This window comes from Hypanus sabinus, chromosome 5 (genome assembly GCF_030144855.1).
Source record: "Hypanus sabinus isolate sHypSab1 chromosome 5, sHypSab1.hap1, whole genome shotgun sequence".
NCBI lineage: Eukaryota > Metazoa > Chordata > Chondrichthyes > Myliobatiformes > Dasyatidae > Hypanus > Hypanus sabinus.
In genome coordinates, this window is record NC_082710.1 from 174,129,737 (window position 1) to 174,201,825 (window position 72,089).

General features: G+C 46.2%; 1 protein-coding gene across 1 annotated transcript; it reads right to left on the minus strand.

Moving 5' to 3' along the window:
- Nucleotides 1-9,761: 9,761 nt before the first annotated feature.
- LOC132394607 (zinc-binding protein A33-like) lies at nucleotides 9,762-37,334 on the minus strand. The gene is made up of 6 exons (XM_059970948.1): nucleotides 36,918-37,334; nucleotides 36,743-36,838; nucleotides 25,470-25,703; nucleotides 24,818-24,840; nucleotides 24,612-24,730; nucleotides 9,762-11,898 (listed from the first exon to the last, which is right to left on the minus strand). Exons 1-6 carry the CDS (start codon nucleotides 37,326-37,328, stop codon nucleotides 11,366-11,368), a joined length of 1,416 nt encoding a protein of 471 aa, XP_059826931.1. The 5' UTR covers nucleotides 37,329-37,334; the 3' UTR covers nucleotides 9,762-11,365.
- Between the last annotated feature and the right edge of the window lie 34,755 nt (nucleotides 37,335-72,089).

Consider the following 72,089-nt stretch of genomic DNA (forward strand, 5'->3'; position numbering starts at 1 on the left):
TGCTGGAAGTGTACAATGCTACGCTCCTGGCGGACAGCATGTCCGAATCCATGAGGAAGGGCACCTTCACCCTCATCTACAAGCAGAAGGGGGAGAGGGAAGACATTAGAAATTGGAGGCCCATCTCTCTCCTGAATGTAGACTACACGATCCTGTCCAAGATTATCGCCAACAGGGTCAAGTCTGCACTAGAGCGGGTGATCCACCCGGACCAAACCTGTGCTGTACCGGGCAGGAAGATCTCAGACAGCCTCGCGCTGCTGAGGGACACCATCGCCTCCGTGCAGGACAGGGGGGTGGACGCCTGCCTGGTCAGCTTGGACCAGGAGAAAGCCTTCGACAGGATATCGCACACGTACATGGCGGATGTACTCTCCAAAACGGAATTTGGGGAGGGAATCCGGAACTGGATCAAACTGCTCTACACGGACATCTGTAGCACAGTCCAGGTCAACGGGTGGGAAACAGACAGCTTCCCCATCAGGTCTGGAGTCAGGCAGGGCTGCCCTCTCTCCCCTGTCTTGTTCGTGTGCTGCATAGAACCCTTTGCCGAAGCCATCAGGAGGGATGGGGGCATTAGAGGGGTGACGCTGCCAGGCAGTGGAGGGACACGTCAAAACCTCCCTGTACATGGACGACGTCACCGTCTTCTGCTCCGATCTGAGGTCAGTTCGCAGGCTGATCAGCATCTGTGAACAGTTCGAGCAGGCGTCGGGGGCCAGGGTCAACCGCACGAAGAGCGAAGCCTTGCTGGCCCGACCGATCCAGCGTCCCTTTCCCCCTCAGGGCTGATCACCTGGAGGTGTTGGGGATCTGGTTCGGGGGGGCCGAGGCGTGCAACAGGAACTGGCAGGAGCGGACTGCCAAGATGAAACAGAAACTGGGGCTGTGGGGAGGGCGCTCCCTATCGATAGCGGGCAAGAACCTGGTCATCAGGTGTGAGGTGCTCTCAGGGCTGCTGTACTTGGCGCAGGTGTGGCCAGTCCCCCGCTCCTTCAGCTCGGAAATCACCCGAGCCATCTTCAGATTCGTCTGGGAATCTCAAGATGGAGTGGGTCAGATGGACCACCATGCACAAGTCCCCGGACAACGGGAGAAAAAACGTCCCCAATGTCACCCTCACCCTGATGGCCAGCTTCGTGTGTGGCTGCATCAGGTTGTGTGTGGATCTCAGGTACGTGGGCACCAAGTACCACTACGTGCCCAGGTTCTACCTGTCGCCCTGGCTACGAAGGATGGGTCTGGCCCCTTTCCCACGCAACACCCCTGTCAGCTGGTCGATGCCGCCATACCTGTCCTTCGTAGAGAAGTTCTTTCAGGTCAACACCTTTGACCACAGGGCCATCAGGCAGTGGTCAGCACGTAAGGTCCTGCAGGCACTGCAGGAGAATGATGAGATGGACACAGTGGGGTGGTTCCCTGAGCAGACCGTCCAGTTCATCCGGCAAAATGCCTCATCGCCAGACCTCACCAAGACCTCGCCTGGCTGGCGGTGAGAGGGGCCCTCCCAGTCCGATCCCTCCTGTACGCCCGGAACGTCGGCTCCACACCCCTCTGCCCATGGGAGGACTGCAGTGAGGAGGAGTCAGTGACCCCCCCTCTTTGCACACTGTGGGTTCGCGGAGAAGGTGTGGAGGAGGATGGAAGGGACGGTGTCGAGGTTCATCCCCAGCAGCTGCGTGACAGAGGACAATTTTGAGAATGTAAAGACAGTAATGGAAATAACTGTAAGGTATTGAAAGTCTTTGAATGGTGTATTGTACACAATTCATTTTTGAATGAAGTATATTTTCTTTGATAAAAAAAAACAGAAGCCATGGATGACCGCAGAGGTGCATGCGCTGCTGAGGTCCCGCGAATCCACTTTCAGATCAGGCGGCAAGGCAGCTCTAACAACAGCAAGGGCCAAACTGTCCTGAGCCATCAGAGGGGCAAAGCATGCACATGCCCAGCTAATCCACAGTTACATACAGGACAGTGGTGACACGCGTACCATCCCAACCACTCAACAGATGACGCCATTGCCACCACCCTCCACCTGGCCCTAACCCACCTGGACAAAAAAGACACATACGTTCGGATGCTGTTCATAGACCAGTTCAGCATTCAACACAATCATCCCTCAGAAACTGATTGGAAAGCTGAGCCTACTGGGCCTGAACACCTCCCTCTGCAACTGGATACTAGACTTTCTGACTGGGAGACCTCAGTCAGACCGGATCGGGAGCAGCATCTCCAACACCATCACACTGAGCACGGGGGCTCCCCAGGGCTGTGTGCTCAGTCCACTGTTGTTCACTCTGCTGACCCACAACTGTGTGCAACACACAGCTCCAACCATATCATCAAGTTCGCCGATGACACAACTGTGGTGGGTCTCATCAGCAAGAACGATGAGTCAGCTTACAGAGAGGAGGCGCAGCGGCTAACGGGCTGGTGCAGAGCCAACAACCTGCCTCTCAATGTGAACAAAACAAAAGAGATGGTTGTTGACTTCAGGAGCATGGAGTGACCACTCCCCGCTGATCATCGACGGCTCCTCGGTGGAGATCATGAAGAGCACCAAGTTTCTTGGTGTTCACCTGGCGGAGAATCTCACCTGGTCCCTCAGCACCAGCTCCATAGCAAAGAAAGCCCAGCAGCGTCTCGACTTTCTGCGAAGGCTGAGGAAAGTCCATCTTCCACCCCCCCATCCTCATCACATTCTACAGGGGTTGTATTGAGAGCATCCTGAGCAGCTGCATCACTGCCTGGTTCGAGAATTACACCATCTCGGATCGCAAGACCCTGCAGTGGATAGTGAGGTCAGCTGAGAAGATCATCGGGGTCTCTCTTCCCACCATCACGGACATTTACATGACACGCTGCATCTGCAAAGGAAACAGCATTATGAAGGACCCCATGCACCCCTCATACAATCTCTTCTCCGTCCTGCCATCTGGGAAAAGGCTCCGAAGCATTCGGGCTCTCACGACCAGACTATGTAACAGTTTCTTCCACCAAGCTATCAGACCCCTCAATACCAGAGCCTGGACTGACACCTTGCCCTATTGTCCTGTTTATTATTTATTGTAATGCCTGCACTGTTTTTGTGTGCTTTATGCAGTCCTGTGTAGGTCTGTAGTCGAGTGTAGCTTTCTCTGTGTTTTTTTTTTACGTAGTTCAGTTTAGTTTTTGTACTGTGTCATGTAACACCATGGTCCTGAAAAACGTTGTCTCATTTTTACTGTGTACTGTACCAGCAGTTATGGTCGAAATGACAATAAAAGTGACTTGACTTGACTTCAGTTTCAAATTTGAAAAGGAGAAGCTGGTATCAGGTGGATTGATATTTCAGTGGAACAAAGGAAATTACAGTGGTATGAGAGAGGAACTGGCCCAAGCTGATTGGAAAAGTAAACTAGTTGGAGGGACAGTAGAGCAGAATTGGATGAAATTCCTACAAGAAATAAGGAAAGTGCAGGAAAAAATATATTCCAAGAGAAAAGAAAATCATGAATGGAAAAATGGCACAAATGTGGCTAACGAGAGAGGTTAAGGCTAAAATAAAAGCAGAAGAGAAAGCGTACAAGGAAACAAAAATTAGTGGGGAACCTGAGGACTGGGCGACTTTTAAAAACTTACAAAAGGAAACTAAGAAAGTCATTAGGAATGAAAAGATGAATTATGAAAGGAAGTTGGCAATTAACATAAAAAAGGGATACTAAGAGTTTTTTTTAATATATAATAAAAGAGTGACACGGGTGAGAGATATCAGACTGATTGAAAATGATGCTGGAGATATTATAATGGGTAACAAAAAGATGGCAGAGGAACTAAATGAGTATTTTGCATCAGTCTTCACAATGGAAGACGTTATCAGAGAGACTTGGTCAGTTTAGTAGAGTGGGCAAAGAAATGGCAGATGAGATACAATGGTGAGAAATGTATGGTTGTACATTTTGGAAAAAGAAATAATCGGGCAGATTATTATTTCGACGGGGAGAAAATTCAAAAATCGGAAGTGCAAAGGGACTTGGGGGTCCTCGTGCAGGATACCCTAAAGGTTAACCACCAGGTTGTATCGGCAGTAAGGAAAGCGAATGTTATGTTGGCATTCATTTCAAGAGGAATAGTGTATAAGAGTAAGGAGGTGTTGATGAGGCACTACGGGGCACTGGTGAGACCCCATTTGGAATACTCTGTGCAGTTTTGGGCCCCCAATCTTAGAAAGGATGTACCGATGTTGGAGAGAGTTCAGAGAAGATTTACGAGGATGATTCCTGGAATGCAAGGGCTAACTTCATATGTTAGAGTATTCATTACTCTAACATATGACTGTATTCATTAGAGTATAGCAGAATGAGAGGGGAACTCATAAAAACATTTCGAATGTTGAAAGGGTTGGACAGAGTTGATGTGGAAAGGCTGATTCCCTTGGTGGGTGAGTCATAGACAAGAGGCCACAGTCTTAGAATTAGAGGGTACCCATTTAAAACAGAGATGAGGAGATTTTGTTTTTTAGCCAGAAGGTCATGGATTTATGGAATTCGTTGCCACATACAGCTGTGGAAGCCCAATCATTGAGAGTGTTTAAGGAGGAGATTGATAGGTATCTAATCAGTCAGGGTATCTGGGGATATGGGAAAAAGCTGGAAATTGGAACTAGATGGGAGAATAGTTTAGCTCATGGTGGAGTGGCAGAGCAAACTCGACGGGCCGAATGGCCTACTTCTGCTCCTTTGTCTTGTGATCTTGTGAGGAATGAAAGGGTTACCGTATGAGGAACGTCTGGCAGCTCTTGGGCTGTATTCCCTGGAGTTTGGGAGAATGAGGGTGGGGGGGGGGGTCTCATAGAAACATTCCGAAGGTTAAAAGGCCTGAACAGTTCAGATATGGCAAAGTTATTTCCCATGGTAGCGGATTCTCGGACAAGAGGGCACGACTTCAGGATTGAAGGATGTCTTTTTAGAACTGAGATGCAGAAAAATTACTTCAGTCAGAGGGTGGTGAATCTGTGGAACTTGTTGCCATGAGCAGCTGTGGAGGCCAAGTCATTGGTGTATTTAAAGCAGAGATAGATAGGTTCTTGATTAACCAGCGCATCAAAGGGTTATGGGAAGAAGGCAGGGGAGTGGGGCTGACTGGAAGAATTGGATCAGCCCATGATTGAATGGCGGAGCAGACTCGATGGGCCGAATAGACTGCTTCTGCTCCTATATCTTATGGTCGAACACTAAGTGAGGGATGGGCAGAGAGAAATCCACAATGTGGAACAGTGTGTGAAGACCTTTGGCACCTCATTCCTTGCTGGGGACATTTTGGCTCCCAGTGAGGTTCACAGGACTCGAGAATAAGTGAGTGAGCGAGTGGAAGGCACTGATTTGCCGATCACATGGAGGAGGGGTGTGAGAGGAAAGGGTGACCCTCCACCTCGGTCATCCGTTGTCAATGCTCTTAATTCAGGACTCCGCCAATCCAACTGAAAAATGTTTGGAAGTTCAGTTCATCGCAGTACCGCTTTCAACCAGACGATGGGGATAGCGAGCGGCCCGAAGGTCAACTTCACGGAGAGGATCCCCACCTGCTGCTGGTAACCGGTACTGCAGGAAGAGCCGAAACACCAAATACTGCAACTCACCTGGAACAGAATCAGGTTTAACATCGCCGGAACAGGTCGTGAAATTAGCGGCAGCAGGACAATGCAATACATGATAAATATAGAAAAAAGATGAATCAGAGGAAGTATGGCAGGGGGAAAAAGCTGTTCCTGAATCGCTGAGTGTGGGCATTCAGGCGTGTAAAACTGAGAAGATGGTGTGTCCTGGCTGATGGTTATTTTTAATAACGGAGGCCGCATTTCTGAGGCACCGTTGCTTGAAGATGTCTTGGATACTACGGATGCTAGTCCCCATAATGGAGCTGACTAATTTTCCAACTTTCTGTAGGAATCTTTTCCTCAGCTTTCCAATAGACAATAGGTGTAGAAGTAGACCATTCGGCCCTTCGAGCCTGCACCGCCATTTTGAGATCATGGCTGATCATCTACTATCAATACCCGGTTCTTGCCTTGTCCCCACATCCCTTGATTCCCCTATCCATAAGATACCTATCCAGCTCCTTCTTGAAAGCATCCAGAGAATTGGCCTCCACTACCTTCCAAGGCAGTGCATTCCAGACCCCCACAACTCTCTGGGAGAAGAAGTTTTTCTTTAACTCTGTCCTAAATGACCTACCCCTTATTCTCAAACCATGCCCTCTGGTACTGGACTCTCCCAGCATCTGGAACATTTTTCCTGCCTCTATCTTGTCCAATCCCTTAATAATCTTATATGTTGCAATCAGATCCCCTCTCAATCTCCTTAATTCCAGCGTGTACAAGCCCAGTCTCTCTAACCTCTCTGCGCAAGACAGTCCAGACATCCCAGGAATTAACCTCGTGAATCTACACTGCACTTCCTCTACAGCCAGGATGTCCTTCCTTAACCCTGGAGACCAAAACTGTACACAGTACTCCAGCTGTGGTCTCACCAGGGCTCTGTACAAATGCAAGAGGATTTCCTTGCTCTTGTACTCAATTCCCTTTGTAATAAAGGCCAACATTCCATGAGCCTTCTTCACTGCCTGCTGCACTTGCTCATTCACCTTCAGTAACTGATGAACAAGGACTCCTAGATCTCTTTGTATTTCTCCCTTACCTAACTCAACACCATTCAGATAATAATCTGCCTTCCTGTTCTTACTCCCAAAGTGGATAAACTCACACTTATTCACATTAAATGCCATCTGCCAAGTATCTGCCCACTCACCCAGCCTATCCACTCGGATCTATCTCTTTGCGACTCCCTGATCCATCAGTGAGATCCGGCATAGAATGGGAGACCATATCATCGGGTGCCTTTTCTCCATCCGCCTTAAAAGGCGGGATTCCAGTGGCCACCCATTTCAATTCCACTTCCCATTCCCATTCCGATATGTCAGTCCATGGCTTCCTCTACTGCAACGATGAGGACACACTTAGGTTGGAGAAGAAACACGTAACACTCCGTCTGGGTAGCTACAACCTGACCGAATGAAAATCCATTTTTCCAATGTCCAGTAATTTATCCCACTTCCCCCTCTTTTTGCACTCCCCATTCTAGTTCCACTGCAACCCCTTCTGTTCTCCGCACCTGTCTATCACCTCCCTCTGGAACCCCCATCTTTCCCTTTATTCCAGTGTTCCCTCAACATCAGATTCTCTTCACCTCTTTACCTTTTCCACCTCCCTGCTTCTTCCTTCATGCTCCCTCCCCCACCCACTCACCTGGCCTTACCGATCACCAGTGCTGAGGAAACAATGCGATTGCAGCAGGAATTAGACAAATTGGAAGAATGGGTAAGATGGGCATGCTCGGGATTTCCAGCATCCGCAGAATCTCTTGTGTCAGATAGACCATAAGACAGAGGAGTAGAAATAGGCCATTCAGCCCATTGAGACTGCTCTGCCATTATGTCATGGCTGATTCTGGACACCACTCCACCCCATACATCTGCCTTCTTGCCATATCCTTTCATGCCCTGACAGATCAGGAAACTATCAACTTGCGCCGTAAATTTACCCAGAGATTTGGCCTCCACGCAGTCTGCGGCAGAAGATCGTAGGTTCACCTCTGGCTAAAAAAGAAATCCTCCTTATCTTTGCTCTCAAAGCTCGTTCCCCAATTTTGAGGCTGTGCCCTCTAGTTCTGGTTACTGTACCCCCACCAGCAGAACCATCCTCTCTACATTCACCCCATCTGGACCTTTCAACATTCGATCGGTTTCAATGAGATCCTCCCGCACTCTTTTAAATTCCATTGAGAACAGCCACAAAGCTGCTAAACGCTCCTCATATTTAACCCCTTCATTCCCAGAATCATCCTTGTGAACTTCCTCTCGACTCTCTCCAATGACATGTCCTTTCTGAGTTGTGGGGCCCAAAATTGTTAATAGTTGTTTAAGTGTGGTTTGACGAGTGTCTTTTAAAGGCTCAGCATTATTTCTTTACTTTTATATTCTATTTCTTTTGAAATAAATGCCAACATCGCATTTCCCTTCTTTACCATGCACTCAGCCATAGAATTAACCTTCTGGGAGTCTTTCATGGGACTCTTAAGTCTCTCTGCACCTCTGATATTGGAACCATCTCTTCATTTAGATAATAGTCCAGGCTGGTTTTCCTTTTACGAAAATGCATTATCATGCATTTCCCTACACTGTGTTCCATCTGCCAGTTTCTTTGCCCATTCTTCCAATGTGTCCAAGTCCTGCTGCAATCGCACTGTTTCCTCAGCACTACTTACCGTTCCACCTATCTTTGTGTCATCTGCAAACTTTGCCAAAAAGCCATCAACTCTATTATCTAAATATAGTATTAATAGTAAGACTCTTGGCAGTGTGGAGGATCAGAGGGATCTTGGCGTCCGAGTCCATAGGACGCTCAAAGATGCTGCACAGGTTGACTCTGTGATTAAGAAGGCATACGGTGCATTGGCCTTCATCAATCGTGGGATTGAGTTTAGGAGCCAAGAGGTAATGTTGCAGGTACATAGGACCCTGGTCAGACCACACTTGGAGTACTGTGCTCAGTTCTGGTCGCTTCACTACAAGAAGGATATGGAAACCATAGAAAGGGTGCAGAGGAGATTTACAAGGATGTTGCCTGGATTGGGGAGCATGCCTTATGAAAACAGATTGAGTGAACTTGGCCTTTTCTCCTTGGAGCGACGGAGGATGAGAGGTGACCTGATAGAGGTGTGTAAGATGATGAGAGGCATTGATTGTCTGGATAGTCCTTTTTCCCAGGGCTGAAATGGCTGCCACAAGAGGACACAGGATAAGGTGCTGGGGAGTAGGGACAGAGGAGATGTCAGGGGGTAAGCTTTTTCACTCAGAGTGGTGAGTGCGTGGAATGGGCTGCCAGCAACAGTGGTGGAGGCGGATATGATAGGGTCTTTTAACAGACTTGGATAGGTGCATAGGGCTTAGGAAAATAGAGAGCTATGTGTAACCCTCAAACACAAGGAAATCTGCAAATGCTGGAAATTCAAGCAACACACACAAAATGCTGGTGGAACTGACGTCCTGATGAAGGGTCGTGGCTCTAAACGTTGACAGTGCTTCTCCCTATAGACGCTGCCTGGCCTGCTGCGTTCCACCAACATTTTGTGTGTGTTGCTATGTGTAACCCTAGTAATTTCTAAGGTAGGGACATGGTCAGCACAGCTTTGTGGGCCGAAGGGCCTGTACTGTGCTGCAGGTTTTCTGTTTCTATGTTTTCTATGTAAATCATTGACAACGTGAAAAGTAGCGGTCCCTGGGGAACACCGCTAGACACTGGCAGCCAAATGGAAAAAGCCCCTTCATTCCCACTTACTGCCTCCTGTCTCTCAGCCAATACTCTATGAATGCCAGTAGCTTCCCTGTAACAAAAGTTAATTTTTCAGTTTGTTTGTTTGAATCCAAGGGTCAATGAACTAAAAATAAACAGGAAATACTTGAAAGCCACAGAGGGCCAGGCAGCATTTGAATGAATTCCAGAAGATGTCATCGATGTGGAACGCAAACTCAATTTCTCTCTCTGGATCGGCTGTTATTTTCCCTGCATTTCATGGGGATGAAATGGGTCCAAAACAGAGTAACTGATTCTGTGTGGAAACCGGTTGGGATCCCGGCTCGATTTATCTCATAAATTGGAGGAAGAGCTCCTCATGCTCCATCAGGGCAGACTGGAAACTGGTTCAGTGTTCAAACTTCAAAGTAAAATTTATTATCAGAGTACATACATGTCACCACTTACAAACCCTGAGATACTTTTTCTGTGGGTATACTTAGCAAGTCCATAGAACAGTAACTGTAAACAGTAAACAAACTGTGCAAATATAAATAAATAGCAATAAACAAGCATGAAATAACAATATAACAGAGTCCTTCAATGAGTGTAGCTATCCCCTTTTGATCAAGAGCCTGATGGTTGAGGGGTAGTAACTGTTCTTGAACTTGGTGGCGCGAGTCCTGAGGCTTTTTTATCCTGCAGTCCTCTGGTACCCAGTCAATATCTGGGATTCTCAGTCACTAGGTAGAAAGTTAAAATCACCAACTATAACATTATATTTGTTGCTACGGTCTGAGATCTCATTACAAATTTGTTCCTCTAAATCCCCAGGATGGTTGGCTGGTCTGTGATATAATCCCATTAATGTGTTAAGACCTTTCTTATTTCTCAGCAGCAGGCGACCACACCCCTCCCAGTACGCTACAATATCATAATTCCAGGTGTTGATCCATGCCCTGAGCTCATTCCCCTTTCCTACGGCACTTCATTTATTGATATTTACACAGCTCAGGATACCAGTTACTGCTCAACATTTTCATTCCTGACTTGTTCCCAGGACTTACCAACCTCTATCTCAACAACTTCTCCACATCCCCTGCAACTCTCGTTCAAACCCCACCATGTAGCATTAACAAACTGTCTTCCAAGCATATGAATCCCCTTCCAGTTCAGGTGCAAACAGTTCCTGCTGTACAGGTCCCACCTCCCCTGGAAGAGAGACCAGTGATCCAGAAAATTCATGCCCTTCCCCCTACACCAATTACTTAGTCACGAGTTAAACTGTATCATCTTCCTAGTTCTCAGGTCCTGCCCTTTAACTTGGCACCGAATTCCCAGAGTTCCCTGTGCAGGACCTGTCACTCGTCATACCCGTATCATTGGTACCTACGTGGACCACGACATCTGGCTGTTCACCATCTCACTGAAGAATGCTGACGACTCGATGTGAGATGTCCTGGTCCCTGACACCGAGAGGCAACATACCATCCGGGGATCTCATTCTCACCCACAGAACCTCCTTTATGTTCCCCTAACTGATGAACCCCCTATCACACAGCGCAGCTCTTCTCTCGGTTTCCCTTCAGAGTCTCAGAGGCAGACTCAGTGCCAGAGACCCTACGCGGTGACTTTCCTCTGCCAGGTCATCCCCCACAACAGTATCCAAAGTGATATAACTGTTGTTGAGATGTTCGTAGATACGCTGTGAATATCCGGCGCTTTGTGTGTTACCACTCTACAAGTCCCGTGTTATCAAGATTCACCCTGACCTCCCCCTTCCAGTCAGCACCACCACCACTTGCCCCAGTTACCCTGTCAGTCCCGGTGGATTTAGCACCCGGGGGAGCCGGGGAGCTCAGGACCCGCAGCCCGCGGCTGCTGCTGAATCCGCCGTGTTTCTGTTCCGTTGACGGATGTGGTGAACCAGTTAAAATTAATGGATCGATAATTCTCACATCGTGTTTATTTCACTCTCTGCACATTTATATTTCCACTGATTTACTCCGGACGCCGATCCCGGACCCGACCCGTTTACAGACCCGGAGCGGAACCGGAGCAGATTCTCAGCCACTCGTTTTCATATCCAGTCTCGAAGTAAGGATAAAGTTTCTCCGTGAATTTATTCCCAGTGAAGGTGTGGAGATGGGACTTGGTCTCCGCGTTGTAAAATGAAACTGTCCCGGACTCGTAACTGAGATAAACTCCCACCCTCCCGGGGATGGGACCGGCAGGGAGACGGGGCGCAGGGGAGGTGAGAACCGCGAACACGTCATCACGCCGCGCGATGATCCAGCATCCGGTCTCCGGACTCACTTTGACCGCTCCCTTCCTCTCCACAGACTCTGCGGCGACTCCCAGATCCCAGACCCGATTCCCCGTCACCTCCACCTCCCAGTAATGTCTCCCCGATGTGAATCCCTCCGATCCCAGTACACAAGCCGAGTGTGTGAACCTCTTCCCGGTGTGAGGGAGATTCCTCCGGGTCCCGGTCCGTCTCACACTCTTCCGATCCTCAGACACCTCGAGACACGGATGCGCCGTTTCCACATCCAGGGTGACACAGACTGGGGGGAGAAGCAGAGAATTAGAGAGTCCCCGGGATCGGGGGGAGACTCGGACAGCGCGGCCCCGGGGATCGGGGAGAGGCCGCTGGGCCTCAGGCACAGTCGGGTGGCCGACAGGAACCTTTCCCGGGATTTTACAGCAAATGGACAATGAAAACATTCCCGAGGTTTTTCCTCTGGGATGGTGAGCAGAGTACACAGAATCTGAAGAAACACAGTGGTTTAAGCAGCAGATGTGGAGGGAGATCGACTGTGGATGTTTCACATAAGAACATAACAAATGGGAGCAGCATTAGGCCATCCGGCCCATCGATCCTGCCCCGCCATTCAGTAAGATCATGTCTGATCAGTCCGTAAACTCAGCTCCATCTACCTGCCTTTTCCCCATAACCCTCAATTCCCCTGCTATGTAAAAACCTATCTAACTGAATCTTAAATATATTTAGTGAAGAAGCCTCAACTGCTTCCCTGGGCAGAGAATTCTGGATTCACTACTCTCTGGGAAAACTGTTTCTCCTCAACTCCATCCTAAATCTTCTTCCCTTTTATCTTGAAGCAATGTCCCTTAGTTCTAATCTCACTTACCAATGGAAACAACTTTCCTAATTCTATCTTATCTATCCCGTTCAAAATTTTATATGTTTCTCTAAGATCCCCTCTCATTCTTCTGAACTCCAATGAGTATAGTCCCAGGCGACTCAATCTCTCCTCATAGGTTAACCCCTTCATCCCTGGAATCAACCTGGTGAATCTCTGCTTCCAAATTCAGTATATCCTTTCTCAAGTATGGAGACCGGAACTGCACAGGTGCGGCCTCACCAGTAACCTGTATAGTGGCAGTATGACCTCCCTGCTCGTGAAATTAATCCCTCCAGCAATGAAGGCCAGCATTCCGCGTGCCTTCTTAATAACCTGTTGTACCTGCAAGCCAACGTTTTGTGATTCATGAACAAGCACTCCCAAGTCCCTCTGCACAGCAGCATGCTGCAATCTTCCACCATTTAAATGATAATCTATTCTTCTATACTCAGGAAGGGAAAGAAAGACGGGGGATAGCCAGAGGAAACTGGTGTGAGGAAGGGGTGGGGCAACACTGGATTCAGATGAGGATGTGCTGAGTGAACACTGGAGGGTTTCAAAGAGGAGGTAAGGCAGGCTTTTTAGCCAAATTTACTTGTGCTGAGCAACTTGCTTCAGTGAGCTAGTCCCATTTGCCCATTATTCCTTTACCCCTTTCCTACCCACGGACCAGTTCAAATGTCTTTAAAAGTATTTAACAGCACCCAACTCTACACTTCCTCTGGCAGCCACCTAAGCTCCAGGGAAATTCCCAGCCTATCCGGCCTCTCCTTATAAAAGACCTCCTGTCCTCAATGTCCAACAATTTTAGTGTCCTCCACAAACATGCAAAACATGTCACCTACTCCCACTTCCAAATCATTCATATGAATAATGAAAAACAGTGGACCCAACACCGATCCCTGCAGAACACCACTGGACCCAGGCCTCATCCCACGCAATTCTGTATCCTATTGGCCAGATTGTACTGTATCCCATGTGATCTAACTCTCTGGAATATTCTACCATAAAGTACCTTGTCAAATATCTCGCTAAAGTCCATGTAGATTTTCTCTACTGCATTTCCATCATGCATTCAGAAAGCCAGGCTGGGTATCCCTGATTCGTCCTTGGCTTTCCAAATGAATATAGATCTTGACTCTCAGAATCCCCTCCATCAATATACCCACCACTGATGTGAGGCTCACCAGTCCGTACATCCCAGGCTTTCCCAACAGTCTATCTTAAATAAATGTTCAACAATAACCAGCCTCCAGTCTTCTGGCCCCTCACCCATACCTATTGATGGTACACGTATAGTGATGAGAGTCCGAGGCGAGGACGTTAAGGACCCGAGTGCTGGAGTGTCCAAGAGTAGAATCGATACACGATACGAGACTGAGACAAGGATCCAGAGTCCAGCTGACAACTGAGCACCAAACCTTCTTCATCCACTGACTTTTGTGCTAATGGCAGCTCGCACCTATCAGGACGGTGCATTACCGCCACCTACTGGACTGGAGTGTGATAGGAGCTGTCATGGGAATCAGGTCCTGCACCCCCCACCCCCCCAAACCTCTTTAAATTAAGAAGTTCACCATGGCCCGACATGACTTATCCATCCCTGCTTCAGGTGCCAGAATATCCTGCAGTGTAGGGACCTCAGATCTACCCAATAATTGATTAAACAGCTTCCTACATTATGCCGAATATCTGGGGCACAACATGATGCATGTTCCACTGTTTCTGGTACCTTACAAAATGACACATCTCATTCCCATACTTACCAACAAGTGCCAAAGTGGAGTGCAGATCTGTGTGTCTGAAACTCAATCTCGCCAACCATGCATCTTCCCTCCTATTCCTTCCCAAATGGTGCCTCCCCTGAACTCATAGAAAGCCATCAATCCCAGGGGATTATGGGTTTGTGCCTCTGGAGGACTGTGTCCTCTCCAGGGTGCAAGCCTGGGTGGGAAGATTTGAAGAACTAGCTGTTGCCCATGCAGTGGGCTCCCCCTCTCCACATCCCTGATGTAGTCCAAGGGAAGGACAAGTGTCGATACAACTTGGCACCAGTGTCATCACAGAGGTTGCCAGAGTGAGGTTGTAAACATCAAACTGCCTCAGGGACCCAGTTCTGGATTTCTTCCTCAGGGTTCACTCCCGAAGCCTCTCCCATGGGTGGGTTTGGCCACAAGGCAGTGGAGGTTAAAAACCAGAGTTTTCCTTCTCCTGGCCTTCCAATGCAGATGGGCCCCACCTGCCTGAAGCAACTGGTTTTGAGAAGCCAGTAGTCCACCTTTGCCCCTTCCTTTGGCATTGGAAACAGTTCTGCCGGGCCAATAGTTGGACTTGGTTGTCAGAGGCTGTTAGAGATGCAAGCCATTTGGAATGCTTTATAAGTAACAGGAGCTTATCCTCACTACCACCCCCAGCTATGACAACTTCAGGAACCTCCCCAGACTGATGGAACCAAATTATAATGTCACCTCCCAGTCCCACTGCTATCCCACAAATTCTGCCTTTTCTCATCCCAACAATCTAATACAAGATTTGGCTTCATACTTTCTGATATTGACTATAATATCTACCTCTGACTTAGTAAGTGCTGGCTTTGCTCTAACGTCTGTCCTTTCATTACCCGATACACCCAGATGTGCTGGGACCCAACAAAACTGTACTACTATTCCCACTCTCTCCAGAACATACAAATTGTTGCACACTTCCATCAACAGATCAGGTCTCCTTGAACGCCTCGTTTCCAAACTCTGCAGTTCCGAGGCAGCGTCTGAACAGATCACAACTCTTTTTGGTTTAACTTGTTCCACCCATTGCAAACTAATGATAATGGCCATAAATTCTGCCGTATTGACGGATAATCCACCTGTCAGCCTTTTCCCTTCTCAACATTAATCCAGGGGATATTTATTCCAGAGCCACCCATTTACTGACTGAGTTGTGAACATAGGCAAAAGGGAAAAATACTGCTGCCATAAATGACCAGACACCCTCTCACCACCCACAAGACCCTGTCTACCCCCAGTAATGACAAATCTATTTCCACGTCTGGAAATTTCCAAATTTGACCTCCTGGCCCGGCCATTGTTGGGCTAATCTGCAAATTGTCAAGACCATACTCCCGCACCTATTCCCTACTTGCCCACCCAAAATATTCACAATCTCTGTTAGTATATCCCCAGCAATTCATTAAATCCAAATTCATCAAATGGGATGTCCCACACCTTACTACGAAAGTCCCCTATGCAAGGCTCAAAATTTCCCTCTGCTGGTCAAGAGGCATCTCTCCTAGTTCAACCCCAAATGCATCTCTTGGTGTAGTCTGGAATGCTCCACTACAGATTCTGAGTGTCTTGACCTGCAGGAAATCACACCAAAATAAAACCGAACAAGCAGCCTCCCTATAAATCACATTGGGTTGTAAATTTATATAAATTATATAAATCATATAGGCAATCAACAGGGTTGTCGTGGTGGAAGATTTTAATTTCCCAAATATTGATTGTTATCTCCCTAGAGCAAGGGGTTAAAATGGGGTGTAGTTTGTGAGCTGTGTTCAGGAAGGTTTCTTGATCCAATATGTAGATAAGCCTACAAGAGGAGAGGCTGTACTTGATCGGTATTGGGAAATGAACCTGGTCAGTTGTCAGATCTCTCCAGAGGGGGGAGCATTTTGGAGACAAAACTAGGTAATGATAGAGATCTAGAAATTTATAAGGCTAGCAGGAAGGAGTTTAAGAATGAAATTAGGAGAGTCAGAAGTGGCCATGAGAAGGCCTTGGCAGACAGGATTAAGGAAAACCCCAAGGCATTCTACGAGTACGTGAAGAGCAAGAGGTAAGATGTGAGAGAATGGGACCAATATAGTGTGACAGTGGAAAAGTGTGTATTGTACCGGAGGAGATAGAGATACTTAATGAATACTTTGCTTCAGTATTCACTACGGAAAAGGATCTTGGTGATTGTAGGGATGACTTACAGCAGACTGAAAAGCTTGAGCATATAGATGTTAAGAAAGAGGATGTACTGGAGCTTTTGGAAAGCATAAAGTTGGATAAATCACCGAGACCAGACAAGATGTATCCCAGGCTACAGTGGGAGATGAGGGAGGAGATTGCTGAGCCTCTGGCGATGATCTTTGCATCATTAATGGGGTTGGGAGAGATTCCAGAGGATTGTAGGGTTGCAGATGTTGTTCCCTTATTCAAGAAAGGGAGTAGAGATAGCCCAAGAAATTATAGACCAGTGAGTCTTACTTCAGTGATTGGTAATAGACAATAGACAATAGGTGCAGAAGTAGACCATTCGGCCCCTCGAGTCTGCACCGCCATTCTGAGATCATGGCTGATCATTCACTATCAATACCCAGTCCCTGCCTTGTCCCCATATCCCTTGATTCCCCTATCCATCAGATATCTATCTAGCTCCTTCTTGAAAGCATCCAGAGAATTGGCCTCCACCGTCTTCCGAGGTAGTGCATTCCACACCTCCACAACTCTCTGGGAGAAGAAGCTCTTCCTCAACTCTGTTTTAAATAACTGACTTCTTATTCTCAGTTGACAGGAGATCCTGAGAGGCAGGATTTATGAACATTTGCAGTGAATAATATGTTTAGGAATCATCAGCATGGCTTTGTCAAAGGCAGGTCGTGCCTTACGAGCCTGATGGAATTTTTTTGAGGATGTGATTACACATATGGATGAAGGTAGACCAGTAGATGTAGTGTATATGGATTTCAGCAAGGCATTTGATAAGATACCCTATGCAAGGTTTACTGAGAAAGTAAGGAGGCATGGGATCCAAGGGGACATTGCTTTGTGGATCCAGAACTGGTTTGCCCACATAAGGCAAAGAGTGGTTTTAGGCAAGTCATATTCTGCAAGGAGTTCTGTGACCAGTGGTGTGCTTCAGGGATCCCCTTCTCTTCGTGATTTTTATAAATGACCCGGATGAGGAAGTGGAGGGATTGGTTAGTATATCTGTTGATGACACAAAGGTTGGGGATGTTGTGAATTGTGAGGAGAGCTGTCAGAAGTTACAGTGGGACATTGATAGGATGTAAAACTGGGCTGAGAAGTGGCACATGGAGTTCAACCCAGATAAGTGTGAGGTGGTTCATTTTGGTAGGTCAAATATGATGGCAGAATATAGCATTAATGGCAAGACTCTTGGCAATGTGGAGGGTCAGAGGGATCTTGGGGTCCAAGTCCATTGGACACTCAAAGCTGCTACGCAGGTTGACTCTGTGGTTAAGAAGGCACACAGTGCATTGGCCTTCATCAATTGTGGGATTGAGTTTAGAAGCTGAGAGGTAATGTTGCAGCTATATAGGGCCCTGGTCAGAACCCACTTGGAGTACTGTGCTCAGTTCTGGTCGCCTCATTACAGAAAGGATGTGTAAACCATAGAAAAGATGTTGCCTGGATTGGGGAGTATGCCTTTTGAGAATAGATTGAGTGAACTTGGCCTTTTCTCCTTGGAGCGACGGAGGCTGAAAGGTTAACTGATAGAGGTGTAAAAGACGATGAGAGGCATTGATCGTGTGGATAGTCAGAGACTTTTTCCCAGGGCTGAAATGCCTAACACTAGAGGGCACAGTTATAATGTGCTTAGACGTAGGTACAGAGGAGGTGTCAGGAGTAAGGTGTATTTTCTGCAGAGAGTGGTGAGTGCATAGAATGGGTTGCTGGTGAGGGTGTTGGAGGCGGATACGATAGGGTCTTTTAAGAGACTCCTGGATAGGTACATGGAGCTTAGAAAAATAGAGGGCTAGGTGACCAGGGAGGTAACCTACCAGGGAGAAGGCAATTCTCAATTTAGTGTTGTGTAATGAACTTGATAAGGGAAGATAAAGGAGGTAGTGACTATAATATGATAAGTTTTAATCTACAATTTGAGAGGGAGAAGGGAAAATCAGAAGTGTCAGTATTACAGTTGAACAAAGGGGACTATGAGAGAGGAGCTGGCCAAAGTTGACTGGAAGGATACACTAGCAGGGATCACAGTGGAACAACAATGGCAGGTATTTCTTGGAATAATACAGAAGGTGCAGGATCAAACAACACACACAAAATGCTGGTGGAATCCTTCGTCCTGACGAAGGGTCTCGGCCCGAAACGTCGACAGTGCTTCTCCTTATAGATGCTGTCTGGCCTGCTGTGTTCCACCAGCATTTTGTGTGTGTTGCTTGAATTTCCAGCATCCGCAGATTTTCTCAAGGTGCAGGATCAGTTCATTCCAAAGAGGAAGAAAGATTCTAAGAGGAGTAGGGGCGAGCGTGGCTGACGAGGGAAGTCAAGGACGGTATAAAAATAAAAGAGAATAAGTATAACATAGCGAAGATGAGCGCGAAGCCAGAGGATTGGGAAACTTTTAAAGAGCAACAGAAGATAACTAAAAAGGCAACACGAGGAGAAAAGATGAGGTACGAAGGTAGGCTAGCCAAGGATATAAAGGAGTATAGTAAAAACTTTAGGTATGTGAAGAGGGAAAAAACAGTTAAGACCAAAGATGGGCCCTTGAAGACAGCAACGGGTGTGTTTATTATGGGGAACAAGGAAATGGCAGACGAGTTGACCAGGTACTTTGGATCTATCTTCACTAGAGAAGACACAAACAATCTCCCAGATGTAATAGTGGCCAGAGGACCTCGGGTAACAGAGGAACTGAAGGAAATTCACATTAGGCAGAAAATGATGTTGGGTAGACTGATTGGACTGAAGGCTGATAAATCCCCAGGGACTGATGGTCTGCATCCCAGGGTACATAAGGAGGTGGCTTTAGAAATCATGGATTTTGGTAATTGGAAATTGGTAATCATTTTCCAATGTTCTATAGATTCAGGATAAGTTCCTGTGGCTTGGAGGGTAGCTAATGTTATTCCACTTTTTAAGAAAGGAGGGAAAGAAAACAGGGAATTATAGACCAGTTATCCTGACATCAGTGTTGGGGAAGATGCTGGAGTCAATTATAAAAGATGAAATAGTGGCACATTTAGATAGCAGTAACAGGATCGGTCCCAGTCAGCCTGGATTTATGAAGGGGAAATCATACTTGAATAATCTTCTGGAATTTTTTGAGGATGTAACTATGAAAATGCACAAGGGAGAGCCAGAAATCCTTTGATAAGGTCCCACATAGGAGATTAGTAGGCAAAATTAGAGGACATGGTATTGGGGGTAGGGTACTGACATGGATAGAAAATTGGTTGGCAGACAGGAAGCAAAGAGCAGGGATTACCCTTTCAGAATGGCAGGCAGTGACTAGTGCGGTATCGCAAGGTTCGGTGCTGGGACCACAGCTATTTACAATATACATTAATGATTTAGATGAAGGGATTAGAAGTAACATCAGCAAATTTGCTGATGACACAAAGCTGGGTGGCAGTGTGAAATGTCAGGAGGATGTTATGAGAATGCATGGTGACTTGGACAGGTTGGGTGTGTGGGCAGATGCAGTTTAATGTGGATAAATGTGAGGTTATCCACTTTGGTGGCAAGAACAGGAAGGCAGATTACTATCTGAATGGTGTCAAGTTAGGAAACGGGGAAGTACAATGAGATCTAGGTGTCCTTGTTCATCAGTCACTGAAGGTAAGAATGCAGGTACAGCAGGCAGTGAAGAAAGCTAATGGCATGCTGGCCTTCATAACAAAGGGAGTTGAGTATGAGAGCAAAGAGGTCCTTCTGCAGTTGTACAGGGCCCTGGTGAGACCTCACCTGGAGTATAGCGTGCAGTTTTGGTCTCCAAATTTGAGGAAGGACATTCTTGCTATTGAGGGAGTGCCGCGTAGGTTCATGAGGTTAATTCCCGGGATGGCAGGACTGTCATATGTTGAAAGATTGGAGTGACTGGGCTTGTATACACTGGAATTTAGAAGGATGAGAGGGGATCTGTTTGAAACATATAAGATTATTAAGGGATTGGACACACTAGAAGCAGGAAACATGTTCCCGATGTTGGGGGATCAGAACAAACGTCTCCAAATGGGGGCCAACAATTTCTTCCTGAGCTTCCCACAAAGTCCTGGGATACACCTGATCAGGACCTGGGGATTTATCGACTTTTCTGCATTTTAGGATCTGCAGCACATTTGCTTCTGTAATGTGGTAGAAAATGAGTTCAATCATCTTCTGTAACACGGGAGAATTGAGGACCCTGTGGAACTGCCACAGAAGAGGAGTTGAGGCTTGGGACAGGGAAGGTTGAGAAAGATACCAGCCAAATGCTGGTAAATGGGCTGATGGGTGATCTGTCAGAAATATATGAGGTTATGAGGGGAGTAGATTGATCAGATGGTTGAAATTGTTTTCCCAGAGGAGTGGGATCAAATAGAAGAGGTCACATGTCTGAGGTGGGAGGAAGGAGGTTAAAGGTGAGTGTATTTGAACAGTGAGTGGGTGATGTTGGAACTTGCTGCCAGAGGAGGTGATGGAATCAGATACAATCACTGTGTTTCAGAGACACTCAGACAGACACTTCAATAGACAAGGTACAGAAGGAGACTGACCTAATGCCAGCCAATGGGATGAGTATAGACGGGTAAATAGGTTAGCACAGAATTGATGGGTGGAAAAGCCTGTTTCTGTGCTGTTAGACGATGACTCTGTGACTTTAAGTGAACTGAATGACTGAGACCCCACAGCCTCCGGTGCAGAGAATTCCAAAGATACTCCATTCTCTGAGGGTTCTCCCATCCCTCGACTCCTCAGACAAGGGAAACATCCTCCCTGCATCCTGTCTGTTGAACCCGGGAAGAATTTTGCGTTTCCCTGCAATCTCCTCTCATTCATCTAAACAGAGAACATGGAACAGTACGACACAGGAACAGGCCCTTCATTCAATGTGACAGTGACTGATCGATACCGGCATCAATTCCTCTTCTGTACCAGATCCCCAAAACCTCAATCTCTCAATCTTTCAAAAGTCTTTCTAACCCCACCTTGAATATATCCAGTTATCAGGCCTCACACAATCTGCTGGAGGAATTCAGTGGGTCGAGCAGTATCTGTGGGAGAAAAGGGACTGTCGACGCTTCAGATCGAACCCCTATATCAGGACTGGGAGTGGAGAGGGGAGATGGCCGGTACACAGAGGAGAAGGGGAGTGATGAGACAGGAGTCTGAGGTGACTGTGGACTGAGGAGGGATGACAGGCAGTTTGTTCCAGGTAGGGGAGGGGTGGGGTGTGGGCTGGAGTTGGGAGACAGATACAGAGGATAAAATGAGAAGGAGATGGAGCAAGGAGATTGTGTGAAGGAATCTTGTCAGTGAAGGAGGTGATAATGAGAACCATTAGGAAAGAGAAGAATGACAGATTGAACCAGAACCGGATGGGCCATGGTGAGAAGTGTGTGGATGAACTGTTAATGCAGATGGAAACAGAAGATCTTTGTCCCCTTTGCCACAAACCCACCTCCACCACCCCATCACCCACATTCCACTCTCAGTCCTGATCCGGGGTGTCAGCCCATTCAGGATCAATGTCGTCATTGATATCTGGAGTCACAGGAGATGGGAGAGTCTGTTTATGTATTTTACATGGGGACAGGTATGGGAGTTGGGAATTAAGACAAATGAGTTGTTATGTCTTGGAACGTATCCATATTACAAAAGAGGAATGTAGATTGGATTCACAATTAGCTTGGCCACAGAAGACAGGGGTCTATGGTGGAGGAGTCTTATTCTGCCTGGAGGTCTGTGACCAGAGATATTTCACAGAGTTCAGTGTTGGTAACTCTGTTGGTGAGTGATATGTGTGGCCTGTACACTTGAATTGGCACAAATTTGGTGGAGTTGTGGATAGTGAAGATGGTTGTTGAAGGATACAGTAGGACATAAATCAGTTAGAGATCTGGATGGAGAAATGGCTGATAGTGTTTAACCTGAAGCAGTAAGCGAGGATACCTTTTGGAAGGTTAAGTGTAAGGGAAAGTTATAGAGCAGATGGAAGGACCCTGGGAACGTTGATGACAGAGGGATATTAAAGTCCAAGAGCACAGCTCCCTCAAGTAGCAACACAAGTGCAGAGTATGGTCAGGTAGGAGTAGGACAAGCTTGTCTTCACCAGTCAGGGCATTGAGTGTGGAAGTTGGCAAGTCCTGTTGCAGCTGCAGAAACTTTGGTGAGGTCTCACTTGGCCTCACAAGAGATTAGAGAGGCAGGAATCTGATGCAGGGTCTCCACCTGAAATTTTGACCATCTCTTTGTCTCGGCAGACTCTTCCTGACCTGCTGAGTTCCTCCAACTGCTTGTTTTTGGCTTTGGAGTATTATTATTATTAAAAATAATAATAATATATTGTCCCAATAGTAATGTCTACAACTGGTATCATCCTTAAGTCACCACATCATAGCACTAAAAAAATCAGGCCGACACAGGAATATTTCTGTAAATCTTTGGAAGGCCACACTACTAAACACCACTAGAATAGTCTGAAAGTTCCTAGCAATTGCTTTCTTTAAGGAACAATCTGGAGCCACTGTGGAGGGAAGTGGTTTTAAGTGAATATTTCTCATCTGTATTTCCCAGGGAGAAGGTCACGGAAACCAAGGAATTGAGGAAAATAAGTTCAGGAAATGACATTTTGGAACATATCACATTACAAATGAGGAGGTGCTGGTGAAATCTCAACCGAGGTCAATGCTGGTTGGTGTGTCCGGGCTCAATCCAAAAATGATTCAACGTAAACACGAGGAAATCTGCAGATGCTGGAAATTCAAGCAACACACACAAAATGCTGGTGGAAAGCAGCAGGTCAGGCAGTATCCACAGGAAGAAGTACAGTCGACGTTTCAGGCTGGGACGCTTCGTCACGACTAACTGAAAGAAGAGATAGTAAGAGATTTGAAACTGGGAATGGGAGGGGGAGACCCAAAATGACAGGAGAAGACAAGCGGGGGAGAGATGAAGCTGAGAGCTGGAAAGTTGATTGGAAACACAGCTGGAAAAGGGAAAGGATCATGGTACAGGAGGCCTAGGGAGAAAGAAAGGGGGAGTGTAGCACCAGAGGGCAAGGAATGATTGTGAGAGAGAATAAAGAGAGAGAGAAAATGTCAGTCCTAACGAAGGGTCTCGGCCCGAAACGTTGACATCGCTTCTCCCAATAGATGCTGCCTGGCCTACTGTGTTCTACCAGCATTCTGTGTGTGTTGTTGTTTGAATTTCTAGCATCTGCAGATTTCCTCGTGTTTGCTCGAGAGAAAATGTGGTGGTTTCATAACAACCGCGCGACATGTGAGTCCAGCAGGGGGCAGACCTGAGTCTGCAGTCACAGACAGGTCAGACAGGGTCAGTGGCTCACGAGGGTCTCCGTGTGCATCTTTCTGACAATACTGGATACCACTCCGATCCAAGCTTTATTTTATTTTATTTAGAGATACAGTACGGAACAGGCCCTTCCAGCCCAATGAGCCACACTGAGCAGCAACCCAAAATTTTTTGACACTAGTCTAATCACAGGACGATTTTCAATGTCCAACTAACTTACGAACTGTGATCCTTGCATACAGCCCTGGAATTGAACTCGAAATCTGACACTCAGAGCTGGAATAACTTTGCACTAATCACTACGCTACAGTGCCTGCCATTTATTCACTATAATATCATTAAATCAATATTACTTCCACAGTTTATGTGGTCGGATTCACACTCGTGTCCAGTCGGGTTTGTACAGTCTGGATGGAACCAGGATGCAGTGTTTAATCTAACAGTCCCGTGTACTTTATATTCTTCTATGACAATTTATTTACCCCTAGACATTGATAGAGCTTGTTTCTTATTGTTGATTATTATTCCTACACTTCTATGTTTATTAATGCTAACCTGTTTTATATGTATATTTGTATTATTGATACTGTTTTGCTTATTTTACTAATAAACACCTTTAGTTTTCGGTACCACCAGACTCCAACGGATTCTTCTATTTCTGCTGGTCTGTCACCCAGTTACAGGGTACATAACAAATCTACCAGTCCTGTGTACTGGTTGTATTGTGCCCCTGTGTCGGTGTGTTCAGGGGTCTGAAGCTGGAATAAAACTACAGTTCCCCTTCAGTCCATTGTTACAGACAATCTTTGCTTCTAATTCTAATGAATTGTGTCTCATAAACAAGGACAAATGAATCAGTGTAAGTTTTACCTCGATTAATGTCATCAAGTGTTTCTCTCAACGCACTGTTCAATAAATAGAGATGATCGAATTTTTCAACCGGAAGGGCACCGTCTGTTACTGACAATTGCTCGATGTTGTCACTAATTCTGCAAATACAAAATTGTTGGTTATGAACTGCAATTTTGAACTAGTTTACAAATCCATTCAGAGATTCAGCAAAGAGCATATCTTACCTCCTCTTCCGACGAGTTTCCTCCTGAAATAAATAAAACACAAATCTGAACAGACTGAGACTTGCAGTCCTCATCCTGAATTTCATCCAAATCATTACAAGATGTTATAAATTCACATTCCTACAGTCACACGCATGTACGGACAACACAGAACCACTTGGTAAATGACCTGGAGTATTTCTGAAAATGTAAAGAAACAGTGTAGGTTTCCCTTAATTCTCTAATCTAATGGAAAGCACATTTCCCTATTGATGATAAATCTGATGTGTGGGTCACATTCTGGAATTGATCCTTTGTTCTCACTGATTGACAGAGAGACCGTCTCACCCACGGTACCAGACACACTTACAGCATGTGACTGGAACTGGATATTAATGTGAGTTTCAGGGATGTTTGATATGGGAATTGAGGAAACAATCAACAGTTCAGTGTTATGTTCAGAGTAACTCATTCACAAGAAGATTGCAGATGGTCATGTGGCATTCCGATATTGTGGAAGTCCAGTTTTGGGACAACAACAGTCCTGAACTTCTGAAACATCTTTCTGTCTTAAATCAGTTTTCAACCATTTGTAAATGTCACAGTTTCTTCAAACATATTGATCCCAATTTTGTCTACTTTTACAAAAGCCAAAAGAAATATAATCTCTCACCTTGAGAAATATCACACTCTCTTTTTGATCCATCTGTTCCTGTAACCTTGAGATCTCCTCCTGGATAGAATTTAAATTCTTTTGTATCTCTTGAAGATTTTTCTCCATTGGATTTAGAATCCTCTCCTCTTCTTCCCTGAGATCTCTGAGTACCTGCTGTTCTTTCTCGGTGAGAATCTGGTGCAGTTCAGCAAACTGTGATGTGACATGGGACTGAAGGATGTGTGACTGTTCCTGTCAAGTGAAAGGTGAAGATTAATTTACTATATTCCTTTGATATATTTCCTTCTGACATGGAAGATGTGTGTTCAAATCATCAAATATATATTGGTTCTCAGAACAATCATATTAATCCCATTTCCTCATGTTGTCCTGAACTCATTTCTCCCTCACGTGCCCATTAACTCTGACCTGAGTCACATACCCCATCTCAAGTTCAAAGTTCAATGCAAATTTATTATCAAAGTACAGACGTGTCACCATGTACAACCCTGAGATTCCTTTTCTTGCAGGTAGTCACGTTAAATACAAGAAACACAATTGAATCAATGAAGGACTGTACCCAATGGGGTGGACAATATCAATGTGCAAAGAAAAAGCAACAAATGTCCAAGTACAAGAAGAAAGAAAAAAATCCATAATAATAAATAAATAAATAATCAAACAATAAATACAGAGAACATGAGATGAAGAGTCTTTGATCATCCCTGGACTCACTTTACACCGCACACTGTCGGAGCGGTGCTGCCAGGATAATCAAAGACACAGCCCACCCAGCCAACACACTTTTTGTTCCTCTTCCCTCCGGGAGGAGGTTCAGGAGCTTGAAGACTTGTACGGCCAGATTTGGGAACAGCTTCTTTCTAACTGTGATAAGACTGCTGAACGGATCCTGATCAGTATCTGGGCTGTACCTTCCAAATATCTGGACCTGTCTCTTGTTTTTTTTTTGCACTACCTTACTTTCCCTTTTCTATTTTTTATTTATGATTTATATTTTTAATTTTTATTATATTTACTATCGACGTAGTCCAGGGAGCATGAAGCGCAGAATCAAATATCGCTGTGATGAATGTGCGCTCTAGCATCAATTGTTTGGCGACAATAAAATAATGTGGTAAGTCTAGTTCCGTGGGAACAGTTCAGTGATGGGGTGAGTGAAGTTATCCCCTCTAGTTCAGGAGCCTGATGGTTCAGTGGTAATAACTGTTCCTGAACTTGGTGGTGCTGGTTCTGAAGTTCCTGTACCTTGTTCCTGATGGCAGCTGTGAGAAGAGAGCGTGGCCCAGGCAGTTTGGGTCCATGATGAAGGATGCTGTTTTCCTGCGACAATGCTCCAAGTAGATGTGCTCAATAGTGAGGAGGGCTTCACCCGTGATAGACAGGGTCATATCCACTTCTTTTTTGTAGGTTTTACTGTACAATGGCATTGGTATTTCCATATCAGGCCACAATGCAACCTGGAAATATAGTCTCTACCACACATCTATAGAATTTTGTCACAGTTCTAGATGTCATGCCAAATATACAGAAACTTCTAAGAAAGTTGAGGTGCTGCCGTGCTTTCTTTGTAATGGCATGCTGGACCCAGAACAGATCCTCTGAAAAATATTAACACGTAGGAATTTAATGTTGCTGACCCTCTCCTCCTCTGAGATGCCAATGACAACTGGCTTGTGGACCTCCAGTTTCTTCCTGCTGAATTCAATAATCTTCTCCTTGGTCTTGCTGACATTAAGTGAGAGGTTGTTGTAATGACACCACTCAGCCATATTTTCCAAGTCCCTCCAGTATCCTGATTTGTCAGCACCCTTCATTCGCCCAATGACTGTGGTGTTATCAGCAAACTTAACTATGGCACTGGAGTTGCACTTTGCCTCCCAGTCATAATGTGAGTAGAGCAGGGGACTAACACATAATGTTGTGTTGTTCCTGAGCTGGGGGAAATGGTAGAGATATTTTTACTAAACTGAATTGACTGGGGTCTGAAAATTGAGCATCTAGTTGCACAAAGATGTATTGAGACCTAGGACATGAATTTTCTGTCAGAGTGCTTGGGGATCGTGAGTGAACAGCCCTTTTCAAGTCCAGCCACAAATTCTCAATTGGATTGAGCTCTGGACTCTGACTTGACTCTGACTCAAGTCTCCCGCAAACTCAAGGGGAGATTTCATGTGAGTTTTTTCCCTTCAGTGGCTTTCACTTTGCCCCTTTCCTATAAAGCTGTGACTGGTGAAGCACCCGGGCAACGGTTGTTGTATGCGCAGTCTCTCCCATCTCAGCCACTGAAGCTTGTAACTTGCCAGACCAGAATGTTACTGATCTGATTCATCCAGGTTTCTGGGAGGGAAATTCTAAATTATTCTGTGTTGCACTCGTGTGCAGCTGCTTTTATAAAGTCTGTCATAACCGTGATTTATTAACTCAGATTGTCTGTTAAGTCTTTGAACTTAGCCAGGTCTACCAACTTTAGCAATCCTGCAGCTGCTCCTCAGTCTCCTGCAACTACCTTGTTGTTGTCCTTATCTCTGGAGTCTTGCTCTTTAGCCTCTACCTGGATGCAGGTCGGAGGAGGACGGCCAAGTGATCAGATTTCCTGAAATGTGGTCTAGGCATGGAATGGTAAGTTTTCCATCATGTTGTGACAGTGGCAAGAGTGTTGGGACCCCTGGGGCTATAGGTGATAGGTTGATGATAATTAGGCAGAGTCTTCTTCGAACAAGCCTAAGGCAACGTCCACACTACACCGGATACACTGGATTCATTAGTTAGGGGAACGGACAGGGGGTTCGGTGGGTGAGAACGTAAGTTCCCACCCGGGTGCCAGGGCCTGGGACATCCCAGTTCAAGTCCTGAGCATTCTTGTGTGAGGGTGAACAGCTAGAAGTCGTAGTTCATGTCAGTACCAATAACATAGGTAGGATGAATGAAGAGATTCTGCAAAGGGAGTTCCGGGAGTTAGCTGCTAACGTAAAGGGCGGGACCTCCAGGGTTGTGATCTCAGGATTCCCCATGCCACATGCTAGTTTTAGACATGACAGAGTGGGAGGGATTAAAGGAGGGGTGGTGTTACTAGTCAGCGAACACGTCACAGCAGTGCTCCATCAGGATGGACTGGGGAACTTGACCAGTGAGGTGCTATGTGTGGAAATGAGATATTAGAAAGATATGACCATGCTAATGGGGATATATTAACGACCACCCAACAGTCTGAACAAATTTGTTGCAAGAAACTCCCATACTGTAAAAGTACTAGATGGGACAGGGTTTGTCAAGTGTGTTCAGGTAAGTTTCTTTCATTAGTATGCAGAAGTCCTGACAAGAGAGTGTGTGATTCTGGATCTGCTGTTAGGGAATCAGACAGGGCAGGTGACAGAAGTTTGTGTAGGGGAACACTTTGGATCAGGTGACCACAAAGCCATTAGTTTCAAAGTAAATATGAAAAGAGATCTGCCTGGTCCACGGGTTCAGATTCAGAATTGGAAAATGACCAGTTTTGATGGTCTCAGAATGATCAGCAAGTGTGGACTGGGGCACTCTGTTTTCCAGCAAAGCTGTACTTGGAAAGTGGGAGTACCAAGCTTGTATGCACCTGTCAGGATAAAACACAAAGATAACATGTGTAGGGAACCTTGGTTTCTGAGGGATATTGAGGCCCTGGTTATGAGAAAAGAGGAGGTGCATACTAGCTATAAGCAAGGTATAACTGAGGTGTGAATGGATGCAAGAAATGCTAGAGAACATTTAAAAAATAAATCAGGAAGGCAAGAAGCAGGGATGAAATTGCTCTAGCAGACAAGGTGAAGGAGAACCCCAAAGATTCTACAGGTATGTTAAGAGCATAAGGACTGCCTGGGACAAAATTGATCCTCTGGAAGACCAGAATGGCAATCCATGCGTGGAGCCAAAGTGGATGGGAGAGATCTTAGATGCTTTCCTTGTGTCTGTATTTCCTCGGGAGATGGATACAGAGCCTATACAAGTGAGGCAAAGCAGCATCAACTTCATGGACCCTGTACAGATTACTGAGGAGGAAGTGTTTGCTAACCTGAGACAAATCCAGGTGGATAAATCCCCAGGGTCTGACAAGGTGCTCCCTCGGACCTGACAGGAGGCAAGTGCAGGAATTGCCAGGATTCTAGCAGAGGGCCTCAGTGCCAGAAGAGGTACCAGAGGATTACAGAATAGCCAATCTTGTCCAACTCTTTATAAATGGCTCTGAAGAGAAACGAGGAAATTATAGGCCACAGAGTCTGACATCAGTTGAGGGAAAGCCATTGGAACGTTTTCTAAGGAACCAGATACAAGTATTTGGATTGACATGGACTACTAAAGGACAGTGGGCATGGCTTCGTGCGTGGTAGGTCATGGATAACAGATTTTATGGACTATTTCTAGGAACTAGCCAGACAAGGTGATGAAGGTGAGGCAGTGCATGTTGTCCACATGGACATTAGAAAGGCATTTGACAAGGTCCCCCATGGGAGGTTGATCAGGAAGGTTCAGTCACTCAGCATTCAGAATGAGGTAGTAAATTGGATTAAACATTGGCTTTGTGAGAGAAGCCAGAGCGTGGTAGTATTGAAATGAATTGAATTGACTTTATTTCTTACATCCTTCACATACATGAGGAGTAAAAATCTTTACGTTACATCTCCCACTAAATGTGCAAAGTGCAATCACGTTGTTGTTGAGTGTTGCTTCTCTGTGACTGGAGGCCTGTGACCAGTGGTGTACTACAGGGATGCAATAGACTTCTAGCATCGTAAACCAGTGAGTTGTTTGTTATGTCTCCCCTCTCGCTGTGAAACGGAGACACCTCTTTCTCTCTTATTAGGGAGAAAGCGAGCCTGTGCTGTGTCGACTACCAGGTGAATGAGTAGTCTCTGGGTAACTGCAAATCTGTGTCTTTGCTGTTGCTTTGCTGAACGCTTGAGTGCTCGGTGGTGGGTGCCAATGCTTCTTTTTGCTTGTGGGGTGGGGGGGATCGTTGCTTGCTGCCACTTACGCACGGGAGGGAGGGGAGTTTGGAGGGACTTTGGGGTTCTAACATTTAACTGTCATTCATTCTTTGGGGGCACTCCTCTGTTTTTGTGGATGGTTGTGAAGAAATAGCATTTCAGGATATATATTGCATACATTTCTCTGCATTAAATGCACCTTTGAATCCTTTGAAAACCTTCGTTAACTGGATCAGCAAATTTGCAGAAGTTTTGCACTTCAGTGGGAACGACCAGGGTAGGTCCTACATGGTGAATGGTTGGGCACAGAGGAGTGTGATAGAACAAAGGGATCTGGGAATACAAGCCCATGATTCATTGGGAGTGGTCACAGGTAACAGGTTCATCAAGAAAGCTTTTGTCACATTCACCTCCATAAATCAATGATTTGAGTCCAGGAAATGGGTTGTTATGTTCAAATTGCTGAGGGTTAATTTGGAGTATTGTGTGCAGTTTTGATCACCTATCTACAGGAAAGTTTTCAACAAGGCTTAAAGAGTACAGAGGAAGTACTGTTGGGGGGGACAGCCTACCTGGGGGAAGCAACAGTGGCCGTGCCTCTGGCACAAAGTCTGGCCCTGTGGCTCAGAAGGGTAGGGAAAGGAAGAGGAAGGCAGTAGTGATAGGGGACTCTACAGTCAGTGGTTCAAAAAGGCGATTCTGTGGATGCAGAAAGAAACTCGGATGGTAGTTTGCCTCCCAGGTGCCAGGGTCTGGGATGTTTCTGATCTCGTCCACGATATCCTGCAGTGTGAGGGAGAACAGCCAGAGGTCGTGGTACATATTGGTACCAATGACGTAGGTAGGAAAAGGGAAGAGGTCCTGAAAGAATACTACAAGGCGTTAGGAAGGAAGTTTAAAAGCAGGACTTCAAAGGTAGTAATCTCGGGATTACTGCCTGTGCCACACGACAGTGAGAATAGGAATAGAATGAGGTGGAGGATAAATGTGTGGCTGGGGGATTGGAGCAGGGGGCAGGGAATCAGATTTCTGGATCATTGGGACCTCTTCTGGGGCGGGTGTGACCTGTACAAAAAGGACGGGTTGCACTTGAATCCCAGGGGGACCAATATCCTGGCGGGCAGGTTGGATAGAGCTGTTGGGGAGGGTTTAAACTAGTTTGGCAGGGGGGTGGGAATCAGAATGTGAGTGCAGGGGTTAGGGTAGAAGGACAAGGGCATGATGCTAAGAGTTCTGAGTTGATGAGGAAGGACAGGCAGGGGACAGAACATAATTGTAGCCAGTTAAAGGGGTTGAAATGTGTCTATTTCAATGCTCGGCGTGTTAGGAACATGGAGGATGAACTTAGAGCATAGATTAGTACGTGGAACTACGATGTTGTGGCCGTTAGTGAAACTTGTTTGGAGGAAAGGCAAGATTGGATGATGCAGGTCCCAGGGTTCAGGTGTTTTAAAAGGAATAGGATGGGAGGTAGAAAAGGAGGGGGAGTGGCATTGCTGGTCAGGGATAGTATCACGGCTATAGAAAGGGAGGACGCTGCAGAAGGAGTGTCCACGGAGTCAGTCTGGGTGGAAGTCAAAAATAGGAAGGGATCAATCACTGTGCTGGGAGTAGTCTATAGGCCCCCGAATAGCCCTCAGGATACCGAGGAGCAGATAAGCAAGCAGATTTCAGAATGGTACATGAAATACAGGGTAGTAGTTATGGGTGATTTCAACTTCCCTCATATTGACTGGAACCTCCTGAGTGCAAGGGGGATAGATGGGGCTGAATTTGTCAGGTGTGTTCAAGAAGGACTGTGCCGACAAGAGGAGAGGCCATACTGGATCTAGTTCTGGGTAATGAACCTGGTCAGGTGACAGGCCTCTTGGTGGGGGAGCATTTTAGTGACAGTGACCACAACTCCCTTAGATTCAGCATAGCTATGGAAAGGGATAAAATCAGACGAAACGGCAATGTGCTTAACTGGGGAAAGGCGAACTTTGAAAGGATGAGGCAAGAACTAGCAAGAGTAAATTGGAAACAGATGTTCAAAGGGGAAAGCACAGAAGTAATGTGGGAGAAGTTTAGAGACCACTTGAGCTGGGTTCAGGATACGTTTGTCCCACTAAGGCAAGGAAAAAAATGGTAGGAAAAGGGAGCCGTGGCTGACGAGACATGTGAGGCAATTCATCAAGAGGAAAAAGGAAGCATACGTTAGATATAAGAAACAGGAAGTAGGAGCGGCTTAAGAGAATTATAGGGAAGCAAGGAAGGAGCAAAAGGGAGGACTTCGGAGAGCACAAAGTGGGCATGAGAAGGCCTTGGCATGTAGGATTAAGGAGAACCCCAAGACGCTCTATGCGTGTGAAGAATAGGAGGATGACGAGAACAAAGGTGGAACTGCTAAAGGATAAAGAGGGCAACATGTGCCTGGAGGCAGAGGAGGTTGGGGAGGTCCTAAATGAATACTTTGCTTCAGTATTCACAAGTGAAAAGACTCTTGATCAGGATGAGGTCGAAGTAGAGTGGGCCTGTGTGCTAGACAATTGTCATGGTCCAGGGTCCGCGTTCTGGTTCGCGGCCCGCGAGCTCAGAACTCCGGGTCCTCCAGCTGTCCCTTGTTTTGGTTGGACTAAACCTTAAACACTTGATGCACATCTTGTTGGCTGGGAATATAAGTGGCCCTGGGATTGGGTGTGGATGGGAGGTCATCTTGTCAAGCTTCCCATGGAGCAAATGGCTGGTACAGCCACTTGCCATCTTTAGGTTGCGTTGGGGAACCATTGCTTCTTGGAGCCTTACTGTCTGAGTCGGAGTCGGAGCTGTCATTGCGGTATGGATTTGGTCGTTTCCCTGGCCATCAGCCACTCCAAGCTAGGTAGGGATCCGGTTGTTTCCGTAGCCAGCCAAGGTTGCTGGCCATAACGGCTACTCGGAGCAGCCCCGATACAGAGATGGAACTGTCTGCCGTTCTTCGGTGTTTGTCTCTTCCTGTCCTCGCCTCATGGGGTAAGTCAGACCGCTCTGCCGTTCCCCTGTGGGGGAAATCTGTCTTGTCTTGCCTTTTGCCTCCATCGGGTAAGTCCAGCCGTTCTGCTGTAACCTGACGGATGGTCCTGCCCCACCTTGGTGTGGAGTTAAAGATGAATCCCGGCTTGTCGGTGGATAAGTCCCGGCTCTATGTCTATGTACTGTCCAGTCTTACGTCAGTGTCTTGCTAAAGATGAGTCCCGGCTTGTCGAAGGATAAGTCCCGGCTCCATGTTGATGTACAGTTGCTAATCTGCCTCCTAGCTCCAGCCTCCGAGTTATCCAAGCTCCAAGACCCCAGCCTCAAGCCTCAAGCCAAGCCTCGACCCCAGCCTCAAGCCAAGCCTCTCGACCCCAGCCTCAAGCCTCAAACCAAACCTCAACCCCAGCCTCAAATCTCTAGCCAAGCGACCCCAGCCTCAAGACTCAAACCAAGCCTCGACCCCAGACTCAAGCCTCAAGCCAAGCCTCAAGACCCCCACCTCAAATCTCTAGCCAAGCCTCAAGACCCCAAGTCCCTAGCCAAGCCTCGTCACATCCTCGCCTGGGTTTGGGGGTCCGAGCCCGAGGCAAGACCCAGGTCCAGTCTCGGGCTCGGAGTCCACCCCAGGCTCCTTTTTCCCAGTCCCTCATCCTGCCCTGTTCCTAGCACTACAGTCACTGCGTCCTGCATTTGGGTCCCGATACAACACCCCAGTATGACAACAATGTGGAGATTACGGAAGAAGAAGCGCTGGATCTTCTTAAAAACATTAAGATTGATAAATCCCCAGGGCCGGATATGATACACCCCAAGTTGTTGTGAGAATTGAGAAAAGAGATCGCAGGAGCATTAGCTATGATCATAGAATCCTCTTTGGCTGCAGGGGAAGTGCCGAAGGACTGGAGAATGGCAAATGTAGTTCCCTTCTTTAAAAAAGGTAATAGGGAGAAACCTGGGAACTATAGACCGGTGAGTCTTACGTCGGTGGTCTGCAAACTACTGGAAAGGATTCTTAAGGATAGGATCTATGAGCATTTGGAGAAATACAGTCTGCTCATGGATAGTCAACTTGGCTTTGTGATGGGAAGATCATGCCTCACGAGCCTGATTGAGTTTTTTGAAGAGGTAACAAAAGAAATTGATGAGGGTAGGGCTGTGGATGTGTTCTACATGGACTTTAGCAAAGCATTTGACAAGGTCCCTCATGAGAGACTCATCCAGAAAGTCAAAATAAGTGGAACCTTGGCTGTTTGGATAAAAAATTGGCTTAAAGGAAGAATGCAGAGGGTAGTTGTGGAAGGAAAGTATTCTGCCTGGAGGTCGGTGACAAGTGGTGTGCCGCAGGGATGTATCCCTGCTATTTGTGATTTTTATAAATGACCTAGATGTAGAGGCAGAAGGATGAGTGAGTAAGTTTGCGGATGACATGAAGATTGGAAGAGTTGTGGATGGAGCTGTAGGTGGTTGAAGGTTACAAGAGGATATAGACAGGCTGCAGAGTTGGGCAGTAAAATGGCAGATGGAGTTCAATCCGGACAAGTGTGAGGTGATGCATTTTCGAAGGACAAAGCAGAAGACTGAGTACAGGATTAATGGTCAGTTACTTAAGAGTGTGGATGAACAAAGGGACCTTGGGTTTCAAATCCATATGTCCTTCAAGGTCGCTGCACAGGTTGATAGGGTGGTTAACAAGGCCTATGGGATGCTAGGCTTCATAAACAAGGGGATTGAGTTCAAGAGTAGAGAGATCATGTTGAACTCTACAAATCTCTGGTGAGATCGCACTTAGAGAATTGTGTTCAGTTCTGGTCACCTCATTACAGGAAGGATGTGGAAGCTATGGAGAGGGTGCAGAGGAGATTTACCAGGATGTTGTCTGGTTTGGAGAACAAGTCATATAAAGCCAGGTTAGCAGAGCTGGGCCCTTTCTCTTTGGAGCATAGAAGCATGAGAGCGGACTTGATGGAGGTCTACAAGATTATGAGGGGCATAGGTAGGTGGATAGTCAGTACCTGTTTCACAGGGCACCAATAGCAAACACCAGAGGGCACATGTACAAAATTAATGGAGGGAAGTTTAGGGAAGACATCAGGGGTAAGTTTTTTACACAGAGGGTTGTGGGTGCCTGGAATGACTTACCAGGGATGGTGGCGGAGGCTAAAATATTAGGGGTATTTAAGAGCCTCTTGGGCAGACACATGGATGAAAGAAAAATGGAGGGTTATGGGGTAGTGTGGGCTTAATACTTTTTTTAAGGATTATATGGGTCGGCACAACATGGAGGGCTAAATGGCCTGTACTGTGCTGTAGTGTTCTATGGTTCTATGGTTATACTTTGTAGGTTACAAGGATGCTGCAGGGTCTGGAGGCCCTGCGTTCTCAGGAAATATTGAACAAGTTAGGACTGTATTCCTTAGAATGGAGAAGATTCAGAGTGGATTTGATAGTAATTAAATTATGAGAGGTATAGGTAGGGAAAATGCAAGGAGGCTTTTTCCACGGAGGTTGGGTGGGAATACAACCAGAGGTCATGGCTTAAGGGTGAATGGTGAGAAGTTTAAGGGGATAACAAGGGGGAAATAATCAGTCAGAGGGTTGTGAGAGTGTGGAATGAGCTGCCAGCACAAGTGTTCCATGCGAGCTTGTTTCAATGTTTAAGAGAGTTTGGGTAGATACATAGTAGGGATATGCAGGGTTATGGTCCAGGTACAGGTCAATGGGAGTAGACAGTTTAAATAGACTCATCATGGAGTAGATGGGCCAAATGGCCTGTTCCTGTGCTGTACTTCTCAATGACTCTCAGCCTCTATGACTCTGTGTTTCGGCCTGGCTTGGAATGCTCCCCTCCTCCCTTTCTTTTGGCCGTGACCATGAACATTCGTCCACTTAAACATGACAGAACTGCATGTTTGACACGGAGTGCTTCAGAAGATAGAAAAATTGCAAATTAATCAAAACGTTTGATAGTACGTCACTTAAAAGGAAATTTCAGACTACAGTTTGCAGTGAGAGTAATTTAGAAGAAATACATTCATAAGTTTGGTCAGCGGCCCACCGAACGTCGCTGAGGATCACCGGTTCAGTCTTTGAAGTGATTAACAGAGTTAATTACAGGAACCAATTAACCATTCAAAGAACATGTCTGTGAGATGTATCTGAAACTGTCGTGATCACAGGGAGAACATGCAAACTCCACGCAGACAGCACCAGATGTCAGATTGAGCCCAGGTCACTGGATCTGCGATATTCAGCTATCCTACACTAAAGGGAACAAATCTACAAAAAACAATATCAGAAATTCAGCTCAGGAAGACTCACCCGAACTCCGGAAATCTTCTCCTTCTGTTGCTTTTCCATTTCTTCGAAGTCTGCTTTGTTTTTTGTGAGAGAGTCGAAGGAAGATTTAACCCGATCCTGGGAATTAAAGAGTGAATAGATTGGACACAATACATGGCACAACAGAGACAGACGAGCGAAAGTGGTTTGTTTTTACCTTGTAGACTTGAACGGCTTCTTTAACCGGCATGAAGTTGTGGGACTTGTGTTCCCGCGCAGTCGCACAGATCACGCAGATCAGTGTCTTGTCCGTCTCACAAAACAGCTTCAGCTCTTCCTCATGTTCCTCGCAGTAACGTTTACTTTCCTTCTCTTTCGGATTCAGGTTTAGTTTTCGAGCTTTCTCAGACAGATTTGCCAAGGCCCGATTGACCCTGAGGGTGCGGTCCGCAATCTCCTCTCTACATTCCGGACAGGAGTTTCTCTCCCCCCTTTCCCAACACTGTGTGATGCAGGAGCGGCAGAAGTTGTGTCCACACTCCAGAATGACAGGTTCAGTGAAGAAATCCAGGCAGATGGGACAAATTGCCTCCTCGCTTAAACTCTCGAACTGTCCTTTCGAAGCCATGTTCGCTCCCGGTACTTCCTGATTCAGAACGCTTTCACTTTCGGGGAGCTGCCGAATCCCTGCAGTGCCGGGACTGTCCACTAGAGGCGCCAGGTCTCAGTGATGAACGGTCCTGCTGAAGGGTTTCGGCCTGAAATGTCCACTGTACTCTCTCCCATAGATGCTCCCCGGGCTGCTGAGTTCTTCTAACATTCTGTGCGTGTTGAATGAACATCATATCGCTGTAAGTGTTTAAGCATTCTCAGCATGCATTATGAGAATAGGTTGAGTGAACTCGGCCTTTACTTCTTGGAGCGACGGAGGATGAGAGGTGACCTGATAGAGGTGTATAAGATGATGAGAGGTATTGATCGTGTGGATAGTCAGAGGCTTTTTCCCCAAGGCTGAAATGGTTGCCACAAGAGGACACAGGTTTAAGGTGCTGGGGAGTAGGTACAGAGGAGATGTCGGGTAAGTTTTATATACAGGCAGTGATGAGTGCCTGGAATGGGCTGCCGGCAACGTTGGTGAAGGCAGATACGATAGGGTCTTTTAAGAGACTTTTGGATAGTTACATGGAGCTTAGAAAAATAGAGGGCTATAGGTAAGCCTAGTAATTTCTAAGGTAGGGCATGTTCCGCACAACTTTGTAGGCCGAAGGGCCTGTATTGTAATGTAGGTTTTCTATGTGAAGGAACCACGGCCATTACAACACCAGGGTGGGATCAGAAACACAGTGAACAGGTCGGAATATAAAAGAAACAGAGAGAAGAGGCTGGTTCGTTGCAAGGCAGGACTGAAAGGGACAAATCCTGAAAAGCCAGACAGGTAGTCAATGTTTCAGATGAAGGATCTCGACCTGAAACGTTGGCTGTCGATTTCCGTCCGGAGATCCCACCAGACCCGCTGATTTCCTCCTGTTACTTTTTTGCTGGAGGACCAAGGAGAGTCAGACTAGCGTGTAAAACAGTGGTTCAGTGTAAACTTACAGCAACTATTAAATAAAGTTAGTACCATGGAACTGGAGATGGGGACAGTATATTGTGTTGCGAGGAGACAGATGTCGGTGGTGATGACCGAGATGTGGCTGCAGGAGAAAGCACAGGACTGGACATTATACATCACAGGGTGAAAACATTCAGTTTATCCTTGAGGTCCTGATTGTTACTGCTCTTCATGTGAAGTTTCCTGACTTCAGCCGTGTACAGCCCTGTTCCAATAAAAGGCCCGGTCTTGTTTGAAACGGTGCCCACACGTGGAAATCGTTTCCCTCGGCCTGTCCTGTGAACCCCTTCATCTCCAGAGAGCCGGCTTCCCCAATTGCCGCCCAGCCTCACACCGATCAACAGGGGGCTTCTACAGCAGCGGCTCCTTCCACGACGGGTGGGGCTGAGTGTTGTGGGGCCCGGTCTCTCGTTTATTGTTGTTATAAGAGAAGATAATTTATTCGTAATAAAATCATTTACAAGGACAAACCACTCCATGCCTTTCCATTCCGTACAGATTGGTCAATGTTTCCCAGACTGTTCTGGGACAGCGGCCATTCATGTGGCACTTTCAGATTCAGTTTATTGTCATTTAGAAACCACAAATGCAATGCAGTTAAAAAATGAGTCAATGTTCCTCCGGAATGATATCACAAAAGCATATGACAAAACAGACTACACCAGAAAATCCACATAACGTTTGGCAATCCCCAACCCAGAGTCCGGAGAGGCTGCTGCATATTAATATCATGCTACCATCTTAGCGCTTTTCCCGGAAAGGAGCTCCAATCCACCAGACAAAACAAGACCAAAAACTAAAACTGCAAGACCTGCACAGAACCACATAGTTACAACAGTGCAACCAATACCATAATTGATAAAAAGCAGACCATCGGCACAGTAAAAATAGTCCAAAGATATTAAAAGACTATAAATTCAAAAAAACCACCACACAGTTTCCACAAGTCCTCAGGGTCCCGATAGACTCGTCATCTCACGCCGGCGGCAAAAGGGAATACCCCCGCTATGGACCTCCATGGCGCCACCCGACTCAGCCTCATAGATGCAGCACACAATGAAAGCTCCTTCGAACCCAGCCTCGCAGACACAGCACACACTGAAAGCGACCTGACTGCAGCGGACTCCAAGTCCGTCGAACCTCCGAGCATCCCCTCCGGCACAGCTTCTCCGAGCACCATCCTCTGCCGAGCGTATTAAGACGCCCCCGCCAACGGCCGCTGGCAACGCAACCCCGAGTATTTTATATTAAATACTACAATCATTGAGGGGCTTCCCCCCACCCGACCCCTCCCTCTCCAGTAGGAGAAGAACCCTACAACCTGGTCCTTCCCCACCGAGCCCTCGCGATGGCCGCACCGAGCTTCACTGCGACCCTCGGCACAAACTCCCGCAGCCTGGAATGTGCCAGTTGTCAGAATTCTTCCTCGGAAATCTCGATGTGCTGGGATACAACAAGTTTCCGGATGACCAAAGAGCACCTTCCGACGAGCTGATGATCTGTCAGCAGCGCTTGATGTTTGTCTCCGTGTGCGTCCCCGGGAACCGCCGCAGATCAGAGAGTCCTCGTCACGCAGTGACACGGGCCCTTTCATATTCTGCCAGACCCTTTTTACAAACTGACAGTCCGCAGAGAGTGGGGTTACTGTCTCTTCTCCGCTACAGACGTCCGGCGGGCAGCGGGTTGTTATGATAACGTCTGGGCAGGCAGAAATGATCTGACCCTCTCAACGTAATGGCGCCTGTTGGTTAGGCCGATTGGTGAGGCCTGCGATGAGGAGTTCTGCCAGAAGTTTTGAAGTCTGTTAGGGAAACCACCCCACCGTGTTCATTGAGTCCTCCTCCTGCAGTGTCTGTGGGAAGTTCCATGCTGACCACTGCCTAATGGCCTTGTGGTCAAAGATGTTGGTGTGGACTAATTTTTCAATGGAGAACAGGTATGTGGCACTGTCCAGCTGACTGGGCAATGTGTGGCAATGCGCCAGACCCATTTTTCGGAAAACCGGTGAGAAACAGAACCTTGATAAGTAGTGGTACTTGGTGAGCACGTATTTGGGTTCCACACACAGCCTGGTGCAGCCAAGCACAAAGGTGATTACCAGAGTGAGGACGACATTGGGAAATTTTCATTCCCGTTGTCCAGGAACTTGTGCACGGTGATCCATCTGTCTGCTCCATCTTGGATCCTCAGATGAACCTGAAGACGGTTCGGGTGATTCCAAAGCTGGAGGAGCAGGACGTGGGTCACACCTGCAGCAGGTACAGCAGCCCTGAGAGCACCTCACACCTGATGACCAGGTTGTTTCCAGATATTGACATAGAACGCCAACCCTAGAGTCTCAATTTATGTTTTACATTCTCAGTCCACTCCAGCCAATTCTTGTTACAGACCTCAACCCATCCAAACCAAATCACCAGCACCTTTGCGTAATCGGACCTGATGGTGAAGAGGACACTGGATCAGTTGAGACAATTACCTAAGAGCAGGGCCTCGTCCTTCATGTAGTTAACCTAGGCCCCCGATACTGTCTCAAACTAGGCGAGGATGCTGATCAATCTGCAAACTGACCTCAGATCTGAGCAGAAGACGGTTCATGCACAGGGAGGGGTTCATTTGGGTCCCTCCACTACCCAGCAGTGTCAGTCCTCTTGTGCTCTTTTCCTTCCTGGTGGATTCTGCAAAGTGTTCTCTGAAGCACACAGACAAGACAGGGGAGAGTGAGCTACCTTGCCTGACTCCAGACTTGATGGGAAAGCTAGCTGCCTCCCGCCCATTGAATTGACGGCACTACTGATATCTGTGTGGAGCAGTTGGATCCATTGCCTGACTCCCTCCCCAAATCCCGTTTTGGAGAGTTCGTTCATCAACTACGTGTGTCATATCCTGTCAAAGGCTTTCCATCTTCCAAGCTGACCAAAGAGGCGTCCACCCCTCAGTCCTGCTTGTAGGTGATAGTATCCCTCAGCAGCACAAAGATGTCAAAGATCATCCTGGCAGATACAGCAGAGGTTTGGTCTGGGTGGATCACCCACCCCAGAATAGACTTGCCTCTGTTGGCGATGTCATGGGACAGGATCTTATAGTCTACATTCGAGAGCGAAATGGATCTCCAACTCTTGATGTCATCCCTTTCCCCTTCTGCTTGTAGTCGAGGGTGATGATGCCTTTCCTTACGGATTCCAACATTCTGCCAGCTAGCAGCATGGCATTGTACACATCCAGCAGGTCTGCGCCCATCCAGTCCAACAGAGCCGAGCACAACTCAGCCGGTAATCCGTCACTGCTGCGAGTTTTATTCGAGTCAAAGGAATGGATGGAGCTCATCCCCTGTCAGTGGTGGGTCCAGACTCTCTCGCTTGCTGTTATCTAACACCCGCTTGGTAGATGACAGGAACTTCCGGGAGATTGTGCTGTCTGTGTGCTTTCTGTCTTACAAACTGCTATTAGAACGATGTACAGATCCTCAGTACGTCTGTCTGTGAGGATGCTACTGAGTAGTTCCTCTTCCATAAAGCTGTGGATCACAGAGCTCCGCCTGTGAACCTTTTGGAAGAAGCAATGTGAGCAGGTCTCATCCTGCTCCATGGAGAGGACCCAAGAACGGAAGACCATCACGGAGGATTCGGCGACGAAGTGCTTGGTTGCCGCCCTTACACCTCTCGTACTCCTTCCTCAATCCACTGCGTTCACTGCAGTAGTTGCAACTTTGTAAGGGGTGCAGGAGCATCTGAGTACAATTGTAGACATTTGTTCTTCAAATGTCTTCAAATTTTACTTCAACAGTCAGAGGCGCTCACAACCATGTTGCCACATTCACTTCTTCAGAGTACAACCAGACGGACAGAATGGCGGGGCAGGCTCGATGGGCCGGATGGCCTACTCCTGCTCCTATTTCTTCTGTTTCTTATGTCCCATGAGCCTGCACCTGGACCATCGCTCTCCATACCCCTACCATCCATGAAGCGCTCTGTTAGGGAAATTAATTTGGTAAGGAATTTCAATTGAAGTTGTCAATAACAAATTGGACACGGACTTTGAAGTGACTAGAGAATATCATTACTCCTTAATAAGGGAAGAATAACTTGCTGATGGTGCAATCCCCAAGTCTTTCAAAAAACAATAGTCACAGCCTAATTTATACACGCGCACAGAAGTTTTGGGGTAAGGATGAATTGTACAAAAGGGACGGGTTGCACCTTAATAGGCAGGGGACCAGCATTCTGGCAGACAGGTTTGCCACTGCAACATGGATGTGTTTAAACTAAGTAGTGGGCGGAGGGGATGAACTGGAAATATAAAGATGGAGTTAAAGGGAAAGTGAAAATAAGAAAAGTTAAAAAGGACATCAGAATCAATGGAGAAGAAAGCTCAAGAAGAGGTCATACAGTATGGCCAAGCGAAATAGGAATTGATATGAAAGGAGAGGGGAGTACCGAATTAAAAGTATTATATATGAATGCACAAAGTATAAGGAATAAAGAAGATGAGCTTGAGGCTCAGTTGGAAATTGGCAAGTTTGATGTTGTGGGAATAACTGAGACATGGCTTCAAGCGGACAGGGCCTGGGAAATGAATATTCAAGGATATACATCTTATCGAAAGGACAGACTGACTGGCACAGGGGGTGGGGTGGCTCTGTTGGTGAGGAATGATATTCAGTCCCTTGCGAGGGGGGACATAGAATCAGGGGATGTAGAGTCAGTATGGATAGAACTGAGAAATTCTAAGGGTAGAAAGACCCTAATGGGAGTTATCTACATAGGGAACTATGGAGCTATGAGGGAGGAGCTGGGCAAAGTTCAATGGAACAATACCCTAGCAGGGAAGACAGTGGAACAACAATGGCAGGTATTTCTGGGAATAATGCAGAAGGTGCAGGATCGGTTCATTCCAAAGAGGATCCATTGATGACTCCCTCCCCAATCCCACTTTGGAGAGTCCATCCATCAAGTACGTGTGTGATATCCTGTCAAAGACTTCCCCTCTTCCAAGCTGACCACCTTCCCCCCCTCCTCCCCCGGTCCAGGACGGAGGTGATAGTGTCCCTCAGCAGCACGAATCTGTCAAAGATCTTCCTGCCAGGTAGAGCGCAGGTTTGGCCTGGGTGGATCACCCGTCCTGGAATGTCCTGGATCACCTTGACTCTGTTGGCGATGGCATGGGGCACGTTTTTGTATTCTAAATTAAAGAGCAAAATGTATCCAATACTTGATGTTATCCCTTTCCCATTCTGCTTGCAGTCGAGGGTAATGATGCCTTTCCTTATGGATTCCAACATTCTGCCAGCTAGCAGCATAGCATTGTACACATCCAGCAGGTCTGGGCCCATCCAGTCCAACAGAGCCGAGCACAACTCAGCCGGATGGATCTTTTCCAGTGTCAGTGGCTGGTCCAGACTCTCCCGCTTGCTGTTGTCTAACCCCTGCATGATAGATGATAGGACGTTTGGGAGGCTGTGCACTCTGTGCCCTTTCGGTCATACAGACCGCTATAGAAGGACCAACAGATCCTCAGTAGGTCTGTCTGTGAGGATGCTACCGAGTATTTCCTCTTCCATAAGGCTGTGAATCACAGAACTCCCCCCCCCCCCGGGAGACATTTGTTCGAAGAAATGTGAGCAGGTCTCATCCTGTTCACATCACATATTACAGAGATAATAAACCTGATTATCGGTTCCTTAAGCTTGTCTTAGCCGGGGGGTGGGAGCAGTGAGTTTAAGCTCCCACAAACTATTAAATGCCCTCGATGGTCTATATCTTCAATAACCTCTGACAAACAAGTCTAGATCCGGGCATTCACATGTGGCTTATGTACTAAGTCTGGCGGAACCGTTTCTACTGACTGGAGAACGGGCAAAGGCGAGTTAATGGCGTCTTAAAACCCGTCATTCAGGGAGATGGGCAACATCTGTGGAAAAGAGTCAACAGTCATCTTTTCCCTGAGAACATCTGTTCCCAATTTAAGCTTCCAGTTTCCTGCCTGATAGCCTCATAATTCCCTTTACTACAATTAAATGATTCTCTAACTTGTCTGTTCCTATCTCTCTCCAATGCTATTGTAAAGGAGATAGAATTATGATCACTATCTCAAAAATGCTCTCCCACTGAGAGATCTGACACCTGACCAGGTTCATTTCCCAATACCAAATCATGTACAACCTCCCCTCTTGTAGGCTTATCTACATATTGTGTCAAGAAACCTTCCTGAACACACCTAACAAACTCCATCCCATCTAAACCCCTTGCTCTAGTTTGAAGCCAATCGGTATTTGGGAAAATAAAATCTCCCATCACGACAACTCTGTTATTATTACACTTTTCCAGGATCTGTTTCCCTATCTGCTCCTCGATATCCCTGCTACTATTGAGAGGCCTATAAAAAATACACCCAGTAAAGTTATTGGCCCCTTCCTGTTCCTAACCTCCACCAACAGAGACTCCATGCACAATCCCTCCATGGCATCCACCTTATCTGCAGCCGTGACACTATCTCTGATCAACAGTGCCACGCCTCCACCTCTTTTGCCTCTCTCCCTGTTCTGACTGAAACATCTAAAACCCGGCACTTAAAAGTAACTATTCCTGCCCCTGAGCCATCCAAGTCTCTGTTATGGCCACCACATCATATCTCCAAGTAATGATCCACACTCTAAGCTCATCCACTTCGTTTACAATACTCCTTGTGTTAAAATAGACACATCTCAAACCGTCTGAGCGTGTCACTTCTGTATCACCGGCCTATCCTCCCTCACACACTGTCTCCAAGCCTTCTCTATTTGTGAGCCAACCGCCTCTTCCTCCGTCACTTCAGTTTGGTTTCCACCTCCCAACAATTCTAGTTTAAACTCTCCCCAGTAGCCTTAGCAAATCTCCCTCCCAGGGTATTGGTCCCCTGGGATTCAAGTGCAACCCGTCCTTTTTGTACAGGTCACAGCTGCCCCAAAAGAGGTCCCAATTATCCAGAAATCTGAATCCCTGCCCCCCGCTCCAATCCCTCAGCCACTCATTCATCCTCCACCTCATTCTATTCCTATTCTCACTGTTGCGTGGCACAGGCAGTAATCCCGAGATTACTACCTTTGCGGTCCTGCTTCTCAACTTGCTTCCTAACTCCCTGTAGTCTTTTTTCAGGACCTCTTCCCTTTTCCTGCCTATGTCATTGGTACCGATATGTACCAATATGACCTCTAGCTGTTTTCCCTCCCACTGCAGGATATCTTGGATGCGATCTGAATCATTCCGGACTCTGGCACCTGGGAGGCAAACTACCATCCAAATTTCTTTCCTGCGTCCACAGAATCGCCTGTCTGACCCCCTAACTATACTTCGCTATCACTGCTGTCTTCCTCCTCCTTTCCCTACCCTTCTGAGCCACAGGGACAGACTCTGTGCCAGAGGCACGGCCACCGTTGCTTCCCCCAGGTAGGCTGTCCCCCCCCAACAGTACTCAAACAGGAGTACTTATTGTCAAGGGGTACAGCCACAGGGGTGCTTCTTCCCCTTCCCCCTCATGACTGTGACCCACTTGTCTGTCTCCCATGGCCCCGGTGTGACCACCTGCCTATAACTCCTCTCTATCACCTCCTCACTCTCCCTGACCGGATGAAGGTTATCGAGCTGCATCTCCAGTTCCCTAACACGGTCCCTTAGGAGCTGCAGCTCGACACATCGGGTGCAGATGTGGCCGTCCGGGAGGATGGGAGACTCCAGGACCTCATACACCTGACATCGAGCACAGAAATCCGGCCTCACACATATATGACTTCCTTTCCGCAATTAACACAGGTAAACCTATCTCACCTCGTCCCGTTACCGCCTCAGCCCGTTGAGCCAAAGCCCTATCACTCTGCTACCTCTCACTCCGCTGCTCACTCCAAACACAACATCAACATCCTTTGTAATTTTTTCTGTACTCTTTCAATATTATTTACATTTCTCCTTTTGACAACAGCACCTCCATGGATACCTCCTGACCCGCTGAATTCCTCTACCACTTTGTGTATGTTCACAAAATGCTAGAGCAGAGGTTTATACCACGGATCCCTACCAGTAACTGAGGCATCTGTGAACCCCAGGTTGGGAACCCCTGTCCTAGAGGAACTATCTCACACTTTGTGTGGTTCAATGACGTGTCTTCTGAGGCAAGGAAGGAGAAACATCCATGTTTGGTGTTTTCAATCTGCTTCCAAGTGATACTGTAAACTGAATTGCTTTCAGTTGGATCTGCTGATGTGAATTATTATTTTAATTTGCCAGGCAGTATCTGTGGAAAAGAGTCAGCAGTCGACATTTTGAATCGAGACCCTTCATCAGGACTGGAGAGAAAAGGATGAGGTCAGAGGGAGAAGGTGGGGGAGGGGTGGGAGAAATAAGGAAGTAGTGATAGGTGAAAATGGGAAGGGGGGAGGGGTGAAGTAAAGAGCCAGTAAGTCAATTGGTGAAAGAGATAAAGGCTGGAGAAGGGGGAATCTGATCAGAGAGGACAGAAGGCCGTGGAAGAAAGGGAAGGGGAGGAGCACCAGAGGGAGGTGATAGGAACATAATGAGGGAAACACGAATGAGGAATGGTGAAGGAGAGGTGTGGTGTTGGTGGAGAAGGGCATTACTGGAAGTTTGAGGGATCAATTTTCATGCCATCAGGTTGGAGGCTACCCAGGTGGAATATAAGGTGTTGCTCCTTCAACTTGAGTGTGGCCTCATCGCAGCAGTAGAGGAGATCATCGACAGACATGACAGAATGGGAATTGGGAATTGGTCCACACTGGTGAGGCTGAGAGGGCAATCTTGATGACTGGGCATCTCCGGATCTCCTTACCTTCTGCGCTGGCTTGTGATGATGATAATCTTCGCTCATTGTCTTTTGAGACAGACGGATTCCAACACAAATTGATGAGGTTAATGCATGAAGGCCTTTTCCACTGAGGTGGGTGGGACTCTAACCAGACAACCTGCGTTAAGGGTGAAAGGTGAAAAATTTAAAGGGAACATGAAGGGAAACTTCTTCACTCAGAGGGTTGTGGGAGTGTCGAAATAGCTGCCAGCATGTGTCTAATACGAGCCTAATTTCAATGTTTAAGATAAGCTTGGATAGGTACATGGATAGTCGGGGTATGGCATGTTATGGTCCCGGTGCATTTCGATAGGAGTAGGCAGTTTAAATGGTTTCAGCATGGATTAGATGAGCTGAACGGACTATTTCTGTACGGGATCTCTCTATTATTCACTATGTGTTTGGACTATGGCAGGAAAACAGAGCACTTGGAGGAAACCAACGCGCACACGGGAGGAAAGTACAAACTTTCTTTCAGAGGACGTCGAAGTTGGACTCCGAACTCTGATGCCCCAAGCTGCAATAGCATCTCGCTAACTGTGGTGCCCAGTGTTGACCCAGTGTTGATAAACAGAGGAGGAAGGAGTGACTGAAATTTGGAGATGAGGCAGTTTCAGACAGGGGGCCGGGGGCTTGGCTGTTGTTTCCTTAGGGTTACAATGAGGCCAATTCCAGCTCCTGAGAGATAATATCCTCCGTCTCCCACTCCATACCACAGAGCACACTGAGAATGAGGGGAGACATGTTAGAGGTATACAAAATTACGAAGGGGATAGATAGGGTAAATGCAAGCAGGCTTTCTCCACTGAGGTTGGGCAGGGCTAGATCTAGAAGTTATGGGTTAAGGGTGAAAGGTGAAATATTTAAGGGGAACCTGAGGGGTAACTTCTTCACTGTGAGGCTGGTGTGAGTGTGGACGAGCTGCCAGCTGAAGTGGAGGTGCACCGTTTGCAACATTTAAGAGAAGGTTGGATAGGTACTTGGACGAGAGGGGGATGGAGGGCCATGGTCCATGTGGGGGTCAATGACACTAGGCAGAAAAATAGGCTGGCTGGGGCCAGAAAGGTCTTTTTCTGTGCTCTAGTGCTCAACGTACTAAGATTCTTCTGTTTTGCCATCAGATTTCTGAACAATCCCCAAATCCAAGAATGCTACCTTGTTATCCACTTTTTAAAAGCAATATTTATTTACTTGATTTTAGAAGAAAGATAGATTAGCTTTATTTGCCATATGTACGTTGAAACAGAGTGAAATGTGCCATTTGCTTCAATGACCAGCACAGTCTGAGGATGCACTGAGACAGCCACACTTCCAGAGCCAACATTGCTTGCCCACCACTCACTAATCCAGGCATGAGCAAACTACGGCCCGCGGGCCATATGCGGCCCGTTAAGCTTTTTAATCCGGCCCGCAGAACTTGACAAAATTATATTAATAAACCTTGTTAACGTTTTTTCCCTGCAATTCTGTCGTTTTCCCAATAGATGACGCACTCTATATACATTGACCTTTGTTGAGGTGCAGCGTATTACTCCACATTTGCGCTTTACTCTTTGTTCTGCTCGACCTATTTGTGTGAACAGGTGTTCAGCGTCATGAACATCAACAAAGCCAGCCACAGATCCAAGTTAACTGACCAACACCTCAGATCCATCCTGAGAATCGCCACAACAAAACTAAATCCAGACTTTGATGCGCTGGCTAAAAAGGGAGACCAACAACACTGTTCCCACTGAAATTAAAAATAAGTTTCTTCGTTGTGTTATGTAAAAATGCATTTGAAAATATTTTTTCAATAATCCTTACATGTTATATGTCATTTCTGTTAAGTGATGGACATGAGTAGTGCGCAGTTGCACGTACGTTCTCAAAATAAAAAATGCGCTCCAGATCAAATAACGCGCGCCGCATACTGGTGCGCTTTCACTGTTCTGTCTTTGTGCTGGTCGTTGTTGAGTTTTGGCACAGGGGACAATTGAATAAGAAGGAGCAGGACGAGTAGACCTGCATCTCCTACCGTTTTTGAAATAAAGACAGTCAGGAGGAGAGTGATGATGATAATATCTTGAAGGATAACAGAATTTTTAGTGCTTTAAAATAATAACTGTTACTATTAAAAAAAGCTGTATTTTATTCATTTAATTTTCAGTGTTTTAAAAGTCATTTCAATAAATAGCTAAATACCATGGGACTTCAAAGACAGATATTTTGTTGTAATGCATTTGTTCATTTTCAATTGAAATTAAAGCACATGTTTTCTACATATCCCATGATATTTTATTTTCTCTTATGAGGTGTATTACCAAAATACTCCATCCATCTGCTCCTGGTCCGGCCCCCCTGTCAAATTTTAGAACCCTTTGTGGCCCACAAGTCAAAAAGTTTGCCCACCCCTGCACTAATCCGACCCATATGTCGTTGGAAAATTTTATGCCTTTGCATTACGGTGTTATCACAAAACAACAAATAACATGTCATATATGTAGTGAAACTAAATCAGATTCTGATTAATCCATCACAACCATTAGAAAGTAGCAGTAAACAATTGATTTACCTTGAAGTGTTCCACACATCAAAGTACTAATTTATTGCTCTGGGATGAACATTACTGGAATTGAGAATCAATCTGTTGACTCTTCCCATCCTCTCTGATCATGGAGGTGATACCTGACAGCACTGATGAGCCAGGCACAATCAGTGTGGAGTCTGCACTTTCTCCATGTGACTTGCATGGGTTTTGTTCGGGTGCTGCGGTTTCCTCCCACAGTCCAAACACGAACGTGTTGCTAGGATAACTGGTAACAATAGATTGCCCCGGATGTGTAGGTGAAGGAGGGAATTTAAGGGGTTGATGACTGTGTAACACAAAACTAAATTGGTATAAATGAGCCTGCTTCAGAGCTTGGTGATTCTATGACACTACAGTTTGGAGGGTTCAGACTTTCAAGATAAAGGAGCTGTGAGGATGGGGAGACTTTCCAATAATCTGAGAAATAAACATGCGATTCGGCACATGCTGAAACTCTTGAGGGAAGTGCACACAGTGCTAGAGGAACTCGGGGACAGGCAGCATCGATGGAGGGGAATAAAGCAGTTTATTTCAGGCCAGGATCCTTCAGCAGGACCTCAAAAAAAGAGACCAAATTGCTTGGCCTGAACAGACATTTCTCACTCCAGGTGTTGCAGCCCCCCGAATCCACTGAGATCTCCTGCAGTCAGCGCCCACGGAGGAGGGAGAATGACCGATCCCACCAACGGACTGTGGCCTTACTGAAGCAGCAGAACCAGCTGCTGACCAAGGTACTGAACACCTCCATTGTGTCGAATGTTGATCATCCTTGAGCCGTAGGGCTGCGCGGGGAGCATATAGAACAGACCTTTTGGTCCATAATATTGTGCCAGACTTTAAGATCCACCTAATAGAAGAGGGCGCTTCACATCATCTGGCTGGACCAGAGTTAATGTATGAGGAATGTTTGACGGCATTAGGCCTATACTCACTGGCGTTCAGAAGAATGTGGGGTGGGGGGCGGTGAAATCTCATAAATTTATTGAATATTGAAAGACCTAGAGAAATTGGAAATGAAATTGAAAGGATGTTTCCTATAGTGTGAGAGTCACAGACAAAAGAGCAGAGCCTCAGACTAGAAGGATGTCCCTTTAGAACAGGGGTTCCCAACCTGGGGTCCATGGACGTCTCAGTTAACTGTAGGGGCCCATGTCATAAAAAGGCTGGGAATCCCTGCTTTAGAAGAGAGATAAGGAGGAATTTCTTTAGCCAGAGGGAGGTGAATCTGTGGAATTAATTGCCACAGACAGATGCAGAAGCCAAGTCATTGAGGACATTTAAAGCTGAAGTTGATTGGTTCATGGTTAGTAAGGGTGTCAGAGGTTACAGGGAGAAGGCAGAAGAATGGGTTGAGGGGGAAAATAAATCAGCCAGGACTGAATGACAGAGTGGACTCGATGGGTTAAATGGCCTAATTCTGCTCTGTGTCTTATGGACAGTCAAGAGCTGGCCGGAAGTCAACCCAATTCTGCATCAACACCCAGGCTGAAGTCAACTGGGTTGAGCTGGGTCGTTGTTCCTGCTTTCAGAATCCAGTGCCAGGATTCTGCTTTCGATTTTGGATGAGGTTTGGACTTCTCGTGCCCATCCCTACACTGCCCCTTGAACAGGTGGTGGTAACTGCCGGCCTTCAAACACTGATGTATGTAATGCCACGGCATCCTGTGTGGTAGTTCTAGGACTTACAGCCTTCAACACTGGAGGACTGATCCGGTGTTTTGAAGTCAGGATGACTGTGAACAGGAGGGGAACCTGTGAGTGGTGGTGTTCCCATGTGCCCACTGCCCTTGTCCTCAAGGGTGGTGGATGGAGCTTTGCACAACAAATTCCAGGTGATCTGGTGCAGACGAGAATACAACAGGAACATTGAGTATTTCTTTTCTTTCAAGAAGAGAGGCAGTACCAAACTGACATTGGGAATGTGTGGGTTTGTTCGATGTGGGCCAGTACATTTGTGAGGGAGAGGAGAGAGAGAAAATGATGAGAGGGAGATGGGGGAGATTGTGAGGTGGCAAGAGAGAAATGGCAAGATGGAGGGAGAGAGATGGGAGGAGAGAGAGCTCGAGATGGAAACAGAGGAAGATAGAGGAATCGTGAGAAATACAGATAAGGGACAGAGACAGACTCAACTGAAACATTTACAAGCTGGGGTGGGGGTATATTGACAAGGTTAATGTGGAGAGATAATTCTGTTCTGAAAATATAGAGCAGAATAATAATGATATGTTTTTCCTAAGATTTGAGATTTTGAAACCTCTCTACAAAGGGGGCTGGAAGGAGAGACCTACAATATTTCTAATGCAGAGGTAGATTGTTGATAAGTGGGGCAGGGGCATGAAAGATTACCTGGCGAAGGGCAAGAATGCAGAGTAGAGATTTCAAATGGATTAGCTGTGTTTTTATGGAAAGCCACATATAGAGGGGATGAATGGCCTCTCGAATTTGTATGTCCCAAGAACGTGCTGTAATGAAGTCCTTGAGAAGCATTTGGGAGAAATACCTTGACAACATTCAATACCCACATACCCAGCAGCTGTTTCATGTGGTTAGCATGTAGACAGTGGGCCGAAGGAGTCAACACAAGAAGGGTTGCATCAGAATGTGCTTCCTGCTACCCCATCCCTGACACTCAACGTACGCCATTAAAAGGGAACAGGATGGAGAATGTCGCTGGTCACTCACATTTCTGCTCCACAGGAAGTGTCAAGGAAAAGACAGTGGATCGCACAGCTGGAGAAGGAGAACTCAACACTGATCAGACGGCTACTGGATGCCCACTTCCAGTACTTGGCCCAGCCAGCACGTTCTGGAAGTCTGGAATAAAGTGGAAAATGTGGTGGCACCATCGAGGGGAGTGGGTACTCTGGGACAGTTGGGTGGTGATTGGTGTGCCAATTGTTGCTGAGGCATTTTTGTTTACAGATTGGCCAATGGCGATGACTTTAAGAGCCCACCCATTGACAGTGGCTGACCAATGGACCCCATTCATAAAACCATGTCGAACTTCATGTCGTCACAATTTCAGGGTACAAAATCTCAATTGAAATGTGAACATATATCAATAGGCATTTACCAAACAGTTACAAGAACTCCAAGTAGCCCAGGATGACTCCTCCCTTTGTACAGTACATTATAGCCTCACGTGTGGACAGATGGATGGATAGAGTCATAGAACAATACAGCAAAGACACCCACTAGTCCATGGCCCAGCTAGTCCATGGCCCAACTAGTCCATGGCTCAACCAGTCCATGGCTCAACCAGTCCATGGCTCAACTAGTCCATGGCCCAACTAGTCCATGGCCCAACTAGTCCATGGCTCAACCAGTCCATGGCCCAACCAGTCCATGGCTCAACCAGTCCATGGCCCAACCAGTCCATGGCCCAACTAGTCCATGCCAGCCACGGTGCCCACCCAGCTATTTCCAATATCCTGCATTTGGCCCATTATCCCTATAAGCCCTGTCCCTCCATGTACTGTACAATAACTTGTTAAATGATACCATTGCACCTGCTCAACCACTTCCTCTGGCAGCTCCTTCCATATCTGACCATCCTCCCTGGGAGGAAAAAGTTTTAGACAATAGACAATAGACAATAGGTGCAGAAGTAGACCATTCGGCCCCTCGAGTCTGCACCGCCATTCTGAGATCATGGCTGATCATTCACTATCAATACCCAGTCCCTGCCTTGTCCCCATATCCCTTGATTCCCCTATCCATCAGATATCTATCTAGCTCTTTCTTGAAAGCATCCAGAGAATTGGCCTCCACCGTCTTCCGAGGCAGTGCATTCCACACCTCCACAACTCTCTGGGAGAAGAAGTTTTTCCTCAACTCTGTTTTAAATAACCGACCTCTTATTCTCAATCCATGCCCTCTGGTACTGGACTCTCCCAACATCTGGAACATATTTCCTGCCTCAATCCTATCAAATCCTTTAATTATCTTAAACGTTTCAATCAGATCCCCTCTCAATCTCCTCAATTCCAGTGTGTACAAGCCCAATCTCTCCAATCTCTCTGCGTAAGACAGCCCTGCCATCCCAGGAATCAACCTAGTGAATCTACGCTGCACTTCCTCAATTGCCAGAATGTCCTTCCTTAAACCTGGAGACCAAAACTGTACACAATATTCCAGTTGTGGTCTCACCAGTGCCCTGTACAAATGCAAAAGGACATCCTTGCTCTTGTACTCAATTCCCCTTGTAATAAAGGCCAACATTCCATTTGCCCTCTTCACTGCCTGTTGCACTTGCTCATTCACCTTCATTGACTGATGAAGAAGGACTCCTAGGTCTCTTTGCATTTCTCCCTTACCTAACTCGACACCGTTCAGACAATACTCTGCCCTCTTCTTCCTGCTTCCAAAGTGGATAACTTCACATTTATTCACATTGAATGACATCTGCCAAGTATCTGCCCACTCGCTCAGCCTATCCAAGTCTCCCTGTCCTCTTCGCATGTCACACTGCCACCCAGTTTAGTATCATCAGCAAACTTGCTGATATAGTTTTCAATGCCCTCATCTAAATCGTTGTCATAAATCGTAAAGAGCTGTGGTCCCAATACAGAGCCCTGTGGTACCCCACTAGTCACCTCCAGCCAGTCCGAGAAACACCCATTCACTGCTACCCTTTGCTTTCTTGTCAGGTCTTTTTTCAATCTTTCCCCTTTCGCCCCTGAGAAACAGAATTCTATTGTACACCGTTCTTTTACATTCTGAACCATTTTATTGTATTTCTTTGTTTTTGTGTAAATGTCTGTAAGAACATGAATCTCAAAGTAGTGGCTGGTAACATTTATGTACTTAGATAATATACTTACTTTGACTTTGACCACATTCATTTCCCTCGCTCAAGTCTCATCCCTTTCTCTGGGAGATCGGACTCACAGATCTCTACAACATCATTCCCAGATTCCAGCAATGAGTAAATTTAAAAAATAACAAAATCTCCCCATCATTCTTTTGCAGCACTTCTACATCTCTGTGCTCTAATCACTGAACACCATTTCTTCCCCCAACCCCCACCCCGCCTCCCAAAGCCATGAATCACAATCACTTAGAACATTTCTGCAAGAATAACATTTCTGCCTCAAACAAAAGGCTAAAAATACTCAGCAGGCCAAACAGCATCTGTTGAGGAGGGAACCTGTTTCATGACCATTCTGATCACCTTGTTATAGGATGGATGTTGAGTCTTTAAAGAGCTTGCACAGATCCATAGATCTCTGAAAGTTGTCATGCATGTTGATAGTTTAGATGTGTTGGCCTTCACTAATCAGAGGATTGATTTCAACAGCCGCTGTTAATGTTGCAGCTCAGTGAAACTCTAGTTAGGCAGCATGTGGACTATTGTGTTTAGGTCTGGTAACCTGATTACGGGAAGGATGTAGAAGCTTCTGAGAGGGTGCAGACAAGGTTTACCAGGAAGCTGCCTGGAAAGGGAGCATTTCTTATGAGGATGGGTTGAGTGAGCTCTTTGGAGAGAAGGATGTTGAGAAGTCACTTGCCAGATGTGTGCAAGATCAGAAGAAGCATAGATAGAGTGGAGAGCCAGGGAATGGCCAGTACAGGCACTGTAGGTTTGCCAGGACAAGTCCTGTGTCACCTACATAAAATACAGTAGCAGTGCAACCACTCGAGTAGAGTATGCTGAACTCCCAAGGGGTTAATTCCCATAATGGAGAGGCCTGTGTACGATTTTGTTTAATGTGGAGAGGCTGATACACGGGCTGCCACCATACGCCCTTTGACAGACAAGGATCAGGGCCCAGTGGCGTGGAATGCAAGACGACCAGGGATCCTTTACTGCTGCAGCCTTCCTCCAGTGTGATGTCCACTGCCATTGTGATGTGTCCTCATCTTCCACCAACTCCACTGTTAGCTCTTGTTTAGGTCACTTGTCTGGAGCTTAGCTCCTGGGAGGGCCACCCATGGTGTCAGAGCATTGCTTGAGATCATGACAAGGTGACAGTCCTTAGAGAAGAAAAATACACCCGTTTCCTCATACCTTTGAATTCCCTCTCCCCTGCCCCACCCACACCACCTCAGTCTTCATTATTTCACATCAACACAATCCTTTCAAAGAGAATTGTTTTTCCTTTGGTTATGTTAAGGGAATTCCAAATTGTATTTTAATCACTTGTTATTTCAAGAGGCAAAATGATTCAAATTGTTGAAATGGCTGAGATTAGCATTATCAACATCACCCGGTCAAACCTATTTTTGCAATAAATGTTATCAGTTGATAATTTGTAAATTAAAAAAAATCCCATCAGCAGGACAATTGAAAGCACTCAAGTTTATAGTATCACTTGGTTGCAGGTTGAAAACTCCAAACAAGCCAACGTTCTTGTAACAGAACAATAAATGTTTATTTAAGCTCATGCCAGCTCTAAATTGGGAGATGGAGGAGAGGGGTGGGGTGGGGTAAGATCAGCCATGATCTTATTGAATGGCGGAGCAGGCTCAACGGGCCAGATGGCCTCCTCCTGCTGCTGTTTATTATGTTCTTATGAAATGGCCAGAGTGTCTACTCTCAGTGAGAGGAGGGTGAATGAACGCTGGGAAGCAGCAAGTAAACAGGATGGTGGGTGGGGAGGAACAGGATTGGGGGTTGGTGATGGGGGGAAACAAGATGGGAATAACTGAATTGAGATCCTATACAACCAGAACAACGTGGAGATTGTCCCAGACTGATGTGGCTGTAACTCACTGCAATACTGGACAGTCAGTTAATGACTCCAAGACAGATCGATGTGAGGGATTCCATCAATAAATATTCAGTTGTTTTCCTTGTTGACACAGCACTGTTACAGAAAGCAAATCCGTTTCAACCCCCCAGCCTCCACCTTGAGACAGGTGTAAAGGGAGCCAGGTTACAGTGAGGGCTTTTGGGCAATGATCTTAACAGAAAGGTGAGAACAAGTGGGTGAGAGACCTGGGTGAGAAATGAGGGCCACTCTCTTTCTTCAAATGCTCACATCGGTCTATTGGTCACCAGCAGTGCAGATCCCTCAACCTGGACTTGGTGACAGGGAGAACACTGGCACTGGAAGTGGAGTCCGGCTTGTCAGTGCGAGGCGAAGGCACCTGCCAAAGTTTTTCTGCAAACTCCCAGGGGCTTGTGGCTGGGGGATGTTCACAGCATTGGGCAACAAGCCATCATCTGGATAAACTGAAGGGGGAGACAGAGTGGGGCTGAAATCCAAGCCCACCCCCTCTGAAAGATGCCTCGTGGTTCCGTGGCGCAGCAAGTAGAGACGCTGCATCACAGCTCCAGACCCGGGATTTGATCCGGAACCCCCGGCAACTGGCAGCTAACCAGTTCCTACTCCCCCACCTCACATGGAAATCACTGGTAGCCCCCTCTTCCCCACGTCCATTAGCTACTGAAGCTTGTTGCTTCCCTTCTCCCTCTTCTTCCAAATGAGCATAGGTTAACTGATTTGCCACAATAAACCTCTATGGCAGATCATTCAGATGAAGTCCAGAAACATGAAACCTGGAGACCATCTCGAGGGGAGAGTGAGAGGGAGAACAGGAGGGCACAAGTTTGCCGACAGTTTGTGGTGGGCTGGTTAGGAGCTGGACTCCTAAACGAGGAGAAGGAAAGAAGACAGGGAATAGAGAAATAGGAGAAGGAGGGAAAAGGTGGGGAAACAGACAAGAACTTGGGGAAATGAATGAGATGGAGAGAGAAACAGAGGCACTGAGGTAAAACAACAAGAAAGCGAAGGTAAAAGATTGAAGGGAGAAATCGGAAAGAGAGGAAAGAGAGGGAGTCAGGAAAGCAATGGAGAAGTAAAAATAGAGAAAGGTTAAAGGAAGAAAAGAGAAGCGGAGAGAAGAGGATGAAGAGTTAGAGAAAGACGCGAAGAGGGATACAGAGGTAGGGTTAGCGGCATAGAAAACATGCCAATATGAGAGGGAGAGCAGGAACAAGGGGGAGTGGGAAAGAGTGAGAGGAAGTCTATCCCACTGAGGAGAAATGGACCAAAATCTGTCACCCGAAGGTCAGGGAACGGTGGGGAACGGTGCACAACTGGAACTAAACATAAGGGATGGAGACAGCAGGCACTTCATGTAACCCATCACCAACCCATCCACACCCGAGCTGAGTTTAAGCTCAAGCCAGATCCAGTGCGAAGAATTGCCTCACCATCTTTCAGACATACGCAGTCGCAGGTGAGCAGTTAAAATCCCCGGCACGGTCCCTGCTGCACTCAACAGGTCAGATCATCTTCTGAAAGTTCCTCATGGCCTCTTCCCACTTCTGCGGTTCCATTTCGCTTTGCTTCAACTGGGAAGGAAAGGATAAAGTCAAATCCATCTCAGGATGCACTGCACAGATATATTCAGGTGAGGTGGAGAGACTGTAGGAGGATCAGCCCCTCTACCACATCCCATCATTCAAACAGGATCATGGGTGACTTAAAATTCACCTCTGGAACCCTTCATAACTCGGGTGAGTGGAAATATATCAGTTCCAAATTTAAAACTGACTTGTTTTGGCAAATTCCCCAAGTTACTGCCACTCCCTGTTGGCAGAATAATTTCCAAACATGGAAACTCTGTCATTTGAAAGCAGCAATGTGCGGTGTCAGTGGTTACACACAATCTGAGTGCACAGGCGATACAGAAAACATCTCCCTCTGCACTGCTCCATCAACACTCACAAGGTAGGTACACAGTGCAAAGATCTACTGACACATTCCCAGGTTAGGTACACAGAGGAAAGCTCTCTCGACACAGTCCAAGGGTGGAGAAACAGTGCAAAGTTCTCTCCACACAGTCATATAAACACCGTCAAAGGCTAGGAATCCTGCGACGTGTAACTCGCCTCCTGACTCCCCAGAATCTGTCATCATCTACAAGGCTCAGGTTAGGAGTGTAATGGAATACTCGTCACTCACCTGGATGAGTGCAGTTCCATCAACACTCAAGAAGCTTGACACAATTCAGCACAAGGCAACCACTTGATTGGGACCCCTTCCACAAGCAACCAATCCCTCCACCATTGACCAACAGTTGAGGCAGTGTGTACTATCTACAAGATGCACTGCAACAATACACCAAAGTTCCTAAGGTAAAAAGAAGCACTTCCAACACAGGTCACTAAGGAACATCACTGGTCATCGGCAGGCAACCAGAAAAGGCTCCCTTTATTCCCGCTCTTTGCCTCCTGCCAGTCAGTCCCTGCTTTACCCACGCTAGTATCTTTCCTGTAATACACTGGGCTCTGACCATGTGAAGCAGCCTCATGTGTGTCACCTTCTCAATTTGTTTTTATCACCGTCCGTTACACCACTGGCGTTGAGAGCAGCAAGGAAGGTCCTCCATGATAGGAGGATTTTTATTACTGTTTCTGTAACAATTGTTTTTGGACTAGCCAGGGTCTTTAGCCCTGAGCTTACCTCGAACCTGGAGGATGAGTGGACCACTCATAGTCCAGGCTAAACTTGGAAGAGGTCTTCTGAGAATAGAAATACCCAATATCCAAAGATTCTCCTTTGTATATCTTGCTTGTTATTTCTTCAAAGAATTGCATCAGATTTGTGAGGCAAGACTTTCCTTTAAGGAAACTCATGTGATGCCAAGTACCCCGAAACCACATCCTGAACAATTGATTCAATCTACCCAACCATTGAGGTCAGACTGACTGGCCTATAATTGCCTTTCTTCCGCCTCTCCCCCTTCTTGAAGAGTGAACTGACATTTGCAATTTTCCATTGTTTTGAAAGCATTCCAGATTCCAGTGATTCTGAAGGATCATTACAAATATCTCTGCAAACTCTTCAGCCACCTCTTTCAGAACCATGGTGTTTACACCATCTGGTGCAGGTGACTTATCTACCTTCTAACCTTTCAGTTTCCCCAGGAACATTCTCACTAGTAATGGCAACTTCACAAACTTCTGCCCCCTGACACTCTTGAACTTCAAGCGTACAGGCTGTGTCTTCCACTGTGAAGACTGATGCAAAAATACTTATTCAGTTCATCGGCCTTTTCCTTGTGCCCCATTCCTACCTGTCCAGCATCGGCTTCCAGCCGATTACACTTTTACACTTTATGTATCTGAACAAACTTTTGGTATCCTCTTTAATATTATTGTCCCGCTTTCTTTTGTGTTCCACCTTTTCCTTCTTAATGTCTTTCTAGTTGTTTTCTGTTGGTTTTTAAAAGCTTCCTGATCCTCTAACTTCCCATTAATCTTTGGACTCCTATATGCCCTCTCTTTGGCTTTGATGTCGGCTTTGACAGCTCTTGTTCACAACGGTTGTGGTATATTGTCTTTAGAATACTTCTTCCTCTTTGGGACGTATATATCCTGTGCATTCCAAATTGCTTCCAGAAATTGCAACCATTGCTGCTCTGACATCATCCCTGCCAGTGTTCTTTTCCAATCAATTTTGGCCAACTCATCTCTCATACCTTTGTTATTCCCTTTACTCCACTGTAATACTAATGCATTTAACTTCATCTTCCGCTTCTGTAATTTCAGTCCGAATTGAATCATATTGTGATCACTTACTCCTAAGGGTTCCTTTACCTTAAACGCTCTAATCAATTCCTGTTGATTGCACAGCACCCAATCCGGAATAAATGATCCCCTAGTGGGCTCAACCATGCGTTACTCTAAAAAACATTCATGGGCATTATAGATATTGCCCCTCTTGTTATCAGCACCAATCCCAATCTACCTGCATATTGAAATCCACCATGACCATTGTAACATTGTTCTTTTGGCATACATTTTCTATTTCCCATCATAAATTGTAGACCACATTCTAAGTACTCTTTGGGGGTCTGTATATATAGTACCTATACAAAGTATTGACCAGCCTTTTGGGATTTCATGTTTTATTGTTTTACATCATTCAATCACAGTGGCTCTTTTTACACTGATCAACAGAAAAAGACTGTCATGTCAGAATGAAAACAACCCTCTCCAAAGTGAACTAAATTATTTACAAATATAAAACACAAAGTAATTGATTGCATAAGTATTCACTCCCTTTAATATGACAGACAAAATCATCACTGGTGCAGCCAATTTATCTTGGAAGTCACAATATTGGTTAAATGGAGGTCACCTGTGTGCAGTCAAGGTGGTTCAATTGATTGTTGTAAAAATACACCTGTATCTGGAAGGACTAACTCTGGTAGTTCAGTGTCCTAACAAAAACTACATCATGAAGAGAAAAGGACACTCTAAGCAACACCAGGAAAAGATTATTGAAAAAACTCAAGTCAGGAGATGGATCCAAGAAAATGTCCAAGTTACTGAATATCATTTGGAGCACAGTTAAGTCAATCATTAAGAAGTGGAAAGAATATGACACAGCTGTAAATCTGCCAAGACCAGGCAGTCCTCAAGAACTGAGTGAGTGTGTAGAAGGGGTCTAATGAGAGAAGCCGCCAAGAGACTGATGACGACTCTGGAGGAGTTACAAGCTTCAGTGGCTGAGATGGGAGAAACGGTGTATACACCTGCTTCATAGGCTCTCCACATGTCGCAGCTTTATGGGACAGTGGCAAAGGGAAAGCCACTGTTGACAAATATTCACATGAAATCTTGGGTAGAGTTTGCCAGACGGCATGTGGGAGACTCTGAAGTCAGCTGGAAGAAGTTTCTGTGGTTTGATGAAACCAAAATTTGTCAGACTATTTGCTGTTTGGCATAAGCCAAATACCACAGGTCATCAGAAACATACCATCCCCGCCAAGAAACATCATGATGGCTGCATCATGCTGTTGGGATGCTTCACTGCAGCAGGCCCTGGAAGACTTATGGAGTTAGAGGGTAAAATGAATGCAGCAGAATACAGAGAAATATTGGTGGAAAACCTGATGCAGTCTGCAAAAGAACTGCAACTTGGGAGAAGATTTGCTTGCCAGCAAGCAACGACCCAAGCACAAAGACAAACCTACACAGGAATGGCTTTAAAACAAGAATGTTAATGTCCTAGAGTGGCCAAGTCAGAGCCCAGACCTCAATCCAATTGAAAAGCTATGGCTCAATGTGAAAAGGGCTGTTCACTCATGATTCCTGTGTAATCCGACAGAGATTAAGCAGTCTTGTAAAGAAGAATGGGGAAAAATTGCAGTTTCCAGATGTGCAAAGTTGATAGAGACCTGTCCATGTAGACTCAAAGCTGTAATTGCTCCCAAAGGGGCATCTACTAAATACTGACTTGAAGGGGGAGGGGGGGGGGTGAATAATTACGCAATCAATTATTTTGTGTTTAATATTTGTAATTAATTTAGATCACTCTGTGGAGATCTGTTTTCACTTTGACACAAAATAGTCTTTTTTCAGTCAATCAATGTCAAAGCCAAGCTAAATCTATTGTGATTCAATGTTGAAAAACAGTAAAACATGGAAACTTTTGGGTGGAGGGTTGAATACTTTCTTTGGCTCTAGAACTCCCATCAGGGTCTTTTTACCCTTGCAGTTCCTTTGCTCTATCTAGAATAATTCAATACCTTCTGACCATATAGCACTTCTTTCTATTGATTTGATTTCATTTTTTGACCAAAGTGCAATGCCACCCCCTCTGCCTTCCTGCCTGTCCTTTTGATACAATGTGCATCCTTGGACATTGAGCTCCCAGCTATAATCTTCTTTCAGCCAGGATTCAGTGATGCCTACAAATATCATACATGCCGATCTATAACTGGGCTACACATTCATCTGCCTTGTTCCATATACTGCACACTCAAATATAACATCTCCTGTACTGTGTTCACTCTTTTTGACTTTACCTGCCTTTCACATTGCAACTGTTCCTGTTGACAACAATTTTGCCCTATCATCTGCCACTTCTTGCTAGGAGTCTCACTACAGATAACCTCTGTTTGTAAATTAGCAACCTCATCCTCAGCTCTATCATTCATCTACCAAATTAGATTACCTGCCTGACACATCATCTTATTCTTACCCCCACTGGCACGTGGAACAGGCAGCAATCCAGAAATCACAATCCTGGAGGGCCTGTTTTCAGCTTTCTACCTATCTCCCTAAAATCTCTCTTGAGGACCTCCTCAGCTTACCTACCCCTCTCATTGTCACCAATATTTACTTGGACTTCTGACAGCTCACCCTCAGCCTTGAGAATGCCATGGACCTGATCTGAGACATACCTGATCCTAGCACTTGGGAAGCAATATAACACTTGGGTGTCTCTATCGCACGCACAGTATCTCATCACTGTTCCTCTAACAATGGAATCCCCCCTCAATACTGCAGTCCTCTTCCCCTCTCTGCTCTTGCAGGGCTGACTACCTCGCTGTACCTCCTATCACCTCCTCAATCTCCCAAGTCAGAACCCTACCAAATACTTAAGCTCACCCCAGCCGGATGAGCCAAAGCCACTCTAAACACTGGCTGCTCACCACACCACACTCACACAGACACACACAGCTAGGCTGAGGGACAGAAACATTACCCACTGCCTCCTCCTGACATTTCCCAACTTGCCTCTAACTTTCTGGAACTTGATCCTCCTTCAGACTCTTCCCTACACCTCAATTACCATGCAGCCTCGCTTAGACCCTCTCTCCTACAACCCCACATCCTGCTTCCTCCTCCGGCATTCCTCGCACAGACCAGTCACTCCCCCTCCTCTCTCACCCCACCTCCATGCATCCTCAACCACACAAAACCTCATCCTTCATAACAGTCTCCAGCACTTTCCCAACCACTGAGGTTTGGTTAACTGGTCTATAATTACCTTTATTTTGCCTTCCTCCCTTCTTAAAGAGTGGAGAGACATTTGCAGTCTTCCAGTCTTCCAGGACCATGCCAGAGTCAAATGATCATGAAATGAAAGATCATGACAATTATATCTTCAGCAAACAGACATGAGACTCTGGAATGCCGTCCATCTGGCCCAGGTAACTTCTCCACATTAAGAGCTTTGAGTTTGCCTTGCACTTTCTCCATTGTATAGCAATGACAGTCATTTCGGCTCCCTGTCACTCACAGAGCTCTGGCACCCTGCTAGTGTCGAAGATCGATGTAAAGTTCATCAGTTCATCTGTCATTTCTTTGTCCCCCATTAGTACCTCATCAGCATCATTTTCCAGTGGTCTAATATCAATTCTCACCTCCCTTTTACTCTTTCTATAACTGACAAAACCTTTGGTACCCTGCTTTATGCTATTGGCTTGTCTAACCTCATATTTCATCTTTTCCCTTCTCATGGCTTATTTAGTTGCTTCTTGTTGAATTTTAAAAGATTCAATTCTGCGCCCTGTGAACTATTCCCAGAAACTTCAGCTATCTCTGCTCTACTATCATCCCCAACAGTATCAATCCACTTGGGTAAGCTCCTCTCTGATGCCTCTGTCATTCCCTCTATTCCTCTATGGTGATACATGTGAGTTGTGGTTCTCCTTCCCAAAATGCAGTATGAATTCAGTCATATTGTGATCATTGGCTCCTGAGGGTTCCTTGAGGTTACGCTCCCTAATAAGTCCTGGGTTATTACACATCACCTGATCTAAGATAGCCTTTTCCCAAATAGGTTCAAGCACAAGCTGCTCTAAAAAGCCATCTCGTAGGCATTCAACAAACTCCCTCTATAGAGATCAGTCAACAACTTAATTATCCCAATCTCCTGGCATATTGAAATCCCCCATTACAATTGGTAATTACAATTTCCCTTATTGCATTCCTTTTCCAGTTCTCTCTGCAATCTTAACCCTACATCTTGGAGGCCTATATACAATTCACGCAATGTTTTTTTTTTCACTCTTTTAGCTTCTTCACACCACCCACAAAGATTCAACATTCTCTAACCCTATGTCACCTCTTTCTGAAGATATAATTCCATCTCTTACCAACAGAGCCTCACCACTGCCTCTGACTTCCAGCCTGTCCTTTCCATACAAAGTATATGCTTTGGTGGTAAGCTCCCAAGTATGGCCTTCTTTCAGCCACAGCAGGGCTCAGTGATGCCCACAATGTCATACCGAACAATCTCTAGTTGCGCCACGAGATTGTCCACCATATTCCGAGTGCCACGTGCATTTTAATACCCCACCATCACTCCTGCTTTCTTTGCCCTTTTGAATTTTGCCTCTGTGGTACAATTTAACTCTTTGCTCTGTCTGCATTTGTACCCAATCATTCGCTTGTCCTTCCTTACACTAATGTTACACCCATCATCCACTTGTAAACCTGCTGGCTCATCCTCAACTCCTTCATCCTGGTTCACATCCCTGTTGGAATGGGAATATTAAATACTTATTGAAATATTAAAATTGCAATAAGAGGCAATTTTAACATCCTTAATATTGACTGGGATAGTCATCGTGCTGAGGGATTTGACAGGGCATAATTTGTAAAACGTGTTTCTGATTGTTTTGACAAGATATATGTAGATAGCTTGACTGGAGTACACTTGACACCTCACAGTAAGTGTGTCTGGGAAAGGGTTAACATGTCAGTGGGGAAGTACTTTACCCCAGTGAGCATCTTTCAAACAGTTTAAAAATAATTATGGAAAATGGACCAGTGCTGAATCTGCATTTACCTGGAAAGCCGAGACGTCTCAGTCATTCTGCCACAAGAGGACACAGGTTTAAGGTGCTGGGGAGTTGGTACAGAGGAGATGTCAGGGGTAAGTTTTTTTACGGTGAGAGTGGTGAGTGTGTAGAATGGGCTGCGGGTAGCGGTGTTGGAGGCAGATACGATAGGGTCGTCTAAGAGACTTTTGGATAGGTACATGGAGCTTAGGAAAATAGAGGGCTTTGGGTAATCCTAGTAGTTTCTAATGTTAGTGAGCGGAACAGACAGGAGGTTCTGTCAGCCTGACAGAGATACCCACATGTTGTGTTGCCTCCCAGGTGCCAGGGTACGGGATGTCTCGGATCGGGTGCAGAGTATTCTGAAGGGAGAGGGGGAATGGCCAGAAGTCTTGGTACACGTTGTTACCAATGTCATAGGTAGAAAAAGGGAGGAGGTCCTGAAGAGTGAATTCAGTGAGTAAGGTAGGAAGCTGAAAAGCAGGTCCTCTGGGATAGTAATCTCAGGTCTGCTGCCTGTGCCACGTGCTAGTGAGTGCATGATCAGGCATATTAATGTGTGGCTGAGAGACTGGTGTAGGGGGCAGGGCTTCAGAATCCTGGATCATTGGGGCTTCTTCTGGGGGAGGTATGACCTATACGAAAAGGACATGTTACACCTGAACCCAAAGGGGTCCAAAATCCTAGTGGGCAAATTTTAAAAAGCTCTTAGAGAGGATTTAAACTAATTTGGGAGGGGGAAGGGAACTGGAGTGATAGGGCTGAGGAGGGAGAAAACAGAAATTAATCAAAGATAGCATGCCACAGATATATAGTAAGAATAGACGGGAGATGAGGCTAAGTCACAGCCAGTGGCACGAGTTACAGGGCAATAGAGGCATTTCTAAGGGACATGTTCGGCACAACCTTGTGGGCTGAACAGCCTGTATTGTGCTTCACACACACACACGAGCTCAGGCATTTATCTTTATCCAAGCCTTGACTTCACTTATGCCCAGACTCACCTAATCCTCCCTCACCCTTGGTCCAGGGTGGCACGGTAGCCTAGTGGCTAGCACAACACTTTACACTACCAGCGACCCAGGTTCAATTCCTGCTGCTGCCTGTAACAAGTTTGTAGGTTCTCCCTACGACTGTGTCAGTTTCCTCTGAGTGACCACAAGACCATAAAGATATAGGAGCAGAATTAGGCCATTCGACCCATCGAGTCTGCTTCAGCTTTTCATCATGACTGATCCATTTTCCTCCAATCTCCTGCCATCTCCCCGATAAGACCTCAGGATTCCTCCCACAATCCAAAGACATACTAGTTGGTAAGTTGATAGGTCACTGTAAATTGTTCCCTGATTCGACTGGGGATAGCTGAGCAGTGAGGAGTGATGAGCCAGAAGAGCCTATTCCACATTAATAAATAAATAAAATAAAAATCAATCTCGTCCTCTCCTCCAGGATTTCCCCTGCCCCTCACCCTTTGTGCACATTTTCTCAGATCTCATGCCTCCAACACTTCCCACCCCTCCCTTTTCTGCACCCTGTTCACTACGTGGTAGCTTCCTGTGACCCTGCATTGACCTCTCCTCCCCACCCAAGTGTCTCATTCAATCCTTGTTCAGGTGACATGTGTCCCCAATGATCATGTGAGTGAGGCTGAGTGACGGATGGACCAAACGAGGCACTGGAACGAGAAGGGAAAGAGGAAGATGAGGAATACGGTATTCCTACGGGACTCCATAGTGAGGGGAACAGACAGAAGGTTCTGTCAGCCTGACAGAGATACCCACATGTTGCGTTGCCTCCCAGGTGCCAGGGTACGGGATGTCTCGGATCGGGTGCAAAATATTCTGATGGGAGAGGGGGAATGGCCAGAAGTCTTGGTACATGTTGTTACCAATGACATAGGTAGAAAAAGGGAGGAGGTCCTGAAGAGGGGATTCGGGAAGTAAGGTAGGAAGCTGAAAAGCATGTCCTCTAGGATAGTAATCTCAGGTCTGTTGCCTGTGCCACTTGCTAGTGAGTGCATGATCAGACCTATTAATGTGTGGATGAGAGACTGGTGTAGGGGCAGGGCTTCAGGTTCCTGGATCATTGGGGCTTCTTCTGGGGGAGGTAAGACCTGTACAAAAAGGACATGTTACACCTGAACCCAAAGGGGTCCAATTTCCTAACGGGCAAATCTTAGGGAGGGTTTAAACTAATTTGGGAGGGGGAAGGGAACTGGACTGATAAGGCTGAGGAGGGGGAAAACAGAAATTAATCAAAGATAGCGTGCAACAGAGATTATAGAAAGAACAGGTAGGAAATGAGGCTTAGTCACAGCCAGTGGCACGAGTTACAGGGCAATAGAGGCATGGTGCAGTTAAAACAGAAAGCAACAAATACTGGACTGAAAGTGTTGTATTTAAGTACATGCAGAATAAGGAATAAAATGGATGATCTTGAAATTCAGCTACAGATTGGCAAATATGACGTTGTGGCCCTCTCTGAAACCTGACTGAAGGATGGTTGCCATTGGGAGCTGTACATCCAAGGGTAAATGGTGTATCGGAAAGATAGGTTAGTAGACAGAGGGGGTGGTGTGGCTCCGTGTATAAGAAATAATATTAAATCATTGGAAAGAGATAACATAGGATCAGAAGGTGCAGAGTCTCTATGGGTTGAGTAAAGAAATGGCAAGGGTAAAAGGACCCTAGTGGCAGTTGTATACAGGCCTCTGAACAGCAGCCTGGATGTGGATTACATATTACAACAGGAGATAGAAAAGGTATGTCAGAAGGGCAATGTCACGATAATCATTGGGGATTTTAACATGAAGGTGGATTGGGAAAACCAGGCCAGTACTGGACCTCAAGAGAGAGAATTTGTAGAATGTCTGAGGAATGACTTTTTAGAACAGCTTGTTGTTGAGCCCACTAGGGGATTGGCTGTGCTAGGTTGGGTGTTGTGCAATGATCCGGAGATGATAAGAGAGCTTAAGGGTAAGGAACACTTAGGGAACAGTGATCACAATATTATCCAATTCACTGTGAAATTTGAGAAGAAACTAAATTCCAATGTGTTGGTATTTCAGTGGAATAAAGGATATTCCAATGGCATGAGAGGGGAAATGGCCAAGGATGACTGCAAAGGGACGCTAGCAGGAAGGACAGCAGAGCAGCAATGGCTGGAGTTTCTGCAAAAAATCAGAGAAATGCAAGACAGATATATTCAAATAATAAGAAATTTTCAAAGGGAAGAAGGACACTACGTGGCTGACAAGTGAAGTCAGAGCCAAAGTAAAAGCAAAAGAGAGGGCACACAAGGAAGCCAGAGCTAGTGGGAAGATAGAGGAGTGGGGAGCTTTTAAAAGCTTGCAGAAAGAAACTAAGGTCATTAGGAAGGAAGACAGACAGACAGACATACTTTACTGATCCTGAGGGAAATTGGGTTTCGTTACAGCTGCGCCACCAAGAATAGTGAAGAAATATAGCAATATGAAACTATCAATAATTAAATAATAATAAGTTAATCATGCCAAGTGGAAAACTAAGTCCAGGACCAGCCTATTGGCTCAGGGTGTTTGACACTCTGAGGGAGGAGTTGTAAAGTTTGATGGCCACAGGTAGGAATGACTTCCGATGATGCTCAGTGTTAAATCTTTTTATGATTAATTATGAGAGGAAGCTGATGACTAATATCAAAGAAGATACTAAAAGCTTTTTTAAGTATATAAAAGGTAAAAGAGAGTTGATGGTAGATATAGGACCAACACAAAATGATGCAGGAGATATTGGAATGAGAGATGCAGAGATGTCAGAGGAACTGAATGCTTATTTTGCATCATTCTTCACAGTGGAAGATGTCTGCAGTATACCGGACATTCAAGAGTGTCAGGGAAGTGAAGTTTGTGCAGTGAAAATTACGACTGCGAAGGTGCTCAGGAAGCTTAATGGTCTGAGGGTGGATAAATCTCCTGGAGCTGATAGATTGCACCCCTTGGGATCTGAAGGAAGTAGCTGGAGAGATTGCGGAGGCATTAATGATAATCTTTCAGGAATCAATAGATTCTGGCTTTGTACCGGATGACTGGAAAATTGCAAATGTTACTCTGCTATTTAAGAAGGGTGGGAGGCAGCATACAGACAGATAGACATACTTTATTGATCCCGAGGGAAATTGGGTTTCGTTACAGCTGCACCAACCAAGAATAGTGTAGAAATATAGCAATATAAAACCATAAATAATTAAATAATAATAAGTTAATTGTGCCAAGTGGAAATAAGTCCAGGACCAGCCTACTGGCTCAGGGTGTCTGACACTCCGAGGGAGGAGTTGTAAAGTTTGATGGCCACAGGCAGGAATGACTTCCTGTGACACTCAGTGTTACATCTCGGCGGAATGAGTCTCTGGCTGAATGTTCTCCTGTGTCTAACCAGTACATTATGGAGTAGATAGGAGTCATTGTCCAAGACGGCAGGCAACTTGGACAGCATCCCCTTTTCAGACACCACCGGCAGAGAGTCCAGTTCCACCCCCACAACATCACTGGCCTTACTAATGAGTTTGTTGATTCTGTTGGTGTCTGCTACCCACAGCCTGCTGTCCCAGCACACAACAGCAAACATGATAGCACTGGCCACCATAGACTCGTAGAACATCCTCAGCATCGTCCAGCAGATGTTAAAGGACCTCAGTCTCCTTAGGAAATAGAGATGGCTCTGACCCTTCTTGTAGACAGCCTCAGTGTTCTTTGACTAGTCCAGTTTATTGTCCATTCATATCCCCAGGTATTTGTAATCCTCCACCATGTCCACACTGACCCCTTGGATGGAAACAGGGGTCACCGGTGCCTTAGCCCTCCTCAGGTCCACCACCAGCTCCTTAGACTTTTTCACATTAAGCTGCAGATGATTCTGCTCGCACCATGTGACAAAGTTTCCCACCATAGCCCTGTACTCAGCCTCATCTCCCTTGCTGATGCATCCAACTATGGCAGAGTCATCAGAAAACTTCTGAAGATGGCAAGATTCTGTGTTGTAGTTGAAGTCCGAGGTGTAGATGGTGAAGAGAAAGGGAGACAGGACAGTCCCCTGTGGAGCCCCAGTGCTGCTGACCACTCTGTCTGACACACAGTGTTGCAAGCGCATGTACTGTGATCTGCCAGTCAGGTAATCAATAATCCATGACACCAGGGAAGCATCCACCTGCATCACTGTCAGCTTCTCACCCAGCAGAGCAGGGCGGATAGTGTTGAACGCACTGGAGAAGTCAAAAAACATGACCCTCACAGTGCCCGCCGGCTTGTCCAGGTGGGCATAGACATGGTTCAGCAGGTAGAAGATGGTATCCTCAACTCCTAGTTGGAGCTGATAGGCGAACTGGAGGGGGTCTAAGTGTGGCCTAACCATAGGCCGGAGCTGCTCTAGAAGAAGTCTCTCCAGGGTCTTCATGATGTGGGAGGTCAATGCCACTGGTCTGTAGTCATTGGAGCCACTGGGGTGCGGCGTCTTCAGTACAGGAACGAGGCAGGACGTCTTCCACAGCACAGGAACCCTCTGGAGATTCAAGCTTGGGTTGAAGACATGGTGAAGTACCCCACATAGCTGGGGGGCACAGGCTTTTAGCACTCTGGGGCTGACACCATCCGGGCCTGCAGCCTTGCTTGGGTGGAGACGTTTCAGCTGTCTTCTCACCTGTTCAGCTGTGAAGCCCACTGTGGTGGTTTCGGGTGTGGGAGGGGTGTAGTGATGAGAGCAGGGTGGGGAGCTGTGAGGAGGGGTAGGAGGGGAGAGTGGAGTATGTGTTGGTTGGGGGAGTATAAAAGAAAAGGAAAAAGGAAAAAGAAATGAAACTATAGGTGACATCAGTGGTTGGGAAGTTGTTGGAATCGATTCTTATGGATGAGAATACGGAATACCTGGAAGCACATGACAAGAAAGGCCAAAGGAAAATTTTCCTGAAAGGAAAATCCTGCCTGACTAACCTACTGCAATTCCTGGAGAAAATTACAAGCAGGGTAGACAAAGGAGATGCAGTGGATGTGGTGTACTTGGATTTTCGTAAGTCCTTTGACAAGATGCCGCACATGAGGCTGCTTAGCCCATGGAATTACAGGGAAATTACTAGCATGGGTAGAGCATTGGCTGGTCGCTAGAAAGCAGAGAGTGGGAACAAAGGGGCCTTATTCTGGCAGTCTGCCAGTTCCCATTGGAGCTCCACAGGGGTCGGTGTTGGGACTGCTGCTTTTTGTGATGTATGTCAATGATTTTGACTGCAGTATTATTGGATTTGTGGCTAAATTTGCTGATGATACAAAGATAGGTGGAGGAGCGGGTAATGTTGAAGAAACAGAGCGTCTGCAGAGAGACGTAGATAGTTTAGGGGAATGGGGAAAGAAGTGGCAAAACAAATACAATGTTGGAAAGTGTATGGTCATGCACTTTGGTGGAAGAAATAAATGGGCAGACTATTACTTAGATGGGGAGAGAATTCAAAATGCAAAGATGCACAGGGACTTGGGAGTCATTGTGCAAGATACCCTACAGTTTAACCTCCGGGTTAAGTCGGTTGTGAAGAATGTTGTCATTCATTTGTAGAGGTATAGAATATAAGAGCAGGGATGTGATGTTTAGACTCTATATAGAATATAGGACATAGAATAGTACAGCACATTACAAGCCCTTCAGCCCACAATGGTGTACCGAACCTCAAACCCTGTCTCATATAAACCCCCACCTTAAATTCCTCCATATACCTGTCTAGTAGTCTCTTAAACTTCACTAGTGCATCTGCCTCCACCACTGACTCAGGCAGTGCATTCCACGCACCAACCACTCTCTGAGTGAAAAACCTTCCTCTAATATCCCCCT

Excerpts from the sequence above, each read along its gene's own strand:
- LOC132394607 (XM_059970948.1), bottom strand. The coding sequence starts at position 37,328 with ATGGCTTCGAAAGGACAGTTCGAGAGTTTAAGCGAGGAGGCAATTTGT. Across the intron at positions 24,731-24,817 it reads GAAACTCGTCGGAAGAGGAG|AATTAGTGACAACATCGAGC; the intron begins GTAAGATATGCT and ends TTGTATTTGCAG. Across the intron at positions 11,899-24,611 it reads ACTTGATGACATTAATCGAG|TCTGTGTCACCCTGGATGTG; the intron begins GTAAAACTTACA and ends TTCTCCCCCCAG.